At 39.8% G+C, this 72,089-nt stretch overlaps 2 pseudogenes; one reads left to right on the top strand and one right to left on the bottom strand.

Moving 5' to 3' along the window:
• Window positions 1-50,559: 50,559 nt before the first annotated feature.
• On the top strand, window positions 50,560-55,334 carry LOC124993258 (cysteine protease ATG4C-like; annotated as a pseudogene).
• Window positions 55,335-67,681: 12,347 nt separating this feature from the next.
• Window positions 67,682-70,059, bottom strand: LOC124993189 (N-alpha-acetyltransferase 50-like; annotated as a pseudogene).
• Window positions 70,060-72,089: the final 2,030 nt, after the last annotated feature.

The raw sequence follows: 72,089 nt of genomic DNA, 5'->3' as shown, positions 1-72,089 counted from the left end.
TGCGTGCTTCTAGTCTCAGATGAGATTTCTGCATCCAAAGTCAGCCTTTGAAGAAATAAGGGCCACATCTAAAATAAATCTAATACTTGGGAAATCATGAAGTCATAGTGGAGAATTTCTAGGGCTTAAATTTGAACTTAATATGAGTTAACTTTTGAAGACTATGCTTTGAGGTATTGTCTTAATTTTACTAATGTGGCTTAAGTTAGAGAAGATTTTTTTTTCATTTTTACTTCCAATATAACTTTGCACATGAATTAAGAGTGTGTAGCAGGCAGAATAATGGCTTCCCCAAGAGATTCTCTTCCCAATCCTTTGAACCTGTGAACATGCTTCATTGTCTAGCAAGGGGTTTCGCAGCTGGTATTATGTTAAAGACTCTGAGATGGGGGGACCATCCTGGATGGCACAGGGTAATCCACAAAATTAAGGTAATCCCGTGGGTCTTTAAAATGGAAGAGGAGGCAGAGAAAGAACTCATGGTGATTAACCAGGAACTGTAGCAGCTGTTGCCAGTTTTGAAAAAGGAGGAAGCAGTCACCAGCCAAGAGTGGGTGGCTTCTAGAGTCAGAAAAGGCAGGAAAGCAGAATATGCCCGAGATCCTCCACTGGGTGAGGCAACCCTGATCCCCAGTTATTTTAGACCAGTGGGACCCTCTGTGGACTCCAAACCTACAACTCTGACATAACTGGGTTTGTGTTCTTCACAGCCATGGGGTTTGTGGAAATCTGTTACTGCAGCAATGGAGTATCATCACTAGTGCCTCTCTCACTCACCTCAGCAGTAAGGAGATCTGAGGAACGTGAATTCTCTGTAAATTCCGAAGGTCTTAGGTCAGCAGGTCAGGAGATACTAATATGTATTTTAAGTGATAGAGCAGGTCCAAGTCCTGTTGTCTTTTCTGTCCCATATTATGGGACTTTCATTTCTATTTCCTCACAGAATTCTCCATGCATTTTATTTGAATTAGAGAAAATTAGAAGACAATGGTAGTCATATAGACTGTGGGTTTTCCCCTTTTCTTTCTTACAGAATGAGTTCTGTTTCTACCACACATAAGGAAAGAATACAGTTTTTTAAAAAAATTTGATACTGGAGAATCTGCCTAAGAATATTTTGCCATCACCTTTTTAAAAATTAATTCAAAGAGCTCTTTTTCTTCAATCGAAAAAGGTGAAATACAATAGCTATAAAAAGTTTTTCCACCAGTTCTGACTTTAAGATGAAATATGTTGTTGTTGACATCTAAACTTGGTAGTTAGTAAGCTGAGTTGTTCTGTGATCATTGATTATTTTATCAAGGCTACCAGCCCTTGAAGCACAGAGATAAAGGAAGGAATAGCCTCAGGATCAGAGGTCCTTATCATTGGCTGCATTATCTTGAAATGATATTGAATGGATCTGAGGACTCTCCAACCACTCAGTTAATTCTGTCAGCAAATTTCTTGGTATTTCAAAGCCAAAACAGTATTGCAAATACCTAAAACACCTGAGTGTGAAAACACAGATTGACTTTATACTCCCCACTCTGAGTGGCCATGTCTCCACTCAGAGGTCTCTTGAAGGGTCTTCTGCTGTGGCTACTGGTAATAGTGATGGTTTTGTTGGCAATGATTAGAGTCTTTGCTCAAGCTGTCATTGCTCATGTTCACTTTTAACTATTTCTAGGAAATAATTTTAGAGTAATAGCTTTATTTTAATTCTGGAAGGCAGAAGGACACAAGAATTTTTGAACAAATATTTTAAGATTTTTATTTCAAAATGTATGGACTGATGTGATTTTCAATTAAGGTATTAAATAAATTTCTTTATTTTTGTGACTCAATGATACAAACAATGTGTGTTAAACTCTGTTCTGCAGCCCACCTGAATCAGAATTATCACTGTGTTAAACTGTGTCTGCATCAGAATCACCTGAGATACAGAAGATGCAGATCCTAGATTAGAGACCCCCACCCACTAAAGTGTTTGGTATTGCAGCCCAGGAAGTTGCTCCCACAATCCCCACAAATGATTGTGTAACAGACTCCCTTAGAAATGGAAAGCTTCAAATACTTTTAACTTTTGACCTTCTTTATACTAAGGATGGGCTGCCCCGGTTCTGATGGCCACTGCACAGGCACCTGCACTGAGACATTTCTGGTTAACAGAGCCTAGCTAAATATACACTTGGGTATTTCCTGCCTCTTTCTCCTACTCTGCGCTCTGTTCTTAAAAAAGCTTTCAATGTCACTGAGTTATCAAAAATAGAGATTTGTCAAAGAAAATGTTCTCCTCTATCTTGCTCAAACCCAGAATGAAAAGAAACATATATTTCCCTTGTCATCCTGACTCCTGGGTTTTAAGGCTACAAAACAAGCAACAAAATATACCCTTCCCTGTGAAAACTGTAAGGCACATCTAGATTAAGAATCACTCCATCATATCTTACATTGGAAATGTTTACAAAACGACACAGGAAAAACTGTGATTTTTTAAATTTAGACTTTAGAATTAACCTATAAGTTTCTTTGTGACAGCTTTATTTTCTATTCTTTTTTAAAAAAATTAAATCTTTTTTAAATTTTTACTTTTAATTTTGTTCTAATTAGTTATACATGACAGTAGAATGCATTTTGACACATTGTACACAATTGGAACAAAATTTCTCATTCCTCTGACTGTACATGGTGTAGAGTCACACTGGTAGCGTAGTCATACTTGTATATAGGGTATTAATGTCTAGCTCATGCCACCGTCCTTCCTACCTCCACACCAACACCCCTCCCTCCCCTCCACTCTGCACAGTCCAAAGCCCCTTCATTTTTCCCTATCCCACTCCCTGCCCATTATGGATCAGCATCCACTAATCAGAGAAAACATTCAGCCTTTGTTAATTTTGGGTTTGGCTTATTTTATTTTCTATTGTTAACACTTGTTCTGGGGATTGGTGTAGAAGTGGGAAACAAGGTAGAGAAAAAGAAACTATTTCTCTATACAAATTTTGCTTTACTAGCCACTGAAATACTATTACTCAAGTCTCATCCTTCCTGTCCATGAGTGATGTTGACCTTAAACAAATGACTACGGCAACATGAATAAATCTCTATCATACATGTATACACACCTACCCACAACCTAAAAACACAAAGGAGGCTTCAGTACAATTAGGACCATGCCCACACCACTAAAAACCAAGTAGAGGGCTGCCATATGTAAGACATTGCATAGGCTTGATGTGGACATCAGTCTCATATTCCCCCTGAGTGAATTTAGGTTAACAAAAATGGGACAATATACTTAATGGGGGGGACAGTAAAATTTGGAGAATATGTTAATAAAAGAAGATTGTGCTAGGCTAAGAATGAAGAGGGCCTCTTATCAAGTCCCCCATCTCCTTCCCCACGTGAACTCAAAGAGCTCAGGCAATTAGTGCAGTGCAAAGTCCAGACTGGCTTGGCCCAGAGGAGCTACCTGGTCAGGTATGAACCTGTAAAAGGAACTTGCTGAGTTCCACTGAAACTGTCCAGCAGTGCACTGCTGCTCAGTATGGTGCTTCTAGAACTGCCAAGGAGATCCATGTTGGGACTACATGACCTATGTGTAGGAGGCAATTATTTCCCCAAAGTTGATCTGAGGAGAGCTGCTGAGGTGAGAACCGTACTGTGGTAGGTGTGCCACTGAAGCTGTTCAGAATCAGAGTCATGAGATTGACCATGCAGTCTTAGGTGATCTTTGCTTAGTGCTGAGCCTGGTGGTATTTGGCTACTGGTATTCCATCACTACCAGGAAGTCATTCTACCTTTCTGCCTACCCTGGTAGGACACATCTCTGATCACCACTTCAGACCTGCACCAGCTCTTGAGGAATAGGGACAGATGCTCCTCAGCAGATAGGCAATTATTCAGATGGGGGGTAGGCCTAGGCTTCCCTATGCTTTAGGGACCTGTTCTGGCTTTGCTTCTTGTATGGTTCCAGGAAGGCAAGGATATCAAGGTTGGAGTGCATAGCAGGGCCCTTAAGGATTTTACGTGCAAGCAAACATAAAACAACCCTGTTCAGATGGAAGTGTCAGACACTGTTGATGGTGCCCCGAGGTTGGAATGAGGGCAAAGTATTCAGTAAAGTAGGATCATGGTGGGAGATGGTTAAGAAGATGAGCCAAGGGGATCCACTGGGTCTGGAAGAGATTACAGGTTCCAGATTAGAGGGTGAGCCACCCTGTGTAGCCAAATCCCTGCTGCCACAGCCAATGTCCCACTGCCCCACTGCATGCTTCCTGATCATATCCTACAACTTCTTTTTCATGAGCCAGTTCATGCTACAAGTTATGTGGTTTGAAGGGAATAAAGGACTTTGTCATCTCCCAGGAAAAGAAGGATGAAGCATGAAGCAAGCATACACATGTAGAAACAGCCTGTGGTATTTGGAGAGTATGTATTGGGGAAAATTCCCCTGTTAAGTGTGTGTACCAGTTTTCTTAAGAAGAGTTCAAATTGGTAGGGACCTCAGAGATCATCTATGTCTAGTTCCACCTTTTACAGATGAAGGGGAACAGCTCACGGAGACCAAGGGGCCAGCAAAAAGCATACAACCAATTAGTGACAAGCCTGGCATTAGAGACCAGATGTCAGGAAGAAGAGAGGGTGGCCTGCACACTGGAGGGATCCAGTGGGAACTGGAAACTGCTGGCTTCACTTGGCAGGGATAGCATGAGGCTGTGCAGAGGCAATCATAAGTGTTGTGCTAAAGAGGCTCAGAAAAGAAAGCAACCCTCAGAGAAGAACCAAAGGAAATTAGAAAACAAGTGCTAGTTAAAACACAGCCTCTCCTTGATCACACTGTTAGGCTCAAGGCTCTCAGCATTCAACTTAGGAATATTCCTAGGAGAATCCTCAACTCTTCTGATGTTTACTTTCTAAATGTAAAGTTTTAAATCTGATTTTTTTAATTTATTTTATTTGTTCTAATTATACATAACAGTAGAATGCATTCAGTTACTCATCAAGTTTTGCTTCAAAGTATTTCTAGTGAATTATTAGCACTAAGAATTTAAGTAAATGTAGAGGCTATCTGGTACATATATTTTTAAAACTTTTCCCTTAAAGTTCAGTGTTTTGTTACTAACTTTTCTTTTTATCAATGAGATGAAGTCGATCTACCTTTATTTTTTTAAAGAAAATGATGTGTGAAAATCGAATTGCTGTTCTTAACATTACATTGTTCGCTGAAGTCAGGTTTTGAGGCTATGCCTTATTTGGTTTTTCAGAAAATTCAGGAAAGTCCAGAATCACAAATGGCCTCAAAATCTTTTTGTAGACACTAATTCACAGCCAGAATTTCAAAGTATCTTCCCTCAAGGACCAACTGAGGTGATCCAAGATGGCGGCCTAGAGGGAGACTGCACCCCCAGTCGCTCCAGAACCCAGGAGTTAAGAAGGGGAGGCATTGAGAGACTCGGGCTGAAATAGAGCCACGGGTGAGTCTGCCCACTGGGTAAAGCTCGGCCCGGGTGGCAGGCCCAGATACAGGTGGCTTATCAGAGCCAGGCAGGGCAGCTAGAGTCATCCACAGGCAGCCCTGCGCACTCCAGTGGTGGGCCCCACCCACACAGCCAGCTTCTCCAGGTTCTCGGAACGGAACTGGCCTACTAGTGAGAGCCTTTCTGACCAGAACAAGCTCCGAGTCCCGGAACCAGTGCAGCGCAGCTTACTTCGGCACGCAAGCAGATTCAGGGACCAGGATAGGGCAGCCAGAGACTTCCCCAAGTAGCCTGGACCCCTGTGGTGGGAGGTGCCTTTCAAGGCTAGCTTCTCGGAGCAGACCGCCCAGTGAGGGTCTTCCTACATAGAACCAACCACAAGCCCCCGAACCAACGGAGAGCTTCGATCCGCAAGCAGCCTCTGGGATCAGGGCAGGGCAGCCAGAGACCTCTTCAGGCGGCTCTGCCCACTCCGACCACAGGCTCTCTTCACAGGGCGATCCAAGATGGCGGCCTAGAGGGAGAATGCACCCTCAGTCGCTCCAGAACCCAGGAGTTAATAAGGGGAGGCATTGAGAGACTCGGACTGAAATAGAGCCACGGGTGAGTCTGCCCACTGGGTAAAGCTCGGCCCGGGTGGCAGGCCCAGACAGAGGTGGCTTATCGGAGCCGGGCAGGGCAGCTAGAGTCTTCCCAAGGTAGCCTTCCACACTCTGGCAGTGGGCTCCTCCCACACGGCCAGCTGCACGGTGCAGGCCCACAGTGAGAGCATTTCCGCGCAGAACCAGCTCCAAACCGTGGAACCAGTAGGGGGCTAGGGGCAGTTTTCTTCGGATGCGCTGCTTTATCAGATTCCTCCAAGACATCAGGCTACTGAAGGCTGGGAGGTGATACACTGGAAATCTACTGGGACACTATAAGCCAATAGCGGAAAACTGCAATATCTCAGGGTACCACTGACAGCTGACCAATATGAGAAAACAACAGAAGAAAATGTCCCAAACAAACCTAGATACTACATCAATAAAACCCAATGACAGCACAGCAGAAGAAATGTCAGAAAGGGAGTTCAGAATGTACGTAATTAAAACGATCAGGGAAGCTAATGAGGAGATGAAAGAGCAAATGCAGGCATTGAAGGAGGAGATGAAAGAGCAAATGCAGGCATTAAATGATCGCACCAATCAACAGTTAAAAGACCAAATACGGGACGCAAGAGATCATTTCAATAAAGAGTTAGAGATACTGAAAAAAAAAACAAACTGAAATCCTTGAAATGAAGGAAACAATAAACCAAGTTAAAAACTCCATAGAAAGCATAACAAATAGGATAGAACACCTGGAAGACAGAACCTCAGACATTGAAGACAAATTATTTAATCTTGAAAGCAAAGTTGGCCAAACAGAAAAGATGGTAAGAAATCATGAACAGAATCTACAAGAATTATGGGATATCATGAAAAGGCCAAATTTAAGAATTATTGGGATTAAGGAAGGCTTAGAGATACAAACCAAAGGAATGAACAATCTATTCAATGAAATAATAACAGAAAATTTCCCAAATCTGAAGAATGAAATGGAAAACCAAGTACAAGAGGCTTATAGAACTCCAAACATACAAAATTACAACAGACCCACACCAAGGCACATTATTATGAAAATACCTAACATACAAAATAAAGACAGAACTTTAGAGGCCGCGAGAGAAAAGAATCAAATTACATTCAGAGGGAAACCAATAAGAATGTCAGCAGAGTTTTCAATCCAGACCCTAAAAGCTAGAAGGGCCTGGAACAACATATACCAAGCCCTGAAAGAAAACGGATGCCAACCAAGAATCTTGTACCCAGCAAAACTTACCTTCAAATTTGACGATGAAATAAGATCCTTCCATGATAAACAAAAGCTAAAGGAATTTACAAAAAGAAAGCCAGCATTACAGAACATTCTCAGCAAAATATTCCATGAGGAAGAGATGAAAAACAACGATGCAAATCAGCAACAGGAGGCGCTAGCCTAAAGGAATAGCCAAATAAAGGAGAAACCAAATCATGTCAAAAACAAATATGAGTCAATTGACTGGGAATACAAATCATATCACAATAATAACCCTGAATGTTAATGGCCTGAATTCATCAATCAAAAGACACAGACTGGCAGATTGGATTAAAAAGAAAAAATCCAACAATATGCTGCCTGCAAGAGACTCATCTCATAGAAAGAGACACCCATAGACTAAAGGTGAAAGGATGGGGAAAAACATACCATGCACACGGACACAGCAAAAAAGCTGGAGTATCCATCCTCATCTCAGATAATGTAGACTTCAAACCAAAACTAGTCAGAAGGGATAAAAATGACATTACATGCTGCTTAAGGGAAGCATAAATCAGCAAGACTTAACAATCATAAATATCTATGCCCCGAACATTGGCTCATCCACATACGTCAAACAAATCCTTCTCAATTCCAGAAATCAAATAGACCACAACACAATAATACTAGGCGATTTTAACCCACCTCTCTCACCACTGGATAGATCGTCCAAACAAAAATTGAATAAAGAAACTATAGATCTCAACAACACAATCAGCAATTTAGACTTACCGGACATATATAGAATATACCATCCAACAAAGAATGAATACACTTTCTTCTCAGCAGCACATGGATCCTTCTCTAAAATAGACCATATTTTATGCCACAAAGCTACTGTTAGCAAATAGAAGAAGATAGAGATACTACCTTGTACTCTATCAGATCATAATGGATTGAAATTAGAAATAAATGACAGAATAAAAAACAGAAACTTCTCCAATACCTGGAGATTAAATAATACACTATTATATGATGAATGGATAACAGAAGACATCAGGAGGGAAATAAAAAAATTCTTAGAAGTAAACGAGAACAAAGACACATCATATCAAAATCTCTGGGACACTATGAAAGCAGTACTTAGAGGAAGATTTATTTCATGGGGTGCATTCAAAAAAAGAAGTAGAAATTAACAAATAAATGACTTAACACTACAGCTCAAAGCGCTAGAGAAAGAAGAGCAGACCAATATCAAAAGTAGTAGAAGACAGGAAATAGTTAAAATCAGAGCCGAAATGAACGAAATCGAAACAAAAGAAACAATTGGAAAAATTAACAAAATAAATAGTTGGTTCTTTGAAAAAATAAATAAAATTGATAAACCCTTAGCCACACTAATAAAGAGAAAGAGGGAGAAAACTCAAATTACTAAAATTCGGAATGAACAAGGAAACATCACAACAGACACGAGTGAAATAGAAAACATAATTAGAAGCTATTTTGAAAATCTATACTCCAACAAAACAGAAAACCTCGAAGACATCAACAAATTTCTAGAGACATATGAATTACCTAAACTGAACGAGGAGGACATACACAACTTAAATAAACCAATTTCAAGCAATGAAATAGAAGAGGTCATCAAAAGCCTACCTACAAAGAAAAGTCCAGGACCAGATGGGTTCTCAGCCGAGTTCTACAAAACCTTTAAAGAAGAGCTCATTCCAATACTCCTCAAACTATCCCATGAAATAGAAGAGGAGGGAACCCTCCCAAACTCGTTCTATGAAGATAATATCACCCTGATACCTAAACCAGACAGAGACACATCAAGGAAAGAAAATTTCAGACCAATATCCTTAATGAACATCGACGCAAAAATTCTGAACAAAATTTTAGCAAATCGCATACAAATAGATATTAAAAAGATAGTGCACCATGATCAAGTGGGTTTTATCCCAGGTATGCAAGGTTGGTTCAACATTTGGAAATCAATAAATGTCATTCACCATATCAACAGACTTAAAGTTAAGAATCACATGATTATTTCAATAGATGCAGAAAAAGCATTCGATAAAATACAGCATCCCTTTATGCTCAAAACACTAGAAAAAATTGGGGTAGTGGGAACATTCCTTAACATTATAAAGGCAATCTATGCTACGCCCATGGCTAATATCATTCTAAATGGTGAAAAACTGAAAGCGTTCCCCCTAAAAACTGGAACAAGGCAGGGATGCCCTCTCTCACCACTCCTATTCAATATCGTCCTTGAGACTCTAGCCAGAGCAATCAGACAAACCAAAGAAATTAAAGGGATACGAATAGGAAAAGAAGAACTCAAACTATCGCTGTTCGCTGATGACATGATTATATATTTAGAGGAACCTAGAAATTCCACCAGAAAACTTTTAGAACTCGTAAGTGAATTCTGTAAAGTAGCAAGTTGTACTGATCTTGTAAGATCAATGCTCATAAATCCAATGCATTTTTATACATAATTGATGAATCTCAGAAAGAGAAATTATGAAAACTACCCCATTCACAATAGCTTCAAAAAAAATAAAATACTTGGGAATCAATCTCACAAAAGAGGTGAAAGACCTCTACAATGAGAACTACAGAACACTAAAGAAAGAAATTAAAGAAAACCTTAGAAGATGGAAAGATCTCCCATGTTCCTGGATAGGCAGAATTAATATTGTCAAAATGGCTATACTACCTAAAGTGCTATACAGATTCAATGCAATTCCAATTAAAATCCCTATGATGTACCTTGCAGAAATAGAGCAAGCAATTATGAAATTCATCTGGAAGAATAAAAAACCTAGAATAGCTAAAGCAATCCTCAGTAGCAAGAGCGAAGCAGGGGGTATCACAATACCAGATCTTCAACTCTACTACAAAGCAATAGTAACAAAAACGGCATGGTATTGGTACCAAAATAGACAGGTAGATCAATGGTACAGAATAGAGGACATGGACACAAACCCAAATAAATACAATTTTCTCATACTAGACAAAGGTTCCAAAAATATGCAATGGAGAAAAGATAGCCTCTTCAACAAATGGTGCTGGGAAACTGGAAAACTATATGCAATAGAATGAAATTAAACCCCTATCTCTCACCCTACACAAAACTCAACTCAAAATGGATCAAGGACCTCGGAATCAGACCAGAGACCCTGCATCTTATAGAAGAAAAAGTAGGTCCAAATCTTCAACTTGTTGGCTTAGGATCAGACTTCCTTAACAGGACTCCCATAGCACAAGAAATAAAAGCAAGAATCAACAACTGGGATAGATTCAAACTAAAAAGCTTTCTCTCAGCAAAGGAAACTATCAGCAATGTGAAGAGAGAGCCTACAGAGTGGGAGAATATCTTTGCCAACCATACCTCAGATAGAGTGCTAATTTCCAGAATCTATAAAGAACTCAAAAAACTCTACACGAAGAATACAAATAATCCAATCAACAAATGGGCTAAGGAAATGAACAGTCACTTCACAGAAGAAGATGTACAAGTAATCAACAGATATATGAAATGGGTGGTGGGAGGGGTTAGCATTAGGTTTAGGGTTAGGTTTAGGGTTAGGGATAAGGACAGCGGTAAGAATGAAGGAAAGAAGGACTGTATAGAGGGAAAAGAGGGGTGGGAGGGGTGGGGGGGAAGGGGAAAAAAATAAACATCATTGCCCTATGTAAAAAAAAAAAAAAAAAAAGGGCATAATAAGTATGACAGAACTGCATGAACCACAGAGAACTGACCTCAGATCTTCTTATGTTCTGAGGGATAAGCCCTTCTACTTGTTTCAGTCAATTTACTTTGTTTTCAGATTTGTGTGTATGTGTTTTCTTTTGTTATTACCATCTATGTAGCCAAATTTAGTCCTAACTGATGCAGAATTTGACAAACGTTTTGGCTGCCAGCCTACCCATTTATATTATAAGTCACCAAGTAGCTTCTATTTTAATTGTAATTATTACATGTAATATTGATGAAGTGGGTATCCTCATGAGCTATAATCCCTACCTAAGCAATACTTTGGTTGGAAGTGAGAAGGAAATATGAGCAGACTTATTCCAAGAATCGAAATTGGTTGATATTGCTACACATACTGCAGAACAGCTGCCGTCTCCTAAATCTAATTCCATCTTTTCAGCTAAGGCTCATCTCTCCTCAGGTAACATGCTGCTTACTTCATGTAAATAAATTCCTATTTTCCATCAAGATATGGTAAAGGAAAGAATGTTTTCATCTACCAAGGTGAACTCTGAAGCTTTGAAAATCTATAACCATGATTACTTTTTTAGACCAAAGGACAGCAGACCATACTGGAAAAGAACTGAAAATAAAAACATTAACAAAGCTGTCAACATTTATTTCTGACCATTAGCCTATCCGGCAAAGAATTAGAAATTAACATTATGATCACTTTTAATAAAAGTGTCAAGTGTAGATATTATTTTTACAAACTTACTATTTGTAATCATTCCTATTTACAATATCAGTGTAGTTATTTCAGCCTTACGAACAATATTCATGTTGTCAAATAAAAATAAAAACAGAAAAAAAAAAAAAAAAAAAAAGGATCAACTGAACTGCATTTCTCCTGACTCCTTGCTTGACTGACATCAAGGAGTGAAATTTGGGGTAAAGAGGAGAGATGATGACAAGGGGAGAGCAAGGGGAGGCAACTGAGGCGGCACTAAAGCAAAGAGATGGAATCATAGAAGGAGGATATCCAGGAGCTGAGACATGTCTAGTGAACCAGACGTTTCCTCTGGAAGGTCAAAGGAGGTCAGGATCACTTACAGATCTGATGACAGATGGTGATGTGTTTGAAGCAGGCTCTGTGACTGTGAAAGGTGCAACTGTTTCTTTAGCTCCAAGTTAGTCCTTGCCTTCTTCCACACACCATGCATCCTGATCACTGAAACCAAAAAAGAGCCCCACAAAGCAGGAATTACCAGCTGTGCCCTGGCTGCTGGATATGTTTTCTAAAGATTTTCTTCTGAACCCTCAATCATCGTCTCCTGTTGACCCCTTCCTCCCTCCCTCAGCACCCACAATTACCCCTCGCACAGGAGGTTTGAGCCCAGAACATTGGACTCTCTTTCCAACATTCCTGTGTCTCTCTGGTAACTGTTCATCAGCAGCACAAGTGGGGCATGTGCAAGACCACCATTTCCTCTGCTGTTCCACAGCTCAGGGGCACCTATGCTGCATGATGATGAAGTTGTCCGTGCTCTCCTTCTCCTCTTGGGTGGACTTCAGGTGCTCCACTGCACTCTGAAGGAGCTTGTCTCGCTGTGACACCTGGGTTTGCAGATCAACGAGTTCCCTTTCCATTGACTCACTCTGGGGAAGAGGGACAGACTCTCAGACAGCACTTTGGAGATCGAATGTACCCTGTGCTGTGTGGTTCCTACCAATTGGAAGCAGAACTCTACAATCTTCTCAACACTTCCTGGACTGAGTCCCGCCCCACACACATTACTGCCTTTCAATTCTCCAGTTCAGAAGAGTTGATACAGAGACCACAGGTAGGACTGTTGAGAACCTCACAGCCACCACTCAGACTAGCACAGGCCTACATTCCTGTGGTCAAAGAGACCCTAACCCAGCCCTGCAGGAAACTCCCAACTCTGAACAAGACCTCTAACTCAGCCTTTGTACAAGTTTTATCTCACCCTATCCATACAGGACTTGGAATTTAAGAGATACTATGCCTGAGACACAGGGCTGCCCTGAAGACCGTACATACCAGCAATATCAATGTGGAACTCGAAACTGGGGAGGGGTTCAATAGCCCACCCCAGGGTTGGCAATTAAAGTCAGTCTGATATCTGAACAATTCCTCAGGGTGTTTGCATTTCCCCAAGACTAGCAGACATGAAAATTTCTAAGGTGTGTTGGGATGCTAGGATATGACCAAAAGAAGCTGCAGGCTCATAGTGACGTCCTCTGATCTTTTGACCAAGCAGCCCTGAGGACTGGAGAAGCTTCCAAGGCCCCTGAATTTCAGCTCAGTCAAACTTCAGAATTATTGGAATTGGACACTTATGGATTACCAGGGTGTCTATGTCAGTGCTTCTCCATTTCTTTTACTTCTCTTTGAATTGTTATCTTGGAGGTTGGGGTGTGAGGAGGAAGTAAGGTAATCAGAGCTTCAATGATAGCAGCCACCATGGATCACGTCTCTCCCTCAGGATGCTCCACTAAGGTCCAGCACATTCTAACAACCCATGGGGGTCCTGACCTTCAGAAAGCACTGGAACTTAGAATACAGTATCTTTCAGAGCAGAAGAGCAGGGTTTGTACCAGAAGATGACACTGGTCCCTTTGCACTTTGCCAGGCAGCCCAGGGCCAAGGAAGCTTGGTAAAGCTGCTCACCAGAACATGGTCAGGAGGAGGGCTGCTTTCTCTAGGATGTGGGGCAGGGCACTGGATCTGCTTCTTAGCTCATGGAAACATTTCTTGACTGGTTCCTATGGAAAGGGGGAAGGTAGCAATGGACTGCACTGAAGCTTAGATATCTCAGGGCTCAGGACACTGAGATGCCCAGAACTCAAACTTTTTTCCAAGCGAGGCACAAAGCATGGGCTTCTGGAACCTCTAAAATCCTGGCTCATCACTTTGAGGTCCCAGGACTGAAGTGCTGATCCCTTTACCTGGGATGCCTCCTCGACCTGGACACCCAACATAAGGTTGTCAAAGCTCATTCCCATGTCATGTCCCCTATAAGCCTATTACCTTCCTCACCTGCAAAAAAAGACTTTTCTGCAACAGTGTCCTCAAGGCACAAGACATGACTTTTCACATTGGGTCTGTGGTCCCTCAGTTGGATTATCAACAGGGATCTGTGTCTTGCTCCAGAGTGGGTATTCCTTGGTGTCAAAGCAGTGTCTATACATCCATGGGTTTCTGGTGACTGAGACGACACAGCCAATGGCCCTTGTTATCCCTCAACAGAGAAGCACTCTGAGAAGCATTGCAGTCTGCTTCCCTCCCATTTTTCCCTGGGAAAAAAGAAATCCTTTGGTGGCTAGATACTCTTTCCATTCACAAGACATTTATGGATACAGATCCCTCAGTATCTGTCTATCTGATTTATTTCAATCTGTCCACATGAACCAGCATGATGGTAATATATAATAAACTATCAGAGGGTGCTGATTTCAACACCACCATATGGACAGTTATGCTTAACAAATTGTCTACTGAGGATGGTGACAATACTGCACATACATCTCTGTGACTCCGAGGGAGGATATCTAGTTGACCTTATCTACAATAGAGTAGAATTTAGAATAATCAGGAGATAGGGAAGCAAGGGTCTGGCTAGGATAATTGGAAGATGGTTTCTCTGTCATTGGGAGATGCAGAACACAAAAAATAAATACTAGAGAAGGAAGTAGAATCAAGGACAAAGGGCACAAAAAAAGGTGAACCCAAGGTCTGTAGATGTGACCACCTCTGAGATCTGTGTTTCAAGACCCAGGAAGTCGCATATGGGCCTCAGAAGAGACAGGATCTTTTGGACCAGAGCTCTTTCCCCTGCCCAGTCTGCTCTCTAAGAGCACTATAGTCATTGATGTGGCCTATGATGTGGCAGTCATACTTGTTGATGAAGGAGTCATCAGTAGTATAACCCTTCCACTTGGGAGAATTCTTCATTCCTGGAGGAACATCCAAATCTAGCTCTGAAAAAGAAAACCACAATAATCCTCAGTCCCTGCCAATACAAAGAGACAGTGAAAGAGCCCCAGATCAAGAAAGGCAGCCTTCAAAAATACAGGGTGGGCCAAGTCCATAGAGACATTTGGGTTTATTTTTATTTTTTTTCTGACATCATTGCATAATGATAAACTTGCCAAAAGACAAATTTTGTCTTTATTGATAAGTGGGCTATTTAGGTCAAGTTTTATTACAAAAATAAAAATTTTCTGGGTAGAAAAGGCACAGATAAGTAAATCAACTGGACAGAGAGCACATATAAAAATGGAGGGACTACAGGGCAATGATGCAAACATAGCAATAGCACAACTATGGTAAGAAGAATGAGAAGAAAGTCAGCCACAGAAGATTCAATGAATAGGACTGAAGGCTTTGTGGCTCACAGAACATTTTCTAAATTCACATAACACACTTACAGAGGACCAACAGTGATTTGAAGTAATAATTTTCCTTCACGCTTTCCAAGTCCTTTAATTGTCATATTTACCATTGTCCTGGTGAAAATGACAATATCTGAGCCAGGAGAGAAGAAAGAATAGCTATGGAGGACCAGAGTTGGAGAATTCATGCTAACATTCCAAACTGAAGGGGAAAAATTTGAATCTAGGGAGTGAAGAGAACCAGTTTTCTTTGAAGGACAGGTATTCCAAACAAATATAACTTCCAGTTTAAAAACTTCTTAGGACTAATTTTATAAAGCACTTTTGAGTATAATTTCCTATGTGCTGTCTAGTACAATGTCTGGTAGTGAAACTTAAATAGGCACAAAATCATATATGTGTATACATATATACACATATGTATGTATATATATACAGGCATAAATACACACATATACACAGATATATAGATATATGTTAAAATATTGATCAAGGACTGGGGTGCAGTTCAATGGAAGATTGCTTAGCACACAGAAGGACCTAGGATCAATTCCCCTGTAATAAGAAAATAATTTAAAAGTTGAACAAAATGTAAAGTATCACCAAAAATAGAGTATCTGGTAAGAGAAGAGTGTGTCAGAATCAGGTTCCAGTTCAGGCCTCGGAGGGCAGGGAGCTAGAGGAAGTGTAGGGACTGAGCCATGGGGCTGCACTTAGCTGGTGCATGGGAAAACAGTGGCAAGGGACAAGTGACTCAACACCACACCAACCGTGGCAGCTCCAAAAGGGGATGGCAACAGCCTAATGTATGCTTTCCAGTTTCTGCCATCTGGGTGCTGTGCTTAGCAGTCCACAGCGATTCTTACTTAAAGGCCACAATAAAAAGTTCATGAAATTGTACACTTTTACTTGATAATTGAGATCATTATCTGATAAATGAGCCTTCAGCAAAACCAAAGAAAATAAAGGTTAACATGACCCAAGAAGATCTGGCACAAGAATATCAAGGCTCAGGCTTAGAGAAACCTGAGCAGAAGTGAGTGAAGATATGGGCGGGTGATTGGATAGGTGAATTAAATGCCGCACCAAAAGGAAAAACAGAAGACATAGAAGTGGAACAATGTGTTAAGAGGTTGGGGAAGGGGGACTCTGTTAACATTCAAATTAAAACTAGGGAAGCAAGAAAGAGACTGGATATTGCAGAGAGCCAGAGAGATCTAGTAAACATGCTTATCTGAAGAGGCAAGCAAGAGATTGGGGCAGAAGTGGATGTCTACCACGTGGAATAAATGTGCCTGCCACCCAGACTTTCCCATAACCCTGGTTTCCTTAGGGACAGGAACATTTTGCCACAACTGAGATCCCCCTAGGTGAAGGAAAGGGAAGCCACTCTAGAGAGCGTGGGAAGGTCTGTGATGCTGAGACAGAGCCTGGTCAGGGGGAAGACCAACTAAAAATCAAAGCATCTGGTTAGGTCTCTAAGCCCTGTAAACTCCAGCTTGTCTATTAATATTAATTCTTTAAGACCATTTATTTATTTATAACAAACAAAAGCTTTAGTTTAAGATTTTTGTGAAGTGTTAATATTTAATTGTTTTATATCCAATGAAAATGTAAACCTAGTTGTTTGAAAAGTATGATTGTTTTCATAATCCTCATTTTAAAATTAAAAGAAACCAATGATTTTACACTAAGTTTGCTTAATGTTATTAACTCTGTTGGCTATCCCTATATGTATTCATGAAAAAAAATCAGTAAAGTATGTTTATGTAGGTTATTTATCAGCTAGATTAAGCCTTTCATTATTCCCAATGTTAACAAGGTGATTATGTAGGAAGTTGCATGATTTAGTATAAATTTCCTATATTTGGTATCTGACAGCTTTATAATCTCTCATATTTGTAAATTGAAGGACTCATATACTACACAATATTCACACTGAAGTAGAATGCATCAAATGCAAAGAGTATTGTTTTTAGAAGAATTGAAAATTAAATTTGTCACCAGCACTTTGTTCAATGTGTAACATCTATATTATCTATTTCATATTATTTCATAACATTTACTTTAATAATAAATTAATTTAATTAATAACAATATTTAATAAATAATATTTAACAAAGCACTGTTTAATTAAAACATGCCTCAAACTAACAAATCTATTTTAGTACTCCATTCCAGTCTTACCCATGTCCTTGTTTTATGCTACTCTTTTTCATTGGTAAACTGACTCGACTGATCAGACTCAGCTTTCAAAACAACTAACTATCATTATGAAAAATCTAATTTTTATGGTAATGGGAAAAGAAGTAAATATGGACTGTATCCATGCCTGGTTGTTTTTTCTTTTTCTGGTCTAGACAATGTGTCTTTGTATATTATTTAATGACCTTAGCAATCATGTTATATCTAGAAAGAAATAGTCTGGGCTTAAGCCACTTCATGATAAATACAGATGACATTTTTGACATAGCTCACTTGAATAAATGGGTAATGAGATAATTTTAAAAAATTATTAGTTCAGGAAGATCTTACATGGTAGAAAAATTATAGAATATTATACACTATAGGTAATTAAAGGATATATAACCAATTTTCCTGGCATGAGATTCAGGCCATGATAAACGGTTAGCATGACTGCATACCAAGGGAGGAAAATTGAATGAAAATTTACTTCAAAAATAATAACTGACTGCAACATAAAATATTTTTAAAGCTCCTAATACAATTCTCATTGTGAAAATAGTATTGAACTATTCTATTTGGGGAGATTAATTAAGCATTGTGAAATATACAGAGCACCTATACTTAGAGTTTCATTAAGTATTACTGATTTGATGTTTACCTTGTGAACTTCCAAGTACAAACTCCAGGAAAATGAGGGATTTGACAGTAAAATCTTAAAACAACTCAAGGAAAACAATGTTGGAGAAATGATGAGACATAATTTAATAGGTTCTAATTTTGGTTATTATGTTGATAAAATACATGGGAATTTTTTGGCTCAAATTAATTTGGCAAGAACCAGAGCAGAGGTCAAAACAAGTTGCTTTAGCAGTTCTCAATCAACACTTGAGACTCTGAGTCAAAAGGAGATAAATAAAAAGTCAAAATACTTTTTCAGTTTGCTAAAAATTGTAATTGTAGGTCAAGGGTCTTGGACACTTTTCCTCTAACATAGACAACTGACTAAATATTTTTAACAAACAGTTTTCAACGAATGCTTTGGGCAGGGCGTTATACTTAGTAGTCAAAGGAAGAGAATTAATGATGGCAAATTTATACTTCACATATGAAACCTGTCATTTATATTATTAATTAAAAATAGACAGTATCAAGATTTTAAATTATGAACTTAGAATAGTTGCTAAGTTTGCAAACATTAAGAGTAGTGAAAAGAGAGCCTACAGAGTGGGGAGAAAATCTTTTCCACACACACTTCAGATACAGCACTATTCTCCAGAATTTCTAAGGAAATCAAAAACTTCACACAAAAATACAAATGACCCAATCAATAAATGAGTTAAGAAACTGAGCAGATACTTCACAGAAGAAGACATACAAGCTATCAACAGATATATGAAATAATGTTCAACATCTCTAGTAATTAGAAGAATGCAAATCAAAACTACCCTAAGATTTCATCTCACTCCAATTAGAATGACTATTATCAAGAATACAAGCAACCACAGGTGTTGGTGAGGATATGGGGGAAAAGGTACGCTCATGTATTGTTGGTGGGATTGCAAATTGGTGCAGCCACGCTGGCAAACAGTATGAAGATTCTTTAGAAAACTTGGAATGGAGCCACCATTTGACACAGCTATCTAACTCCTTGGTCTAGACCCAAAGGACTTAAAATTGGCATACTACAATAACAAAGTCACATCAATGTTTATAGTGACTTAATTCACAATAGGGAGATTGTGGAACAAAACTAGAGACCCTTCAATAGATGAATGGGTAAAGAAACTGTGGTGTATACACACAGTGGAATGTTACTCAGCCATAAAGAATAATAAAATTATGGCATTTGCAGGTAAATGGATGCAGTTGGAGAATGTCATACTAAGTGAAATAAGCAAATCCCATAAAGCAAAAGGCTAAATATTTTCTCTGATAAGTGAAAGCTGATATATAATGGGAGCAGGGGTAAGAGAAGAATAGAGGAAATTTGCATTGTGTAGAGGAAAATGAGGGAAGGGGGCATAGGGAAGGAAAGATGGTGGAATGAGATAGACACCATTACCCACTGAACATGTATGATTGCATGAATGGTATGACTCTATATTGTGTACAACAAGAGAAATGAAAAGTTGTACTCCATCTGTGTAAAATAAATCAAAATGCATTCTGCAGTTATGTATAACTAAGTAAAACAAACAATTAAAAAAATAGAAATACAGACACTTACCAAAGACTAATAGAGTTATGTCAAAATGACCAGAAACCATTATCAATATGGTGCCAGAATAAATTGGTCATAATTGTGATAACTGTAAGGGATTGAAATAAACTGCATTTAATCCTTAATTCATAAAATTACTAAAATTTTTGAGACCTCAATTTCAGGTTAAGAATAATACAGAAGCATTTTACTAGTTTGTACACTAGGAAAAAGTAAGAATCAATAACTTATCTTTTTTCCCCTATAAAATCCTAACTCAGGGTAACCAAATAGATAGTAAAAGAAGTTTCTCTTTTTAGAATAAATACTTCCAGCAATATACAAAGGGAAAATGATAGGAATTGATTGCCACTATCAGTTGTTGTAGGCATCACAAAGGAGAGGAAACAGACCTGTGTCTCCTGAGGAACGTTCTCACAGTCACTGTGAAGGATCTTTAAAAAATTCTACCTAAACGTGGATAAGTCTGTAGGGATTACTAATGATTTCCAGAGGATACAAGGAACACAGAAGTATCTCAAATGATGCCATATGGATCCATCTTCAAATTGCAAACCTTATGAAACCACATAGGACAAATGCATAGGGCAGGATAAAATACATCTTCAAGATAAAATGCAAGGGGAAGCTGGGACTATGTTGGGAGAACCTGTAAATTGGGAGACTTAGGGACATATCAATGATTCTCAATCCCTATCTTTCATGAATTATACTTTAAAGAAATTAACAAAAAATATGAGAGGGAATTATGAAAAGAGAAGACACAGACATAATTAATATGTAATGTGTGGGATTTGTTTCCAAATAATCAAGGGACTAGGGAAGAAATGGGTAAGGTAGAGAAAAAAATAGGGCTATTTCCTTATAATTGCTATTTTAATTGCTAGGACAGAGTCACATGTTGGCCTATTTAATTATGCAGTTCTCTTCCACTTTATATATGCCTAAAAATCTCCAGAAGTAAGTAAAAGATATTCAAAATTAACTTCATGATAGCTTTAACACAAATGCCGGGAGGAGGATGAATGAACTGAAGAGGGTTTTGTGGACCTAAGGTCATCTACAAAGAAGTGTGAAATATAATTTACATCAGGCTAAAAATAAAGGCTACCTGCTATAATCTTTAGAATAATGTAAAAATAGAAAAGGATTTATAACTTACAAACAGAGTTGAAACTGCAATGTCACAAAGAAGTTAACCTTAAAAGGGCAAGAGAAAAGTGCAAAAATAGATCAAATAGAAAAATAGCAAACATGTAAAATAAATTCAAATATGCTCATAATTAAATGTGAATAGATTATCTTGATTAAAGACAAAGACTTTCACAATGTATTTTGAAAAGATCATATATTGGATAAAGCACACGAATCATCAAAATTAAAATGAAAAAAATATATACATAGCACACAACCACTAATCAACAAAAATAGTTACTAGTTATTGTGAAGCACCATCCATGACCTACAAATAAAACCCAGGTTTGGTTGACCTATAAGACATGGAAATCTGACTTTCAGGAACTGACAATTATAAAATATTATTCCAGATTGCCTGGAGTATGTGGTATCCCTGCAGATTGGTTGACCATTGGGGCTTGCAGGCATTGGATGTGAAAATGCCCCACTAGAGCCAAATGGCTTGCTTAACTCCATCTCATCCTGTTTCTCACAAAAGAAGCTCTTACCACTCTCTCTTTTATCTGAACCTCTATAAATAAACCAAGTCTGGGCTCCTCCATTTTGTAAGAGCCAGTCCCTTATGGACAGGCACAATGGGTCATGTCCCTCTTTCAAAAGATAATTGTCTCCTGTCGTTTTTTCTGATAAATACATTTCTTAGCTATTATTTCACAGTCAGCCCATCCCTCTGACAGGAACCCTTCTATTCACCCATGTAGGATGTGCAGTGACAAGTTATAAAGATATATCATATTAATTAAAGGATGAATACATAGCAAAACTACAATAATTTCAAGTTTGTACTTACTAAATATGATTGTTCAAATATGTAATACAAAAATTTAAATGACTAAAAGGATAAGCATATTAATCCATAATCATCATTCACCTATCTAAATAACTGTTGAAAAAGAATAATAAGGTGCAAAAGTTTGAAGCATTCAACTAGAAAATTTTGCCTGCTTAATATGTAAAGAAAACTGCACAGAAAACAGCAGACACAGTTTGTCAATTGCCTATAGAAACACTTAAAAAAAATTGACCAGTATGAGCTTATTGAAAGGTCTCAGTACATCTTAATTCACTTAATCATTATACCTTTTTATTAAGCTTAAATTGATTTTTAAAAATTATAAATTCAGTAACAAACTTCCAAATAACCAATAGGTCAAAGTAGTATTAAAACAAATTAGAATATGTTTATCTGTTGAGACCCATGCAGCACAGCACAAAACAGTTCTCCAAACACAGGTGGTGATGATGTCAGATTAGGAAAATCAGAAATTATAATTAAGAAAATAAGAAACTATATCAAATAAAGACAAACACTCAATTATAAGTGAAAGCAGGACTCATTTGGTTACCCAATTCTGATGGAGTCTGGTTCTAACAATGAGTGAGGCTCTGCGTGTTCATTTCATAGGTTTTAAAAATCAAAGGTATTCAGTGTGCAAAGGCTTCTTGATGTAAACAGGATGAGAAATTGTGAACAAAACAGCTTAGTTGGGGGCTTATCAGTTTATGCCCACCTCTTCTACCTAAGGACAGCTGGGATTTGAATTCAAGACTTTCGAATTAGTAAAATCCATGAAAAGCATGGAATTCTCATGATCAACAGGAGTCATCTGCAAATGAGCATCCCCTTGGTACCCTTGCACTGAAGGATTCTCGGGAGAGACATCTCACCATCCAGGGTTACAGAGTTAAAAACGATTCATTTGTAGCTCCTGACATGTAGCAACAAAATGATCCCACAAATGTATTAGAACATGAGGGATGCAGCTGAAACTGAAGTCAATGAGAACTACAGATTTAAATTGTTTTTAGAAAATGTAAAATGCCGGAATTCACTTTTTAAATGCTTCATTCACAAAGTTAGAAAAAGAATAACACACAAAGTAGAGAAATGGTGTAGGGGCTTGGGGTGGGAAGATGATGGAGGCTGATGATCAAAGGATACAGACTCTGTTTTGTGTTCTTCTAAAAAAACCCTAAAGCATGGCACGGCATAAACAGTTAATAATAGAATACTGTACACCGAAAATTTCTAAGAGAGTAAATTTCAAATATGTCTACCACCACAATAAAAAACTTAAGTATTTGAGTGGATGGACATGTGAACTAGCTTGATTAAATTCTTCCATACCATTTTATAAATTTTATAAATCATATAATTCAGAAATCATATAATCTATAAATCATATAAATTATATGTATATAAATATTTTATATATATAAAATTTATATAAATTTTATAAATCATATGATTAAAAACTGTCAATGTATAATAAAGTTACACAGCAATTTGAGAAATAAGAATAAGCACACAAGAGAGAAAATACAGGGCCATAATTTGATTACTTAAATAGATGGCAAAACTCACTAAAAAAAGGTTAAGGAAGAAATTATCAACATTTAGAGTAAAAACTAGAAAGCATCACTTAAAGGCATGGATGAAAATGCAATATATGAGAAAATACTACAAATAGTTTCATGCCAATACAATTGAAAGTGTGCATTAAGTAAGCACATTTCTTGGAAAGCTTATTTCTCCAAAACTGACACAAGAAAAAAAAATTTAAAACCTCAATATTACTATGTCTATTAAAGAAACTAAATATATTTTAATGATATTTTTATAAAATACTCCAGATTCAAATATCATCATTGATGAATTATCCAAATATTATGAAAGAAATAACAACAATCATATGCAAATTCTTCCTCAGAATAGGAAAAATAAAAAGGAATATTTTACAGTTTATCAGGCTTGCATTTTCTCAGATCCATGTCCAGCAATGAATGGCATAATAAGAAAAAAATTATAGGACAAAGTCTTACCAAGAACACAGAGATTTTCTTTAAAGAAACTACTTGGTCAGTTTTATTCCAGGAATGTAAAACTTAACATTCAAAAATCAATCATTGTAGGCCATCACCTTAATAGAAATAAGAGAAAAGTAAAAATTCTTTCAAAATATATAGGGAAAGTATTTAATAAAACTCAGTGTACCTGCAGGATAAAAATGGTTTAGCTAACCTTCTCTAATCAGAGCCAGGTGTCTTTCTGAATCTGCTTCAGAAAGATGCACCTTCAGTTCTCATTTGACCCAGAACATTTCCATGTGTAAATACACATAGTGCATTGTGTCTGGATGGAATGTAAATCACACATATAAATGTGTCCTAATCCACACAGCTGGGGTTAACTGGAGCAGTAAAAGATGAAGAGACTGACAGACTCAAGAAGTCAGCACTCCTCTGAGTGAAGTTACCGAAACTTTCTCAGTGAGGAGATGATTGAGATTAAAAGTAAATGAGGCAGCACTTGCACAACATTGTGGCTACATCAAAGGTCACACAACTAGCTTGCTCACATAAAAACTTGCCTAATTTTATATTTGGAGATTATTTTAGCTCACTGCATTTTGAAAAAAGAGGAAATGAAGCTTTTTATAACATTTTTAGATCATGAAGTACAATATTATTTGTTGCCTAATTTTTGTATAAATAATTGTGGGGCATGTACCTGCCAAAGGACTTTGTGCTCTTCTTGCTCAAATAAGCTCTTAGTCCCCCCAGTTGATCTGCCACTTGACTCACACACCTTCCCACCTGCCTGCACTATGCACAACCCCCTTACCTGAGCTTCTCAGTATCAGCCTCTCTGCCAGCTCCCCATTCTTGAACTAAACTTCTCCAGCACAGAATCAATGATGTCGTTGTCCTTTTCACATTCTGAGAAGAGAGACATATGCTTTCCTTAGTGGACACCTGGACATGTTTCTGTGGACACTGTCTTCAGAAGAGTAGGGAGGTCCACACCAAAGATAAAAGAAACTTTAGTTCCAGGCTCTATACAGGAACTTCCACTTCTTGAAATCTACCCAAATACATGGTGTCTGATTATCCTCCATTTATAGATGACAAAAGAGAAGTTCAAAACCGAAGGAAATATCATGCGAGGGTAATTCAATGAATTTGGCAGTCAGAATTACTTGTCTCTAAATCTTAGGCCACTTTAATTACCATAACTACAGCTGCTTAAGTGAAATACTCAGTTGGGAATGAAGCACTGAATCCTTGTACACTCAGGAAGTCCCCAGGGACTACAGGGCTAAAGGTTCCCTTGTGTTCAGAATTTCAAGAAAAAGCAAACCACTCCAAGATAAAAAATTGTATATGGATATTGTTGGATAAAGTCTAAGGCTTATGACTACAAGTGCGTGAAAGACCTATGTCCAACACTAATGAAGTTTGCGTTAAATGAGAGGTACTAGAACAAGGAACTATTGGTGTTTACTCTATGCCAGGTATTGATATAAGATCTTTAAGATGATTAACACATACACATTATACATAGCACATTACAACCTAAAGACGTAGGTATGATTATATACCACATGGACAGACTAGGATATTGAGGGGCAGAAAACACAAAACCCTGGATTGGTGTCCTTATGCTACCCATAGTTAACCCAATAGGTTCTTTGGGGTATTTTTCTTTATTCAACTTCAAATTTCTTCCTGATATTTACAACATGATTCTGAGAAAATACATTAATTGTGGAGAGTGGTGACTTGGGCCACGGTCTTTGACTGCCTTAGAGCTATGGCTGCACTTTGCCCTGGGAACTTTCTATGCAAAGGTGCAGGACAAGATTGCACAGGAGACATTGTAAGACCCTACTGAGGAAGTTCTGTGCAAAGGCAGGGAACTATATCAGTCTTGACTTTGAGCTCAGACACCAGCTACCAGGGATAAGGAATTCTGACTCTAACAAGATAACAACAATATCTTTCAAGTGCTGTGACCTTCAAATCTTCCTGCTGTGTAGAAACTTTTCCATAAATAACCTTTTGATAATAAAATCAATATAGAAACGTGTTGTGCTAGCTCTGGGCCACTGTTCCTCCATTAAAGATCAGTATCCCATCTAGTTTCAGCTTTCTCTTTGTCAATGTTTTTGTGTCTTTCTTAATTCCCCATCACCCCTCAATGGTTTTTAGGATTCAGCCATGCATTTCGAGGCTATTAATAAAATATAGTCTGCCTTATTCCAAACCTCATTTCTTGAATTCTTTAGAAGGCTTCTATACTTACTTTTTTTGGTATTTCTTCCACATTAAAAATCATACCACTAATTTCTGAAAAAAAAAAAAGTTTAAGGAGGCTAATTTGAGCTCAGAGGTGGCAAGTTTCTCTCTAACCATAGTGAGTAATACAGGTCCCTGTTTTCATGATTCCTTTAGTGCCAACAGCCCACTGTAATGAACAGGCCAATGAGTTTCTGTTGCCAGGCCACAGTGGGAGAGGAGGGCCTGCCCTGCAGCACAGCTTGTGTTTCCCTGGGGAAGATGGTCTCCTCCACCTACCCACAGTCTCACTTTGGTCTCATTTACCATAATTCAGAACATACACATCTTCTGGACCTGCCTGCCATCCTCCATCCCTAAAGATTTTGCAGCTTAGGGACAGACATAGAGGGTGCTAGAGATTCTCTAATGTCCCAACTTCAACTGCACTACAGGGAGAAGACACTCCAGCATTCTTAAAGAGAGCCTTTATCATGAGAAGCAGAAATTTCCTCTCACTAGCAGAGTTTCTGGTCTTCATGGTGTCACTTCTAGATACCACGGTTCCTATTAGAAGCAGACTACTCTTCAGCTCCTTTAAAGAAGATATTCTGCACTGTCACATTTGTTCCCAACATAACCAGAAATTACTGTCCAATTAGTACTCAACAGAAGATTGAACTGAATGGAGGATCATTAGTACCAGACCTTTAGACCAACACAGTTGTTATATATATGTCTGTATACTCTGATATGGTAGAGAGAGCATCCTAATAAAAAAGATGTGAGCTACTCCTGAGGATGAAAAGGTATTTCCATGCCTCCAGTAGAAATGAGTAGCTGGGAATTAACCCTATTTCCACCCTATACTTCGCTGTAAACTAGAAGTTGCTGTAGTCTTTGTGCCTCATTATTTCATTGTCAGTAAATTGAAGGCAAAATACCAATACCTATACTTCTAGAAATGTGCTAATGATGAGATCTATTTCGAGGAAAGAAAGAGGAGATTTAATCCTGGAGAACACCTTTTTCTCAGAGAGGAAACAATCATACCTTACCTTGGTGACTGAAAACCTATCTGCAATATATGGTATTTATGCAGCTGCTTGATCAGGAAGTAAGCTGCAAAATTAGATGTAAGAAAATCACTCTTTGAGTTCTTGGAAATGCCATTAGCTATCTTCTAGCTGAGAGTGAAATTCCTGCTTGATTCCTAGGAGGTTCATTTCTGCCCCTAGATCAGATGAAGAGCTGACAGATACTGCCATAAGGACATTTGTGGCAGAGGAGATGCAGTCAGGGACTAAAGAGAAGAAGACCAAACATTTAATAGGTTAAAAACAAATGAAATCAAATAGGATTTATCAGGACTAAGGGATGACAGTAGCTTAATGATTAACTTACTGGTGAGGAAAGGTTAATCAACACTCCAAACTCTTGAGCGTCCTTAACCCCCAAAACAAGTCTCCAGATGCCAGAGCTCAGACCTGAAGCCCCTGCATGTAGCTCAGATTTTGAAGAGGTAGGGCTGAGTGTGCCAGGTGGCAGTTTAACAGATTTAGAAGGTGGGTGATGTCATGGAATGTGCAGAGCCCTGCCCTCCAACTGCCTCTTTCAGCTGGATCCACAGGACACCTGGTCTCTTCAGGATGTCACCACAGATATGGTCCTCTCACCTGCAAGTCTCAGCAGTTGTATACCCTCATGCCAATACCACCAACTTCTCTTTTATTCCCCACAAACCAACCATATTTTACCTTTCCCCTACATGTGAATATTGAGAATCCTCAAAGTACAAATGGTTTCCCAATAAGTTACATATTTTTCAGGGCTACCCAGAGTGTCCTCATCATTTCCTTAAGATGACATGGATCTTAAGGCTCTACCTCAAGTGAAAAATGCAAAACTGCCAATGTAAAACTGGCATAATGTTCTTCTCTGAATATCCACCCATTATTTCTAAATACATCAAAAATATAGAACAAAGAACACCATATAACAGAAAAAAACTGAGTGAATGAAACTGTTTTTCTGCCCATATCAATATTACTTTTGTTAAAATCCATTTTTTTGGTCTCTTTTCTCTCATGTGGACATCTGTTGGCATTTCATTAATGTTCCATCAAATTTTTTATCATAATTCTTAACCTCCTCCTCTATGTCTGGTTGCTTGGCTTTTGTTTCTTAAAGTCACTGAACACTACACTACATATTTGTTAATTATGGATGTCATTTTATCCCTAAGAGAGCTCTTAGTAGGTCAATGTGATTAAAACTTCATGTATGTAACTTCGAGTACACATAAACACTGCTCATTTGGAGAACATTTGTAAACATGGTGCTATTTTGATTTAATCAGTTTGCTCGCATACTGAAAAATAAAGGGTCCATCAGAAGATTTTATGGACATTAATCCAAAGCACTGTGCGACTTTTCTCAACCTATATCATCTTTGAATCACTCTGTGTAAGGATATTGCTACTGAGATTTATTGAAGACTTTAAAGAAACTCCTATTTCAAGAAGAAAATTTATTATTGGACCAGGAAAATACAGAATAAATTTGTTAGAGAATGGTTGCAGATAAATGGGTACAAATTTAGTGTCCACTAAGTTCAAGTTTCTCCCTCCTCCCGTGTCTCCTACCTAGGAGGCCTTTCCTTTCTTGGCCTTAGAGCGAAGCCATTCTTCCAACTTGTTTAAGTGCATGAAGGGCCTTGGGTTTCTGTGAGATCATTGGAAGTCACTGCTACTTGGTATGGGGAAGCCAATTAGGTCACTTGGAAATGTACTTGTCCCAGAAGTCATTAGGAGATCCTAAGTGCAGTAAATATTGTCTCATTATAGGATAATTAATCCCAGTCATACATTGAATTTCTGTGACTTCCCTTTCTGAGCAGAATGGGACATTTCTAGAATGATACTGCACAAACAGGTATTCAACCTTTTCCAGACCATTCTTGTGTGGCTTCTCTTGATTTTACTATTATCTAAACATGATCTGTGAATGGGAAATATGGAGGGGACCCATGCTAATTATTTGTGAACTCTCAATTGTGAGGCACTCATTGGAAGAGGTTTTCCAGATTCCTCTTGTCCTACCTCAGGTGATAGAGTCCTGACTCTCCTATTCATTGCAGTCTTCCTTCACCAGATTGCATCTGTTGTTGTCTACTATTGATGTTCTCACCTACCAAGAACTCAGGTTGAATTTGGAGTGGACATTTTAAGCTCCTTTCAGTAAGGACTGGTATACCCTTCCTCTGCGTCTCCCAGAGTAAGCAGCACAATGCTTTACCCACAGGGCTCAGCAAATGAGCATAACTGAATTGAGCTTAACTTCCTTATAATGCAATTTTTCTAAGTGGAAATTTTACATTTTATACACATGATAGTGTAAACAGAAGATTGAAGCAGGGGTGTTAGTTTACGAAAATAAGACTCATCAAATATCATCCATTTCAATGTCAGAATTCCAGTATTTTAGCCTCACTTTCCTCCTTTTGTACCTCAAAACTGAAAATTACTTCAATTATTTTCTACCATTTGAACCAAAGTTTAAGAAAACAACAAGTTATACTTTGAGGAATATGATCAATATTAGTTTGTTTGGATGTGGATAGAGAATACTGAGGTCTAGATAAAATATCATGATAATTTTCACGAGGATGAAATCCTATGTCTTCCTTAACTTGCCTCATTCTTTGTCCAGTCTGCCAGAACATACTCAGTAGCTAACGATGTCAATACTTTTATGTTCTGACCTTCACACTGTGGATTGCTCTGAGATAACCTGGAGCCCAGGTGTTGGCAATAGTCTGAGAAGACAGGTCTCCTACTTGGAGACCTGTTGGAAACAAACAGTAGGAGGATCAACCTGACTGCCAACATTTTGTGATAGAGCACTGGCTACCTTCTCCAATAGTCCACAATCAGTTCTTCTGACTTGCTATTCACCAGATTGACAGTTCTGTGAAAACTGAGATAATGTTTTATTTATCTTTGTATGCATAGTTCCCAATAAGTCCCAAGAACTAAGAGTTTCTCAGCACAGCCCATTCAATGAATGCATAAAAGTGGTTGCAAGCCCCCAAACATCTCAACTATACTCCTGCCCAAGTGTTCTGTCAGGCATGCTCTGTTTTCTCCCAGAATGCAACTACTTTCCCTCCTTAGGGAAGCCTGTCCTATATCATCTGTGCCTTATTACTTTCCTCTAAACATGCCAGTATACTAGTGTGACTGCTGTCATGGATTCCTCCTATGGGTCACCCTGTCATTAGGAACAGAAGTCTATGCCCACCCACCCATACTCTGTGCTGCCACAAGACCCCATTTAGGGGTACTACCACATTTTGCTAAAACAGATTACATGCTGCCTCTCACGCCTTTTGTTTCTTCAGAAAAACTTCACTGCTAATCTACCTCCACGTTTTTAATGCAAGGTAAGAAAATTAAAGCACTTACCAAACATGTGAGTGAAACTGTGTTTAAACCTTCTGTTAGGTCAGAATTTGGACGACTATAGGAGGCAGAGCAGAGCAACTGAAACAAAGGGCAGTGCCAAACAATGACCAATCAAAGAGGACAGGAAAACTCCACTGACCATTAATACCCACCTGTCACTCAGCAGGATCCTGCCCATTCTGGCCTATAAAGACCCTAGGCAGTCAGGGCCACGTGCGATTTTCTCGGAGTCCCTACCTGACCTGTACCCTGGGGGTCTGGGAATTTTGCCCAAGAACCAAATTCCAATAAAGCTTGCTTTGGCCGCTTTCTGTCCGATTTTATTTGGCCACTAACCGTGACCCCGAGCTTATACCTTCCTCACCGAAAGTGCAGAAGCATAGTATGAGAGCCACTAGTTCTGAAGCAAGAGTCCCCTTAACCTGAATTTACCTAAATCAGAGCAGAACTATTTAAAGTAAAAATGGATGCTTCCAACTTCTCCATACATTCTGCATTTCCTCAAAGTTTATATGTACTTGGTATGTATCAACTATGAGGGCAGCTTCAAATTCAAGACTTGGGAGGCTCCCCACCTCTTGTAACTTTTACCTCTGGGAAACTATTATTCAGCCTTTCGTCAGTATGACAAATACATAAGGAAAACATCTCAGAGAAGATAAGACTTATTTTGGTTTATGACTTCAGAGGTTTCAGTTCATGACTGACTGTCTCAACTGCTTTGAGCCTGAGGTGAGGGAGAATATAACAGTGGAAGGGTGTGGTAGAGGAAAGATTCTCTGCTCATGGCAACCAGGAAGTGAGAAAGGAAAGAGAAAGAAAGAGAGAAAGGGCAATGGATGAGGAAATACTGTTACAGGGACCGCCTCCAGTGACCTGTTCTGCCAACCATGCCCCACTGCTTATAGTCTCACTAACCTCTGAGAGTCCACTCAGCAATCAGTGGATTTATCCACTCATGAGATCAGAGCTTTCTTTCTCCAAAACTTCTAAATGTCCCACTTCTAAACATCACTGCATTCTTTGGGAGATATTCCAAATCCAAACCATAAAAGAATCCAAATACATTTTCATGACAAAGATTAGAAATATCCCAGAGGATTGATACTGAAACATTAGGACTTGCTATAAAGCTAAAGTAAACAAAACAGTGTGAAGTTGGTGGAAAAGGAAGGGAAAATGTGAAATGTCAATGGAAAAGAATACAGAGAACAGAAACGAGCCTACAGATAAGTCAAAGATTGAAATTCAATTTAATGGAGAAAGGAGAGTTACTACAATAAATGGTGCTGGAAAAACTCAACACCCACATGCAAAAAAGGAAACTAGTGAGAGAGGTCTCACACCATTCACAGTATGAATCACAGATGTAAATGTGAGGTGTAAAACTGTCAGAGTCTTTGCTATGGTGTGGATGTGATTGGGATGTGTCCCCTAAAGTTTCATGTGATGGACATTAGCTCAACACTCTAGCAGTACTGAGGTGATAGGGTCTTTAAGAGATTAGATCGGGGGTACCACCATCAGGGGAATTAATGTTGTTTTCTAAGGATGAGTCCATTTCTTTGAGATCAGTTGTTGTAAAAGAGGAGTCTCCAATGTCTCCTGCTTCTTTTCTCACCTTCTGGCATCTCTAGAACAAACTTCCACTATGTGCTGCTATCTGCCATTGTGTGACAAAAAGCAGCCTCAACTAGAAGTACTTGCCCATCTTTCTTCCAGAACTCTGAGTCAAAATAAAACTCCTTCCTTTATAGAGTACCCATACTCAAGTATTTTTTTACAGGACTAAAACACCTCCAAGAGATAACATGAGAAAATTTAAGCAACGTTTGTTTTGGTACTTACTCTTAAGTTCATTACCAAAAGCACAATCCATGAAGGGAAAATATTGGCAGGTTGAACTTCACTGACATAAAACCCATTCTGTGAAAAGTGCTGTTGAGAAAATGAACAGTTTACAGACTTGGAGAAAATCTTTACAAAATTTGGATTTGATGAATGTCTTGTGTCCAAAATATACAAAAAAAAAATTATTAAAATTCAACAGTAAAAATGCAAGCAACCCAAATAAAATAGGCAAAAGATCTGGACACATCACCAGAAAAGAAGTATAGGTGATGTCAAATAGTCTCATAAAAGGATGTCCAAAACTATTTTTCATTGTGACATGAACATTAAGCAAAAACGAGATACCCCTGAACAACTATTATAATAGCTAAAATCAAAAAAATCTGACAGTACCAAGAGCTGTCAAAGATGTTGAGCATAGAGACTCTAAGTCACTGCTGTTAGAAATGATAAAAGATATCATTTTGAAAGACAGTTCAACAGTTTCTTCCACAGCTAAATGCAATCTTACCACATAAGCAAGTGATTTAAATCCTAGGAATTTACTGAAATGTGCTGAATACTTATAGTCACACACACACACACACACACACACAAACTGTACATATGTGTTTATAGCAGCTTTATATTTAATTATCAAACACTGGAAGTAACCAAGATTTCCTTCACTAAGTGAGGGAGAACAAACTGGTTTACCCCTACAATGAAAGAGTATTAAGAAATAGAATGATGTACATTATGGAGCCATGAAAGACATGGAGGAACTTTAAAAATCTAATGTGCTAAAGAAGCCAGTCTGAAAAAGCTTCTACTATCCAACATTCTATTCCAACTCTAGGACATTCTGGAAAAATTGAAACCATAGAGATAGTAAAGTAATCAGCAGTTGCCAATGGGGTGAGAGGAGAGATGATGAATTGGCTAAGCGTAGGGATATTTTCAATAGTAAAACTATTCTGAATGAAACTGTAATGGGGTTAAAGGCATTCTAGTTTGGTCATAACTCATAGAATGGTACAACACAAAATATGAAATCTAATCTGAACCAAGTACTTTAATTAATAAATAATGTATCAATATTGATTCATCAGTTGTAGCAAATATACCACATTAAAGTAAGATATTAATAATAAGGAAATCTATGCAGGAAGAGGGGTAAATGGAACTGTGTATTCCATTCCATGTCTGCTCAATTTATCTGTAAACCTAGAAGTATACTTAAATATCAGGATGAGACTGTCCCAAATCAAAGTGTTGGTGGCATACTGTGATGACAATACTCCTTCTAGGGGTGTGCCATCCTGGATTCAAAGTCATTTCTCAGTTCCATGCTTGGTCCCTGGATGACCCCTGGAATCCAGTTAGCTAACCAGTGAGGTAACCTCTGTGCTCTGGAGAGAAAGAGACAAGTGGCATTTGGTAGGACAGAAAGAAACCACTTCTCAGGGCAGAGTACCTACAACCACTGGGCCTTAACAGTGCCCCAGCAATGCCCACAGCTTTGAGAATAGGAAGCCAGGAATAGGGCTACAGGATGACAGGTCAAAACAACTTCAGAGAAGGTAAATTCTGAGAGAGATTCAGAAGCTGGGAAATGATTTTAAGTGAAGATCAGGTGTCCTGGTGTGCCCCTGAACCACCAGTCTTCCAAAACAGTCATGTGTTGATTACAGCACAGGGACAAAACACAGTAAAACCATAGGCTGTTACCATGGGTGAGAAGATGCTCCACAACTCCTTATTCTTAGTCAGATACCACTGGTACTGCAACTTCTGAGTCTTGCATTTGGTCAAATTTAGTTTTGGACATAAATGGACTGATTTGCTTTACACACAAATGCTGATCCATGAACTTCTTCTCTTTTTTTTCTTCTTCTTCTTCTTCTTCTTCTTCTTCCTTCTTTCTTCTTCTTCTCCCCTCTCAGAAATTGCCTCCCTGCAGGGGCAGCCATAGCCCCTTGTTCTGAAATAATCCATCTGTCATTTTTCAGAACATGTTACTTTTCATGTTCACTGCCAGTCTCCCAGGACTTAACAGGCCAGAAAATAGGAAGGACATGGACAGGTTGTGCCCACAGAGTTGTGCCCATACCACGCTGCCTCCATACCTCCACAGGTGGAGTCCATGAGTCAGGGAACTGGGCTTCCCTCCACATGCAGTCCCTTACCCAATGCACGGCCAGGTACCAAAGCACCCCATAAATACTCCATGAAATAAGGGGTTCTGCCACAATGTCCCGGGGGAGAGACCAAGAATTGCATGTGGCCTAACAACTTTTAGTCATTAAGGTTCCCAGAATTGGGAGGTGTGAAGGCTTTCAAAGGTAGCTCTTTTGAACACTTGTATGCTGGCAGTTGAAAGAAGTGTCCCTGGAAACATCTAGTGGATACCATCTGAAACTATGCTGAACAGTGGTATAGTGTGGCAACAGGGTGAGAACAAAGAGAAAAGGAACGGGGAAAAGAGAGGATGATACAGGAAATCAGAGGGAGAGAGAACAAATAAGTTCAGAAATAGTGTTATCTAATTAAGTCAAATAATAAACACTTTATCACAGCACTGGAGGCCTTGGGTGGCCTGTCACAGTCATGCCATCATGTTTTGGAATATTGACCTCCAATCTGAGTCTGAATCATAACAGAGAACTCTATGCCCCTAACAGAGCCCTGCATTGGTCTGTGATTTTTTTAGTCTTTGAATCAGGCACATTTCCACTTTGGGTGGGACAGCTCACCTCTTGGCTCTCTCCAGTATGATCATTCATTGTTCAGAGGTACAAGGACCCCATGCAAGGAACATTGGAGTAAACGGTACCCACAAACTTTGAGGCCAAGAGCACAGGAGGCATTGGGGGTACAGGGAGTGCTGGTCCTGGAGCTGGAGGAAGGGCATTTGGTTTAAAGGTTAACTGGGGTCCAGCTATAAAGGTTAAAGGAAGAGCAATAAACAGGCAAGAACACAGGATGGTGAACAGCAAGAAGTGGCTTCCATGGGAAAGTCAGTTCAGTTATTATTGATTCCAGGGTCATATCAAATTACATTAGGTTACATAGTGCAGTTAGCATTGCACATGTGCAGATCATGTAACTTGCTTGCTTCTCAGAGTCCTATGGTACCAAATGTTATTATAATAAGATAATGTCTCCAGACCACAAGGACAGAGGAGTTGCAGAGCATTTCTAAGCCATTCAAACAGCAAGCCTATTGTCCTGAGGAGTTTGCTCCACTCCAAGGACTTCACTTCTCTGTACACTAACTTGCCTAAAATCCCTACAGTTCCCAGCTCACTCTCCATGTTTGCCTCTTCTAAATTCATGGTCCCAGGAGGCAGCAGAGGTGGTGGCACTTACAATGGCAGACACCGGCCAGGAAAGGGCACCATTGTAGATTGATGGAACTAGGGTTCTAACTGACAAGGAAAAGTGCCAAGGAAATTCTGGGTGAAGATCCGGCTGAGAAAGAACTTGGACACCTACAGCCAGTCTGAAATTCCCTGTTCCTATGGTTCCGAGGTGTAATGGTGAACACTCTGGACTCTGAATCCAATGATCCAACTCAAGTTTCAGTGGGACCTTTCTGTTTAGTGGGAAATAAAGCTGTCTTTTACTCTGCAACCAGGCCTGTTTCTCAAAGTAGACTTGTTCCTCCAACATAGCTGGATTGAACTTGGTTTTGCCTTTCACTGTTCCTCCACTCCATCCTGGTTTAGAGAATACAAAGGCTTGATCTAGGGAAGGAAGCTGCACAACATAGGCACAACTCCAGGTCCCCCTGACCCTGCTACTATTTGCATTACTCAGCTGTGTCCCCTGTGATATCCTGTGACTCCTCAGGAGTCCAGGTCCAGGAAGTCCTGTTCTCAACGAGAGACAGTTCATAAGGAAATTGTAGACTCATGCAATCAGGATGAGCAAGTTTGAGGTGACCTTTCCTCAGGGAGCCTGCCTGGTCCCTTGCAGCTCTGCCCTTAGCTGGCCTAGGAATTCTTGCTCCCATCCAACAGCCAGGGAAGTCCCCTACTTTTTGTTCTCAAGTGACCCTCAGGCCTTGGGGGTGACAGGTCTCTAGTATTGAAAACACTATTGCTGCTAAATCCTATGCCCAGAGTGTTCTTTTACACATGGCCCCCAAACATACCTCATAACTTAAATGTTCCCTGAGCTTGTCTGGACAGAAAATGAACCAGATGAGCAAATATATTTCTCCTTTTCCTTCATCCCTCATCCATTAGTGTGGTGCAGCTTTTCATCTCCTGATTGCAGGTCCAGTACTCACTGGGTGCATTTCATTTCATTGTCAGTGCCAGTCAACTACCAGCAGATTCCCAACCTTCCCATTTTTGTGGATAGTGACCCCACGCTTCTGTCATCACAAATTCCAACCTGGGTCTCTAGGTAAATGGCTTAGTCCCTGCAAAAGCCCCTGGATTCTGACCAAGGATTCCAAGACCCAGGCAGCCTCCTCCTGGGGTGAAAGGAAGCAGAGCTGAGCAGCTGCAAGGGTGAGTCAGGAACTGCTGGCACTCCTTTTTCCTGTAGGGACCCTGTTGCAAGAAGAAAGCACCTTAGTATATGATCAGATGGAAACAAGTTTGTTCTCCTCAGTAAAAACAAACAAACAAACATACAAACAAGAAATACAAAACAAAAAATTAATAATTGTGAAAGAATTTATAAATACCTAAAATGATCACTGCAAAACCTCTCATTTTGAAACTTCCAGTGCTTACAAGGATGTAAAATACAAGAGGTTTTCAGAACTCTCTTTGGAAGATGTGAAATGGGCAGAAGGACCCAAGAAAGGCAGCTTAAGGAGGAAGAAAAGGCACCCAAAAAAGCAGATGGGAGCCAGGTGTGATGGCTCATGTCTGTAATCCCAGTGACTTGGGAGAGTGAGGCAGGAAGATCACAGGTTGAAATTCAGCCACAGTAACCCAATGAGACACTGTCTCAAATGAAAAAAATTAAAAAAGGGTTTGTAGTTCAGAAGTAAAGTGCCTCTGGTTCATTTCCAGTAATAACAACAATAAAACCAAAAACAAAATAAAACAAAAACAAAACAAACAAACACAACAACAACAAAAAACAAAGGGCAGAGAGGAAGAGATGGAAGTAGGGAGGAGCCAGGCATTCACAAGAAGGTAGCCTGCCATTTCCTGCCACCTAGGCTCCTGTGTCTGGAATATTACTGTACCTGGTTTTAATCAAACTCTCCCTCCCTCCTCCCTTGTTGTGTGGGGGATAGATCCAAGGTTCTCGATCATAGTAGGGTCTGCTTCTAGAGAGAAGGTCCAAACCTAATCCTCAGGCATTTGTCTTTGTGAGGTTTCTTGTCATTGTTTGGGGAATGGGATAATTTTCTTACTCACTGAGACCCAAGTCAGATGTTGCTGGATTCCTTGGAGTAGCCTTCCCCCTTCTCTTCCCTTTCAGGGAGATTGTTTGCAGGGCAGGGCCTGGAGAGAACCTGGCCACTAAGACCCTGAAGATCCTCAGGAACTAGTCCAGATGGAGATGGTAGGGGTGAGTTCACTGTGGACTTGCAGGGCGGGCAGGCACATTGAGGGTAGTCAGGTTAACCAGTGGGCTTCCGCACCATAATGCAGACATTCTCTTCTATTCCTAGTATTGTGCTAGTTTTGATTACCAATCTATGTTCTCACTAAATTATCTTTGCAACTTTGTCAAAAGCCAATTGGCTAAACTGATGTTACCATATTACTGGACTCTAATCATTTTGTTAAAACAATTTATGTGTTTCTCCCTTTGCCAAGAGCACAATAACTAGCTAACTATGGTTTTATAGTTAGTCATAAAATTGGGTAGTTCATATGCATTTTTGAATGCATTTTGTGAATCAGTTGCTATGATTATGTGCTTTTAGACTATTAATATAATGAATTACAATGATTGATTACATTAATATGAATCAGCAAGGCAACCCTGGGATTCACCCAGGAATTTGTCAGGGTTCTCTAGAGAAAGACAACCAGTGGGATATATAGACAAATGAGGTGAGGCTTTATGGTGTTTGTTCCCATAATTATGGAAGGCGTCTGCTGTGCCATTTGATAGCTGGAGAATCAGATGTAATTCATCTAGTTTGAGTTCAAAGGCTTAAGAAGTAGGGGAGATTTCACTGTCAAGTGGAAGAAAACCTGAGTGAAGGTGAAGGAGAGAAGCTTTCACTATGAAGCTAAAACCCTGAGGGAAGGTGGGAGCTGGTATCAGTCCAGGGACAGGAAGAACAAGAATCTGGAGTTGTGATTTCTAAGGGAATCAGAAGGTTGCTGCCCCAGCTCCAAAAGACAGATTTATCCCTTCTTCTAGCTTTATATTTGATGAGGTCATCAGTGAATAATAGGATGATGGTTATTAACATGGGAGAAAGTGGATCCTCTTTATCAGTCTACTGAGACAAATGATAACTTTTTTTCAAGATACAACTGGAAATCATGGCTTTCAAGTTATCTGATGTCTCTTAACATAGTTAACTTCCCATTATGAAACTATCACACCCATTTTAATAAATTTCTCATTTAATATGTTTATGTTTTAGATTTTTAACATATTTTATTCCAAATTTTGCAGCTATGTCCATGATGGGTATTGGTCTGTAGGGTGTTTTAGGAGGGACGGATGTCTTTGTCTAGTTTTATATAAGGGTCATGCTGGCTTCACAAAATGAACATTTCCTCTTCTTCCCTTATATGAATGGAATAGTATCTGTAATTTAAATTCGATATAATCAAAGAACTTAGAAAAACTTATACACAGAATTTGTATTTAAGCTCTCTTGGCCTGTAGATATCTTTGTATTACAAATACAATTTTAATAATGGTTATAGTACTATCCTGCTATTTATTTCATTTTGGTTGACTTATTACCTTGTCATTTCAAGGAATAGCTCCACACTTCAATTTATGTGTGTGAAATAGATTCTAATGTTGTAATATTTCCTTATTGTGACTTTGAGGTCTTAAAGGTAGTGAAGTCCCATGCAATTCCTGACGTTGGCAATATGTGCTTTTCTTCTCTTTTCATAATCATTTAGAAATATTAGCTACATTGACTTACTCAGAGAATTTGCTTTTTAAATTGTCATAGAAATTAGAGAAGTATTGGGGAAGAGAGAGTCCGAGCGGATGAGTTGGAGAGTCAGAAGAAGGTGATTCTTCTGAAACACCAAGGAGGAAATGCATGAGAGCTGATTATGTCTGCTACCTCAAAGAAAGAAATGCTCGACTCATGTAGGAAGCTCCTCCTTTGTGGGTCTTTAGCCAAATATCTGGTGATGGACCTTGTGCCACTGTGGTTCTGCACTGGCAGAAATCATGAAGAGCTCCATGCAGAAAGGAGGAGAGTTAGGAAAACCTGGAATCCACCAGTACTTCTCCACCTCTCCATCCCCAAACTTAACCACAGCAGTCCTAAGAGAATAAAGTGTACCTCCTCTCATACAAATTTGTCTTCCAATTAATTTCTCTTTTGAAAACCTGTAATTCAGAATAATACAGAATTGGAGACTGGGGAACTTAGTTTTGACTTGGCCATGTGGACAGAGTACAAACTACACAATCTATAAAATAGATTTTCAGATAAGAACTATTCTTTTCTTTTTTCTTCTTTTATTTTTATTTATCTTTTAATTTTTTACAGACTGCATTTTGATCCTTTGTACACAAATGGGGTACATCTTTTCATTTCTATCTTGCACATGATGTACATTCATACCATTCGTGTAATCATACATGTATATAGGGTAATGATGTCTGTCTCGTTCCACCATTTTTCATACCCCACTCCCTCTCATTTCCTTCTACATAATCTAAAGTTTCCCCACTCTTCTCTCACTCCCCACTCCCCTACCCCCATTATATATCGAATTTCCACTTATCAGGGAAAACATTCAGCCTTTGGTTTTTTGGGATTGGCTTATTTCACTTAGCATGTTATTCTCTGATTACATCCATTTATTTGCAAATGCCATAACATTATTCTTCTTTATGACTGAATAATATTCCATTGTGTATATATACCACATTTTCTTTATCCATTCATCTGTTGAAGGGCATCTAGGTTGGTTCCACAATCTAGATATTGTGAACTGAGTTGCTATAAACATTGATGTGGCTGTTACTGTAGTATGCTGATTTTAAGTCCTTTGGGTATAAACCAAGGAGTGGGATAACTGAGTCAAAAGGTGGGTCAACTCCAAGTTTTCTGAGGATTCTCCACACTGCTTTCCAGAGTGGCTGCACCAATTTGCAACTCCACCAGCAGGGCAAAAGTGTGCCTTTTTCCCCACATCCACGCCAACATCTATTATCGTTTGTGTTCTTGATACTAGCCATTCTAATTGGGGTAAGATGAAATCTTAGAGTTGTTTTAATTTGCATTTCTCTAATTACTAGAGATGTTGAACACTGTTTCATATATTTATTAATTACCTTCTTAATATATTAATTAATTTACTTCTTCTGTAAAGTGTCTGTCCAGTTTTTTGACCGATTTATTGAGGTTCTTTGTATTTTTGGTGTAAAGTTTTGTAAGATCTTTATAAATTTTGGAGGTAAGTGCTCTCTCTGAAATGCGTGTGGAAAATATTTTCTCCCACTCAGTCGGCTCTCTCTTCACATTCTTGATTGTATCCTTTGCTGAGAAAAAGCTTTTTAGTTTGAGTCCATCCCATTTCTTTATTCTTGCTTTGATTTCTTGTGCTTTGGGAGTCTTATTGAAGAATCTGATCCTAAGCCAGTATGATGAAGATTTGGGCCTACTTTGCCTTCTATTAGGTGCAGGGTCTCTGGTCTAATTCCTATGTCCTTGATTCATTTTGAGTTGAGTTTTGTTCAGGGTAAGAGATAGAGGTTTAATTTCATTTTACTGCATATGGATTTCCAGTTTTGCCAGCACCATTTGTTGACCAGGCTATCTTTTCTGTATGTTTTTTGTATTTTTGGCTCCTTTGTCTAGTATGAGGTGACTGCATTTATGTGGTTTTGTCTCTGTGTCTTCTATTCTGTACCATTGGTCTGCCTGTCTATTTTGGTGCCAACACCATGCTATTTTTGTTACCATTGCTCTGTAATATAGTTTAATGTCTGGTATTGTGATACCTCCTGTTTCACTTTTTCTACTCAGGATTGTTTTGGCTATTTGAGGTCTCTTGTTCTTCCAGATGAAGTTCATGTTTGCTTTCTCTATTTCTGTGAGGAATGTCATTGGGATTTTAATTGAAATTATTGAATCTGTATAGTGTCTTTGGTTAAATGGTGATTTTGACAATATTAATTCTTCCTATCCAAGAACATGGGAGATCTTTCCATCTTCGAAGGTTTTCTTCAATTTCTTTCTTTAATGTTCTGTAGTTTTCATTGTAGAGGTCTTTCACCACTTTTGTTAGATTAATTCCCAAGTATTTTATTTTATTTTTTTGAGGCTATTGTGAATGCAGTGGTTTTCCTAATTTTTCTTTCAGAGAATTCAACACTTATGAATAGAAATGCATTAGATTTATGTGTATTGATTTTATATCCTGCTACTTTGCTGAATTCATTTATCAGTTCTAGAAGTTTTCTAGTGGAGTTTTGGGATCTTCTAAATGTAGGATCATGTCATCAGCAAATAGTGACAGCTTTAGTTCTTCTTTTCCTTTTTGTATTCCTTTAATTTCTTTGGTCTAATTGCTCTGGCAAGTGTTTCAAGGACAATGTTGAATAGAAGTGGTGAAAGAGGGCATCCTGGTCTTGTTCCAGTTTTTAGAGAAATGCTTTCAGTTTTTCTCTGTTAAGAATGATGATCGCGGTGGGCCAAGATGGCGGACTAGAGGGCGGCTGCATTTCACGTTGCTCCAGGACGCAAGATTCAGAAGAGGAGATAGTGAGAGACTTGGGACCAACTCAAAGCCGCCGGGTGAGTCTCTCCCGTTGGAGAGTGGTCCCAGATGGGGCAGTGGCCCTGGAACGCAGGGAATTTGTGAAGTGGAGTTGCTCGGCAAGACGCCCCTCCCCCCACTGGAGCGGTAAACACGGACAACTGGGATCATCGTAGAGGAGGCGGCTCAGCACAGCGCTTGGACTCGGAGCAACCACTGGGGCTCCGGGCGGCTGCCTGAGGAGGAGCTGCGTGACGAGCGGTTTAGACCCAGAACGACCGCTTCTGAACACAGGGAGGTTGCCCGGAGGAGGAGGAGGAGCGCAGCGGGTCGCTTGACCTAAGAGTGACTGCATCAGAGCCACAGGCAGTTGCCAGAGGAGGAGCTGCGTGGTGAACTGTTTGATCTCAGAATGACTGCTCCAGAACACTGGTGGCCTGCCTGGAGGAGGAGCGCGGTGGGTCGCTTGGTCTAGGAGTGACTGCATCAGAGCCACAGGTGGTTGCCAGAGGAGGAGGCAAGTGGTGAGTTGATTGGACTAAAAGCGACCGCTCCTGAACACCTGTGGCCTTCCTGGAGGAGGAGCGTGGTGAGTCACTTGGTCTCGGAGCCACCGCTCCTGAACACCCGGGGGGCTACCCCAAGGAGGAGGAGGAGGAACAGGGCGGGTCACTTGGACTTGGAGTGACTGCCTAGGGCTACGGGTGGTTGGTGGGAGGAGGAGACCCGAAGTAAGTTGTTTGGACTCCTAGTGACTGTGTCGGAAAATGGGCGGCTGTCCGGAGGAGGAGGTGTGTGGCGGGTCTCTGGGTCTCGGATCTATTGTACGGGGCTCCAGGTGGTGGCTCAGAGGAGGGGCTGCATAGCCAGGCGATTGGTGCAGAGCAGGGTCCCAGGAGCTTGGTGGCTTCTTGCTGGAAGAGCCGCACAGAGACACGCCTAAGGGCGGAGCGAAGTTTCCAGGGCGGCGGGCAGATTCTCTGGGAGAGGCAGCCTAAGGAGACTCGCCTGCGAAGGGTGAGGCTCCCAGGCCCAGGACGTAGGTCCGGGCCCCTGGGATCGTTGCAGAGGAACAGCCCAGCCCAGGCGGTGGCTGTAGATTGAGGGGAACCTCTACGAGGGCAACTGACCAGCGAGACGTCCCCACCGAGTGAGCCTTCCCAGCCAGGGAAGGTTTTCCCACAGGGACGGTAAAACCAGAGACACAGGCACAAACAGGCCTTGCCTCAGCCCGCAGTCTAGTTCCCCATTGGAGGACCATTGGTCAACAAGTGGAGGCACCTCTGCCCACTAGCAGGGAATATACGCCACCTGAGGGTCACCACCCCTAGAGAGGCAGCTTCTTCATGGAGCTCTGCATTATCAACCTCCTCCAAGACTTCAGGCTACTGAAGGATAAGAGGGGATATACTAGCAATCTTCAGGGACATTATAAGTCAATAGAGGAAATCTGCAATATCTTAATGACCCACTGATCCCTGAACAATATGAGAAAACAAGGGAAGAAAATGCCCCAAACAAATCTAGATGTTACATCAATAAAATCCAACGACAGCATGGCAGAAGAAATGACAGAAAGGGAGTTCAGAATGTACATAATTAAAATGATCAGGGAAGCAAACGATGAGATGAAAGAGCAAATGCAGGCATTGAATGATCGCACCAATCAACAGTTAACAGAGCAAATTCAGGAAGCAAAAGATCATTTCAATAAAGAGTTAGAGATATTGAAAAAAAAACAAACAGAAATCCTTGAAATGAAGGAAACAATAAACCAAATTAAGAACTCCATAGAAAGCATAACCAATAGGATAGAACAGCTGGAAGACAGAACTTCAGATATTGAAGACAAAATATTTAACCTCAAAAACAAAGTTGAACAAACAGAGAAGATGGTGAGAAATCATGAACGGAATCTCCAAGAACTATGGGATATCATGAAAAGGCCAAATTTGAGAATTATTGGGATTGAGGAAGGCAGCGAGAAACAAACCAAAGGAATGAACAATCTATTTGAAGAAATAATATCAGAAAATTTCCCAAATCTGAAGAATGAAATGGAAAATCAAGTCCAAGAGGCTTATAGGACTCCAAATACACAAAATTACAACAGACCCACACCAAGGCACATTATAATGAAAATACCTAACATACAAAATAAAGACAGAATTTTAAAGGCTGTGAGAGAAAAGAACCAAATTACATTCAGGGGGAAGCCAATACGGATATCAGCTGATTTTTCAATCCAGACCCTAAAAGCTAGAAGGGCCTAGAACAACATTTTTCAAGCCCTGAAAGAAAATGGATGCCAACCAAGAATCTTATACCCAGCAAAACTTACCTTCAAATTTGACGATGAAATAAAATCATTCCATGATAAACAAAAGCTAAAAGAATTTACAAAAAGAAAGCCAGCATTACAGAACATTCTCACCAAAATATTTCATGAGGAAGAGATAAAAAACAAAGAAGCAAATCAGCAAAGGGAGGAATTATCCTAAAGGAACTGTCAAATAAAGGAGGAACCAAGATGTGTCAAAAATTTTAAATATGAACCAAATGACCAGGAATACAAATCATATCTCAATAATAACCCTGAATGTTAATGGCCTGAATTCATCAATCAAAAGACATAGACTGGCAGATTGGATTAAAAAGAAAGATCCAACAATATGTTGCCTGCAAGAGACTCACCTCATAGAAAGAGATACCCATAGACGAAAGGTGAAAGGATGGGGAAAAACATACCATGCACATGGACTCAGCAAAAAAACTGGAGTATCCATCCTCATTTCAGATAATGTGGACTTCAAGCCAATGTTAGTCAGAAGGGATAAAGAAGGACATTTCATACTGCTTAAGGGAAGCATAAATCAGCAAGATATAACAATCATAAACATCTATGCCCCAAACAGTGGCTCATCCATGTATGTTAAACAAATCCTTCTCAATTTTAGAAACCAAATAGACCATAACACAATAATACTAGGTGATTTTAACACGCCTCTTTCACCACTGGACAGATCTTCCAAACAAAAATTGAACAGAGAAACCATAGATCTCAATAACACAATCAATAATTTAGACTTAACAGACATTTATAGAATATACCATCTAACCAAGAGCGAACACACTTTCTTCTCAGCAGCACATGGATCCTTCTCTAAAATAGACCATATATTATGCCACAAAGATAATGTCAGCAAATACAGGAAGATAGAGACACTACCTTGTATTCTATCAGATCATAATGGATTGAAGTTACAAGTTAATGAAAGAGTAAAAAACAGAAACTACTCCAACACCTGGAGATTAAACAATATGCTACTATATGATGAATGGATAACAGAAGATATTAGGAAGGAAATTAAAAAATTCTTAGAGGTAAAGGAGAACAAAGAAACATCATATCAAAATCTCTGGGACACTATGAAAGCAGTACTTAGAGGAAGATTTATTTCATGGAACGCATTTAAGAAAAGAAGTAAAACTCAAAAAATAAATGACCTAACACTACAGCTCAAAGCCCTAGAAAAAGAAGAACAGACCAACACCAAAAGTAGTAGAAAACAGGAAATAGTTAAACTGAGAGCTGAAATCAACAAAATTGAAACGAAAGAAACAATACAAAAAATTGACAAAATTCAATGCAATTCCAATTAAAATCCCAAGGATGTACCTTACAGAAATAGAGCAAGAAATTATGAAATTCATCTTGAAGAATAAAAAACCCAGAATAGCTAAAGCAATCCTTGGCAGAAAGAGTGAAGCAGGGGGTATCACAATACCAGATCTTCAACTCTACTACAAAGCAATAGTAACAAAAACGGCATGGTATTGGTACCAAAATAGAAAGGTGGATCAATGGTACAGAATAGAGGACACGGACACAAACACAAATAAATACAATTTTCTCATACTAGACAAAGGGGCCAAAAATATGCAATGGAGAAAAGATAGCCTCTTCAAAAAATGGTGCTGGGAGAATTGGAAATCCATATGCAACAGAATGAAATTAAACCCATATCTCTCACCATGCACGAAACTAAACTCAAAATGGATCAAGGACCTCGGAATCAGACCAGAGACCTTGCATCTTATAGAAGAAAAAGTAGGTCCAGAGCTTCAACATGTCAGCTTAGGACCAGACTTCCTCAACAGGACTCCCATAGCACAAGAAATAAAAGCAAGAATCAATAACTGGGATAGATTCAAACTAAAAAGCTTTCTCTCAGCAAAGGAAACTATCAGCAATGCGAAGAAAGGGCCTACAGAGTGGGAAAAAATCTTTGCCAATCATACTTCAGATAGAGCGCTAATCTCCAGCCCCAGCTCTTTGTCTTAAACCCATGACCTAGGACACTCTACCAAACCCCCCCCTGGGAAGGTTGCACGGCCTACCTGGAGGTCGTTAAACTGATAACTAGGTTAAGAAAGAATAGGGCGGTTGGGAAAGCATAGATCATCGGGTCCCAGGGAGTGCCTGAACAATCAGGAACTGATAAGCGGGAACCAGGAACCATAAAAATACCAAGAATACCAAGTAATAATTGTGGATTTTTTGGGATATAATAACCTTACCCTTCAAGTAACCTATGTGCTGTGTACGTGCTGGATTCAAAATAACCAATAGGAAACCTGTTGCTTACCGCGCGCGAAACCTGCCCCTTTACCCTATAAAAACCTGTACCCCAAAAAGCCCGGTGTGCCACATAACCGAAGCTCCAGCTGAGGTTTTGCTGCGCACCCGCAGGCGCCTGTGTAACCAATAAACTGCCTCTTGCTTTTGCAAAAAAAAAAAAAAAAAACTCTACACCAAGAATGTAAATAATCCAATTGACAAATGGGCTAAAGAAATGAATAGACACTTCACAGAAGAAGATATACAAGCAATCAACAAACATATGGAAAAATGTTCAACATCTCTAGTAATAAGAGAAATGCAAATCAAAACCACCCTAAGATTCCATCTCACCCCAATTAGAATGGCGATTATCAAGAATACAAGCAACAACAGGTGCTGGCGAGGATGTGGGGAGAAAGGTACACTCTTACATTGCTGGTGGGGCTGCAAATTAGTGCAGCCACTCTGGAAAGCAGTGTGGAGATTCCTTAGAAAACTTGGAACGGAACCACCATTTGACCCAGCTATCCCACTCCTTGGCCTATACCCAAAGGACTTAAAATCAGCATATTACAGAGATACAGCCACATCAATGTTCATAGCTGCTCAATTCACAATAGCCAGATTGTGGAACCAACCTAGATGTCCTTCAATTGATGAATGGATAAAGAAAATGTGGTATATATATACAATGGAATATTACTCAGCCATAAAGAATGATAAAATTATGGCATTTGCAGGCAAATGGATGAAACTGGAGAATATCATGCTAAGTGAGATAAGCCAATCTCAAAAAACCAAAGGAAAAATGATATCGCTAATAAGTGGATGATGACACATAATGGGGGGTGGGAAGGGTTAGTGTTGGGGTTGGAGTTGGGTTTAGGGAGGGGGGCAGAAATGGAGGAGGGAAGGACTGTATAGATGGAGGGGAGGGGTGGGAGGGGTGGGGGGGAAGGGAAAAAATGGCAGAATGAATCAAACAACATTACCCTATGTAAATTTATGATTACACAAATAGTATGCCTTTACGCCATGTACAGACAGAGAAACAACATGTATCCCATTTGTTTACAATAAAAAAAAAAGATTTTTTGTGAAGATTAAAAGCATTAATAAAATAAAGTACTTATGGGGGAAAAAAAAAAAAAAGAATGATGATCGCCATGGGCTTAGCATAGATAGCCTTTACAATGTTGAGGTATGTTCCTACCATTCCTATTTTTTCTAGTGTTTTAAGCGTGAAGGGGTACTGTATTTTATCAAACGTTTTCTCAGCATCTATCAAAATAATCATGTGATTCTTAACTTTAAGCCAGTTGATGTGATGAATTACATTTATTGATTTCCGGATGTTGAACCAACCTTGCATCCCTGGAATAAACCCCACTTGATCACGGTGCACTCTCTTTTTAATATATTTTTGTATGCAATTTGCCAGTATTTTTTTTAGGAGTTTTGCATCTGACCTCGTTGTCTGGGGCAGGCTCAGCAACAGCGTCCAGATAAGAAATATTACCAGAGCTAAAGAGGGACATTTCACAATGATAAAAGAGTTGATGCTTCCAGAAGCAAAAAATTCATATATACGCCTGCATAATACAAGAGCTTCAAAATAGTGGAAGAGAAAAGTGAAGAAAACCAAAGGGAATCTACTATCAATTAGAGTTATAAACATATATCCCAGTGTTATTGATAGAACATGTAAACCAAAAATTGGTACAACTATAAAGGAATTGAAAAACCTAAAGATTTATAAATCATTACACTTAGCAAATAGAGAGGACATATTTATTTCAGGAATACACAGAACATTCAGTAAGGTAGATTGTAAGGTAGATCATTGTCATGGGTTTGGATTTTAACATCCCCCAAAAGCTCTTGGGCTGAAGGCTTGGTCCTCAGGTGATGACACAATTTGAAAATGGTGGAGACTTTAGGAGCTGGGGCTTGACTGGAGGAAGTCATGTCATTGGAGGCATGCACTTGAAGGGCATATTGGAATCCCCACCTCTTCCTTTCTCTCACTTCCCAGATACCATGATGTGAACACCTTGCTCTTCCTCAGGAATCACAGCAGAATTTTTGGTCTCACAAAAGGCCCAAGGCTATGGGGGCCGGAGACGATGGACAACAACTTTTCAAATCATGAGCCTAAATAAATCTTTCCTTCCCTTAAATTGTGTATCTCAGGAATTTTGTCGGTTTCAGGATGACTAACACAATTATAAAACAAGTCTCAAAAAGTTAGTGCATCTCAACAAGTACCACGCACACAGGATGCCACTAACACTTTGTTTCAGGGCTGTCCCATCCTGACATTTTTTAAGAATACTTCTAGATATACAGATAAATTGAGCAGTTTCTCAGTTCCCACATGCCTCATTTCTCTGAATATATTTTCATATTTTTAGTATCTTGTCTTAATATACTACATGTTATAATTGATGAACCAATATTGATACATCTTTATTCACTAACGTTTATAGATTAAGTTAGATTTCATGTTTTGTGCTGCACAGCCCTGTTCATTTAGACAAATGTGGGATGCCATTAACCCCATTGCAGCATCATACAGAAAGTTCCACCACTGAACACATCCCTGTGCTTCACCAGTTCCTCCTCCCAATTGCCTCTCCTTAGCAACTGCTCATCTTTTTTACTCTTTCTATAGTTTTGGCTTTTCTCCAATGTCCTCTAGTAATGGTATATCCCAAAGTGTGTAGATTTTCAGACTGGCTTCTTTCTCATTTTATATCTTTTAAGTTCTTCCATGTCTTTTCGTGTCTCCATAGTTCACATCGTTTTATTAAATACTCGTTCATCCTAGGTATTCACCACAGTTTGTTCATCCATCACTTAGGGAAGGACATTTTGGTTACTTCCAGTTTTTGTCAGTGAAGAATAAATGTGTGGAAAGCATTCATGTGTAGTTTCATTTTGTTTTGTGTGTGTTAACATAAGTTTGTGTCTCATTTTGGTAAGTATCTAGAACTGCAATTACTTGATTATATGGTAAAACTACATTCGGTCTTGAAAAAAACTACTGAACTGACTTCCAAAGTGACTAATCATTTTCATTTCTACCAGCAATGACGGAATGCTCCTATGATCCCCTTTTTGACAATATTTGTTGTTGTCATTTTTAAATTTAACTCTTCTAATAATTGTGTCAGTTATCTCATTTTTCTTTAATTTCCAATGCCACAGTGAAAACTAATTTTGAACATTCTTTAAATGCTTACTTGACATCCTCTATATTTCTTATTTGGTAAGGTGTCCAGATATTTCACACATTTTTAATTGGATTTCTTGCCTTAAATTTGTTGAGTTTTAAAAAGTTTTGTATATTTAGGATGCCAGTCCTTTACCAAATCTGTATCTTGTCAACATTTTCTTCACACCTGTGAAGGGTTTGTTCATTTTCTTAACATCACTTTTAATAGAGCAGAAGATTTTATTTCAATGAATTTCAACTTACCAATAATTTTATTTTCTGGGTTGTACTTTTGCTTTTGTATCTAAGGGTCAGCATCAAATCAAAGATTGCTTAGATTTTCTCATGATATCTCGAGGGAGTGTTTTAGTCCCTTTTGTGCTCCTTTAACAAATTGCTTGGGTCTGGGTACTTTATGAAGAAAAGAGTTTTAATTTCCTCAGAGTCCTGGATGAGAGATGGGCAAGCACATCTGGCTAGAGGCTGTGCTGTGTTACAACATGGCAAATGGCAGCACAGAGTGGAAGCATGTGCTAGAGATACCACACGTGAGAGAAGAAGCAGGAGACAGAGGAGACGTCTCCTTTACAACAACCTAATCTATAGGAACTGACTCAATCCTGTCATCCTTGTGGAATTACAAAAATTCATGCTGAGGGAGATTCTCTTGATCTAATCCTTTTAAAGCCCCCATCACCTAAGTACTGCTACAGTGGGGAGCAAGGAGCTACCACATGAATCTTTGGGGACACATTCAAGCCACATTCACACCACAGCAAGGAGTATTGCAGTTTCACACTCACATTTACATCTGTGATCCATTTTATGAAAGGTGTAAGAGTTCTGTCAAGATTTTCTTCTTTCATGTGGATGTCTAGTGGTTCCAGCACCATTTATTGAAGAGACTATTCTTTCTCTGTTAAATTGCTTTGAAACTTTGACAAAGATCAGTTGACTTATATTAATGAGTCCTGTTTTCTGGGCCCTGGGTTCTTTTCCGTTGTTCATTTTCTTGTTTTTTTCTTTATTCACCGATTTCACACTGTTTGGGTTAGTTTAGCTGCATGCTAAGTCCTAAAGTTGGTAATATCAATCTTCTTAGTATTTTTCTGGTCTTCAGTGTGAGAACCTGGTTGGGTTTTGTTATAGTTTCAATCTGGAAGATCCAACAAAGACTCATACCCAATGTAGCAATATTCAGAGGTGGCTTTTAAGATAGGATTGGGTTGTGAGTGCTCTGATGTCATCAGTGGATGAACTCATTGATGACTGAATGACCTACTGGGAGGTTGTGGAAAATGCAATGCAGAGTCAGATCACTAGGGGTCAGCCTCGAATAGTGTTTCTGCAACTTTCTCTGTCTCTACTTCCCAGCTGCCAGGAATTGAGCAGTTTTCCTCCACCACACCTTTCCACCATGCTGTTCCACCTCATCTTAGGCCCAAAGCAATGGAGCCAGCTGACCACAGACTGAAACCTCTGAGACCATGATCCAGAAGAAATCTTTCCTCCCCTAAGTTGTTTTCCTTAATTCTTTGTCACAGTGACAAAAATTTGAATGAGTGTTTCTTATAGGTAAAGTTACAAGACTCAGGATCCTCCCAAAATCTCAGTCCTTAGGATTATTAACTTCGAGGGGACTAGTCCCAGGCTCTAGCAATATGTGGATTACCAATAAAATGTTCTACCAGTTGCTGGCTCCTGCAGCTTCTATTCCTGCTGTGCTGTGATTCAGTGTGTTAGAAGGTTTTTTCTGGTTTGGATGTGACAGGCCATCCTGAGACTTCATTTCAATAAAAAAGAACTGAATAATTTCAGTTAGTTCAGGGTTAACCAACGTAAATGCATATTTTGTCAGGTTTAATAGTTGCATAATCATCACCAGCATCTAATTTGTCTCCTCCTCACAATCTCCTGAGTCTCTTTGTCATCATTCCCTCTCTGTGGTCACCAATACTGGACATGGAAAGAAAAAAAATATTTGAATATCTGATATCACTGCACTAATATTTTCTTTTTCTGTGACTTTATAGAATGAATCACTGTGTTACTCTCCAGACAAATAGAGGAGGGATTGCACTGTAGTTACTTAATTTGGCAGCAGTTAGCACTACTGGCAGTTTATTATTGTCCTTGATCTTGTTTATCTATACTGGTTAATGGTACTTGGTATAAAACATTTTCTGGTGATCTTAAATGAAGAAGATGCTAAAAACTTCTGCCATAAGAAGTGGAGGGAGATGATGAATTTGCAGATAAGGTGATGTGGAACTAAATATTTTATCTCTATTCTTTCAGAAATTTGAGTGGTCACTTAAATGTCTGTCAAGTCACTGCAAAGACCTCATGTCTCTTTTAGTTTTCTAGAGTTCCAGAGCTTATTTCACTTAGCATATATTGTTTATTTCCATCCATTTACTTGCAAATGCTGAGAAAAACACCCATTTGAGGTGGTCCCTGTTAAGGGGTGAAATTCTGTGCCTGTCACAGAATTTATTAGTTCAATAGCCTTGAGTTCAAACACCTGGCTGCCCAGAGGTAGATGAGATATTGGTGAAAGCTGATATGTCCCAATTAGGCTCTTTTGTTTACAATCTTGTTTTTGCTTATCTTGAAGAAGCTCTCTCACAATAAATCCTTTTGATATTTAAACCTATATAATAAATGTGTGGATCCTGCTCATGACCAGTCTCTCTTCCATCAGGAGTTTGGTTGGTTCCTGGAATCTTGCTTTCTCTATATTTGTATTTGCTTGTCTTATTTCCAATCCTCTCACCATCCTGTTTGGGAAACTGATGAAACATTACACAGGGAGCAAAAGGAGGCATCACAATACTAGACTTTAAATTATACTACAGACCTATAGTAACCAGAACAGCATGGTATTGGCACAAAAATAGAATTGAAAACCAAAAGACACCAAGACATACCAAACTGAACACAGTTATCTCATACTAGACAAAGGCACCATAAATGTACATTGGAGAAAAGATAGCCTCTTCAACAATTGGTGCTCAAAAAACTGGAAATCTATATGTAACAGATTGAAATTGAACTTCTATATCTCACCCTGCACAACACTCAACTCAAAGTGAATCAAAGACCTTGGCATTAGACCAGAGACCCTGTGCATCCTAGAAGAAAAAGAAGTAAATAAGGAATCAATAAATGAGATGGCATCAAACCCAAAAGCTTCTTCACAGCATAGAAAACAATGAAGAACATACATAGAGAGTCTATAGAATGGGAGAAAATCTTTATCACCTGCACCTCAGAACACTAATCTCCAGGATATACAAAGAACTCCAAAAACTTAATACCAGGCTGCATCACTAAGGTCAGAATGTCTGTGTGTGGCTGCTTTTGTGGCAGCTGTTGCTAGGGCTGGAGGGTCTCCCACGTTGATTATGATGATGACTTTGCACAGCCTGTGAACATGCTGCACAGGTCCAGGTTGTTTGCTGCAAGTCAGGTGTGAGGTCAATTCTACAGAAGAATGCAATCAAGTAACAGCTTTTTCTTAGAATTTGAATATGGAGACCATGGGAACAAATGAAGTTGGCAAGCTAAAAACTAAATTTATATCAGCTTGGAACAACAAGAAATATAGTTGGGTTTTGAAAACAGACATATTTTAGTAGAAATTCACTAGTATAATTGTGTGGAAAAAGTTATCATTTTAAATGTGAAGCTTGAACCTGGCCTGATACACTGTGTCACTGGCTCTTTGTGGTGCCAAATCCACGGGTATTTGTCACCGCCTGCAGCAACAATTTGCGCGAGTCTTTATCAGTGGTGGACTGGAAATGAACTGCTTCTATCTTTCTTTTAGTGGGCTGCTTTCTCGCTTATTCACTTGTTCCCTGGGCTATTGAGGAAGAAAGACTTTTCTTAGAGAGAGAGAGAGAGAGAGAGAGAGAGAGACTTTGCATAAGAGAGAAAGAGAGTTTGCTTAAGAGACAGAGACTACACTTTCAGAGATCTTATCTTCTTAGTTCTGCTGCTTCTTCTTAAAGGTGCATCCTGCATCCTGTGAACTAAGGGTGCGTCTACCTGAGGTGCTTCTTAGTGATGTCCCTCGTGCGATCTGCCTGTCTGTGATCTAGAGGTGTGCTCTCAATTCTCTGCTCTGTGATCTGCCTTCCGCTGTTGCCTGCTGCTTCTCTCTGCGAGCCGCTTCTATCTGCTTGCTGCCTTTTCTTCTTCCTTTCTGCTAGTGGCTTCTCTTTGCTTCTTTCTGCTAGCTGCTGCTCTTGCTGCTGCTCCTTACTGTCACACCCCACCCACAGCCCGCTTATATTCCCTCCAGGAGGTGGAGGGCGGGGCCACGCCAGTTGTGATCAGGCGAGGAGCCAGCTGCCCTATCACGGCAAGGGTCCAAACGAGCAGGCCCCAGTAGGCACGCTCGGGAACACCTGTGCACGCGTTTTGCGTGTGGACTTAACTGAATACGGCCAGTGATAAATCACCTGAGTGTGCTTATGTCAATTAACCTCCCCACCGCCAATGTGATCAGGCGCCGTTCTGGCTGGCACAGCCCCCAACAGCACTGACCATTGAAAATTCAGGTTCTGAATCATGGACTTCCCACTCTGTAAAAAAAATGACATCATCATTTGAAGTATTGCTTTCAGGGGAAAGAGAATTCAAAACTCCAACAATTTCTCTGAAAGAACCAATTAGGAAGTATTCTAAGGATCATGAGATGCAAAATAAAATCTGTTACAGGAAAATCATCTCTTGCTTTGGTGATTCCTCATTGGCTCTCTTTGGCTTCCATCAGTTAATAGAGTATGAAAAGAAGTCTGGGAAAAAAGTTGGAGATTCATATGGACCAGCTGTTTTTGCCCACATTTTAAGAAAAACAGTCGAAGAAGGAAGACACCCTGACTTACAAGGAATAACTATTTATGTTGCACAAGATTGTACAGCTTATGATTCTGGTGTAATTGATAAACAGAGTGCTTCCATGACCTCTGGTAATGCAGATGACAAAGCTGTTATTATTTTAGTTCCTGTTAGACTTGGTGGAGAAAGAACCAACACTGACTACCTAGAGTTCGTGATGGGCATTTTAAGCCTTGAATATTGTGTGGGTATTGTTGGTGGTACACAGAAACAGCCATATTCCTTTGCTGGATTTCAAGATGACACTTAGATTTACATGGATCCTCATTATTGCCAATCTTTTATAGATGTCAGCATAAAGAATTTTCCTCTTGAAAGGCTATGACATTATGTCTGCTACAACCAATGAAGAAGACCTTTTCACAGAGGATGAGAAGAAAAGATTAAAAAGATTCAGCACAGAAGAGTTTGTCCTCCTATAAAGATGAGCACATTTGTGCCCTTTGAGAAGAACTCTGAAAGGGGAAAATGAAGAGGAACAAGTGAATTTGAAAGTTTCATTTTCACAGATATCTTAATTTTATATGATCTTTTAAAAAGAAATACTTGAAAATATAAAAATATAAAGATATTTTTCTGAAAGAAAAATGTTTAATGAATATTGCTTTCTAATAAATATTAAGCATTTCTGGTTGCATTCCTATTTCCCAAAGATTTCTAATGAAATACCACTTTCACTGTAAGCCTTTTAGTCTTCAGTCTTACTTCTGAGCCCATTGTTCTCCTGGAGGTTCTGTGACACAGACCCTCTCAAAGACTGGATACACTAGATAGCTTCAAAAGCCTCAGTTTGTATTAATAACCAGAAGGCAAGAGAATGAATCTTTAGTGCTGCCTAAGCCTCCTGCTATTAATGCAACTAGAAGCTACTTTTGGATATATATTAATAATTAGATAGTATTTGCTAGCTATGACATACATATAATTATACATAAGCAGAATTTTGAGTTAAGGTAAACAATAAGATTTTATAATGGTTACATGTTTATGCTTGCTTTTGAGTCTTTTATGAAGAGTAAATACAAACTTTTGGTTTTTCCCATGAATTTAAGGGTTATGTTATTAATGGTAACTACATTCATTCAAATCAGATAAAGGAAATTACAAAATAACAGTAGTATTTGCTTCCTATCTCAAGAATGAAATTTTATGAGAATTCAACTTAATATGCAGTTTTTAAATCTAAAGTTAAGTACCAAAAAGACATCATAAATCTTCTTCTGATTTTGTTATTTGTGCACTGCAGTGTATTAGTATTTAGAAGCCAAGACCATTTTCAAGGTAAATCTGCCTTAAATGCATTATATGTTACTTAAAGACAAATTTGTGATATAAACTAAGACTTATTGAGCCAGGATCTTAAACTAAATGATAAATATATGAGAACATAAAAACAAACAAAAAACAACACCAAAAAACACTGAATAACCTAATCAATAAATGGGCAAAGGAACTGAACAGACACTTCACAGAAGAAATGTGGTCAACAAATAAAGGAAAAACTGTTCAACATCATTATCAATTAGCGAAGTGCAAATAAAACTACACTGAGATTCCATCTCACTCCAGTCAGAAAGGCAATTTTCAAGAATATAAGTAACATTAAACGTTGGCAAGGATGTAGGGGAAAAGATTCACTCATATATTGCTGGTGGAACTGAAAACTGGTGCAACCACTCAGGAAAGTGGTATGGTGATATCTTAGAAAACTTGAAATGGAATCACCATTTGACCCAGTTATCCAACTCCTCTACTTATACCCTAAGGACTTAAAATCAGCATACTACAGTGACACAGCCATATCAGTGTTTATAACAGCTTAATTCACAATAGCCAAGCTATGGAACCAACCTAGGTACTCTTCAATAGATAAATGGATAAAGAAAATGTGGTATATAAACACAATGCAATATTACTCAGTTATAAAGAAAAATGAAATTGTGGCATTTGACGGTAAATGGATGGAACTTAAGAATATCATGCTAAGTGAAATAAGTCAGTCCCCCAAAACCAAAGGTTGAAAGTTCTCTCTAATATGTGAATGCTAACCCATAACAATGGAGGATAGGGAGAGGAAGTATAGAAGTTCATTGAATTAGACACAGGGGAATGAAGGGAAAGAGGGAGGATGGGGATAGGAGGGCCAGTAGCATGAATCAAACAAAACTTTCCTATGCTCACACATGAATACACAACCAGTGTAACTCCACATCATGTTCAACCACAAGAATGGCCCCTGGAGGGCTTCTAAGAATTCAAATGAAGTGACCCCAGAAACCAGCCCCACCCAAAGCCCCAGGCATTTGTGGTATAGACAGAAGCAGCACCAGATGTGCCTGGAGGATTGTTAGGTCTCTTTGAAAACACTTGGCCTCTCAGAGTGGGAAATACCTTCATGCTGTGATCAGATGTCACTGCTTGGGTTAGAAAAACTCATATGAAAAGGTTTGATACTCCCTCTCTTTTGCAAATTTGAATTAGGGGGGAAAAACAATATCCCTTTAAACACCCTCATCTCTCTAGGGAAGTTCTGCTTCCACATCCTTTCTTGGGCCTTGTGTACTTTTCTCCTGAAGATCTAATATGTTTCCTGATTTTTTTTTTTCCAAATAGAAGTCTCCCACCAGGTGATATAGGTGACAAGTAGGTGACACACCTGCATTGTCCCATCTAGGACTGCACTTAGAGTTGAGCAAACAATCAAATGAACAAACAAAATTTTCAACTATGAGCAAAGAAGATATTAAATACTTCAGTTCTATATTCCTGTGAATCATCATCTGAGATAGTGATGAAGATTAAGAGGTGGACTGCTGTCAGTATTTAGGTCCAATGGGTTAATAAGAAGATGGGTGGTTTGGAACCTCAAAACTTCTGCCTAATCACAGCTGTGCTCCTAGGACATAGCACTGGTGAATGAAAAGCTGGGCTCTTCGTTAAGTTTTTACAGTGATTTCAGTCCATGAGGAGGGTGGCACCACCAATGTTTCCTAGATTACAGAGTATATTCTACATTCTAACCTTTACGTTGAAAAATAAAGTTTGTATGGAGAATGTTTTTCAAAGTGCACATGAAGAAATGTGTGGGGCCAGCTTGTCCCGTGGAGCAGGAGATAAGGTAGAAGGTTATCTGAAGTCCATGCCTCTCGACACTGTGGAAAACAGGGAATACAGATGCTGAATACAGATGGGAGAAGATCTCTGTCTCCTCCCCAGATGGGATTTGCTAATTCTATTGGTCTTGTGGAATTTCCTTCCCAGATTTATTTTTCATCTCTAACTGGCTACCTTTCATTTAATGCTTAGGAATTTTAATCCAGCATATTATATGTAACTCATTATTTTGCTATTATGTAGATTTTTTCAAAGAATTCTAAGTGTTAGTTTGTGCACTCATAGCTTTTAGGCCTGTGCTGGGGCAGAACATCATGGCAGGGGGCATAGTGGTGAACAAAGCTGCTTACCTCATGGCAGCCAAGAAGGAGGGTGGAGAGAGAGAGGGAGGAAGAGGCTGAAGAAACATAGTGGTCTACTTCCTCCAACAAGGTGCCACCCCTAAAGTTTTCATGACATTCCAATAGCCCAGGTAGCAATGAATCTATAAATGGATTCATCCACTCATGAGGTCAGAGTGCTTTTGATTCAGTCACCCCACAGTGGTCCTTCCTCCGCATACTACTGTACTGGAGACTGAGCCTATAATACATGAGCTCTTATGGGACATGTGAGGTCTAAACTATAACACATGGAAAGATGAAGAGACGGAGACAAATGTGTAGATTCCTGAAATATTTTGATTTGTTCTATTTGCCAACTGATATATTATATACTTATAGATTAACATCTATAATTTTATTTAAAAAGAGTTACTAACAGCCATAGGGGGAAGATAAATGTAAAAGCAAAGCAAAGACATCAAGAACCAAAATGGAGCTTCAGAGACCCCTTATTACCCATGCGCCCAATGTTTACACACTGATCTCCAGGGAGCCGTTAAAGGAGTAGTGTTGTTCTTATCCTTGGAGTTATCTAGAGACTAGCATTTGTAAAGGACTTTTTCCTAAGATTTGGGAGCTGGGTAAAAGGAGACACATTGAGATTTCTTTTCCCATATTCTAATAAAAGACAGCAAAACAATGTTTTGTAAAAACATGATTTCCTTCTGGAAACAAACTCAAGAAGGAATTTATCATGTGAATTTGTTTGAACTGGAAAATATCACCAAGTAATTTTTTTTTTTATTATTGTAAACAAATGGGATACATGTTGTTTCTCTGTTTGTACATGGTGTAAAGGCATACCATTTGTAATCATAAATTTACATAGGGTAATGTTTGATTCATTCTGTTATTTTTTTCCCTTCCCCCCACCCCTCCCACCCCTCTTTTCCCTCTATACAGTCCTTCCTTACTCCATTCTTGCCCCCCTCCCTAAACCTAACTCTAACCCTAATACTAACCCCTCCCACCCCCCATTATGTGTCATCATCCACTTATTAGCGATATCATTCGTCTTTTGGTTTTTTGAGATTGGCTTATCTCACTTAGCATGATATTCTCCAGTTTCATCCATTTGCCTGCAAATGCCATAATTTTATCATTCTTTATGGCAGAGTAATATTCCATTGTATATATATATACCACATTTTCTTTATCCATTCATCAATTGAAGGACATCTAGGTTGGTTCCACAATCTGGCTATTGTGAACTGAGCAGCTATGAACGTTGATGTGGCTGTATCTCTGTAATATGCTGATTTTAAGTCCTTTGGGTATAGGCCAAGGAGTGGGATAGCTGGGTCAAATGGTGGTTCCGTTCCAAGTTTTCTAAGGAGTCTCCATACTGCTTTCCAGAGTGTTTTACAAAGGGTATGAAGCTCATGTTTGAATGTGAGATTTTTATGACAAACGTGCAAAACTAAGGGGTCTAGATGATGAGATGTAACATTTTATTTCAGAAAAACTAACTTACACAGAAACAAAATCCGAAGCACTAAGATAGATGGCTACCATGCCATTTATTGATGTCTGAAACCTAAGTTTTATCTATCTCTGAAAATTCCTAGAACTTAGTCGATAACCAAATCATTTCTGATTAATAAATGTTACAGGCTAAATATTTGTGGTCTCTCAAAGTTCACATACTAAACACTAACCTCTAGCATGGTAGTATTTGGAAATGAAATAAACAAAGAATTAATTAAGACCAAACCAGGTCATGTATATGGGACCCTAATACAATAGGATTAATATCCTTAGAAGCTGAGGCACTAGAAACAGCATCTCTCTTTCCTCTCTCTGCATGTACACACCAATGTGAGGCCATGGTAAGAAGGTGATCATGTGTGTTATGGTTTGGATCCAAGGCATTTCTCAGAGCATTTGTGTTTCTGCAAGAAATGTTCAGAAATGAGTGGAGTCTGAGAGCTCTGACCTAATCAGTCCATCCTGCTTTAATGCACTAACTGGGTGGTAACTGTAGGCAGGTGGGCAGGCTGGAGGCGGTGGGTCACTGGGAGAGTGCCCTGGAAGGGTTCCTCTTCCTGTGGTCCCTCTCCCTTGTGCTCCCTTTTCTACTTCCCGACCCTGCCATGAGGAGAGAAGCTTTCCTCCACCACACCTGCCCCCATGATGTTCGGCATCAATTTTGGGCTCAGAGCTATGGATTCAGCTCACTGTGGACTGAGACCTCTGATATCATGGATCCCAAATAAATCTTTCCTCCTCTGAAGTTGTTCTTGTCAGTTCTTTTTGTCCCAGAAGAAAAAAAAAAAAAAAAAAAAAAAAAAAAGAGCCTGACAAACAAGCTGGTAATTTGGCTAATCAATCCGTGGTATTTTGCTTAGGCTGCCTGAAAAATCTAATACATCCAATGAACAGATTATTATTCCATATTTTTTTTCTTGTCTATCTCCCTCACTGGACTCATGTGGACAGAGATTCCAGTCTTTTTGCTAACTGATTTCCCAATGTCAAGAACATGGCTTACAGGTGGACTATACCCTACAAATGTCTTTAAGTGCATGAATGTTCTGGAACACATTATAATTTTCTTCTAAGTGTACTCCCTAATCTAGTTACTCCTTTGACACCTTTCTTCATTGTACTTCCCCAGCATTCTATTTCTTTTGGAGGCTGCTCATTGGATGTCTTCACTGGGTTTCTACATGGTGAATTTTTCAACTATACTTTTATTAGATTATTATAATAATTATTATTCTATTAGATAGGACCTCTTAATTACTACTAATTACTACTGCAGAGATGACTGAGATCCCATTCTTAGACAGTCATTATACAGTCCTTCAAAAGTCAAGGAGAGTGGACCTGTTCTTGCACGTGACTCTGCAACTAGTACCAGCCCCACAAGCAGATTTTCTCAGTCTCTCTACACCAGACTGAAGTGAGGATAAGAGCCCCTCTGTCACAGCAAGTCTGGAAGTGTGAAATGGGGTCTCAAACCTAAAGCCTGAAGCCATGTACAGCAGGTTGGGGAGGGACAGAATGCACAAATGTCCCAACCTGTGAGTCCCATCCCCCCTTTCTGTCGATTCTTTGTTTTCTCTTAAGAAGTCTTAGGTCCTCAGTGTCCAAGTTGAACCTTTGTAAGTTGAGCACTGATGGGATTCCACTAGTTGGCACTTCTGCAGCAAAACACCTTGCCCTGAATGTGTTCCAGGACCTTCAAAAGTGAATAGTGACCACCAGGAAATAATGATGTCTGAAAATTCAGTCCATTATCTGGGGTGAAGTGATGTCACTCCTCTTCCAAGCTACTCCTACATTCCCTGCTTAGTCCTTGGTGCAGAGCTTCATGGTTGAAGTGAAGCCAACAGCATAGCTCTGGCTGTGACCAGGAAACATGATCTTGGATGTCAGTAAAGTCTTGCGGTTTGACTCTCTCTTTGCCTTTTCCTCATCACCATCTTTAACACTCTGCTTTCAGTATTTTGCTTGCCAGAGCACAAGTTCAAAAAGGACAAGAGTTACTGTTCACTTTTCACCTTTCTGTTTATTTATTTTCACAAGAAACGTATGTACCTTTGGCAGGAAGAAAGCCAAGGATGGGAATTTCTCATGAGGCTTAGTGTGAAGAGATGACCAGGAGACCCTCTCCCACCTCCAGGCTGACCCCCAAGGGTCCTGTGGAGAGGAGGGAGGTGGCTAAGGCTGCTGTTGGCACCCCACACCAACAGCGAGCACTTTGGCAGCCTGGGGTGGTTTGCAGATCTCTGCAGAGAGACTCCTGAGCCTGTGTGCTGACAAGGCAAGTCACTGCTCCTCTGGAGACACATGAAAGTGATGTGCAGGAGACCCTTCTGCACCTGTCCAGGTGCAGCAAGGCTACACAGAGTTGTAGCACAGCACCAGGACACAGTGACAACTCAAGGGAGGAAGCAATTTTGAATTCTGGCCATTTGGGGACCAGACCCAGTGAGTGGAAGCTTCAGCATCCAACCCTATTCCCTATCATCTGGGCTTCTGCTTCCTTGCCATGGCTCTGAAGCTGAGCTTCCTGCAGAAGTTACTGCAGCACTGGAGTTTGTTTCAAACTGTCCTAAGCACACATGAAGAAACGATAGTAGTAGCAACACACATTGTGGATGTCTATTCTTTGTATATTTACCTTTGCCATTTCAGGCACATTCCACAGTGACAGGATCATCTTGTCCCAGCTGTTCAGATAGAGGAGCAGAGGGCCACCTGGTGATGGAGAGTGGACACAGGTCCAGTCCTTCCCCCTTCTTTCCATCTTGCCCTGGAGCAAGGAGGACCTTGAGGCAGAGGGTGGGGACTCCCTCATGCTCCTGGAGAAGAGTCTGCACAGGACAATGGGAGCACACAGCTCTGGAGAGGGGGCTGGAGAGAGACTTCTGCATTCCTGCACTGGCTCTTCCAAGCCACGCTCTTGGACCTGCCATGTGGGCCTCCCAGTCCTTTCCACATGCACAGCTGACTTACCTGAAAATAAGTATCTAAATGCAGGGCGAGGCAGCTCATGTACTTAAGTGGAGCTCTCTACCCTGCCTGCAAGTAAGACTGTGTTCCTCGAGTGCCAGCCTGGCCATCATGCCATTCTGACCTGTGGATAGAGTTCAAAGAGAATCTTTGATAGCTTCCTGATGTCTCTGTGGTTATGCTACTCAGTCTCAAAAAGTGTAGTATGTAGATTTTACCTTTCACTTCACGTTGAGTGTACCACGTGTGAGAGTGACTCTGTCCTTCTCTGGGATGAAGAATGTTTGCATGGAAGTGAAATGCATGGGATGGGGTGCACATGAACCAGAACCAGGCCTGTGAAGACAGAGTCATGGACACAGATTTTAACTAAGGGGAAGTTTGAAGCTACACAAGGAAGATTAAAGGTGGATATTGAAATCAGGTCACTTCTTTAGTAGATTTATATCATGCTTAATAAAACAAACCCAGTTTTCTGTAAATATGAGGACAGCTACGCATAACAGAAGTCCAGCCCTGCTCCCTGAGCTCTGAGTGTGCAAGAAGCCCACTGTCAGAAAATCACTAAGCCCTGAGCTGAAGAGTGCACCCCTAGGGCCTGGGAAATATCTTTCAATGTTACTGATTTACTTCTAGATAATATGTCTGTCCTGAGAGAGATTCAGAAGCATTGACAGACTCAGAGGAATGCTTCTGCTCACCAGCACTGGAACCTAGCAGGGACAACTGCTTGGAACTATCCCCACTACAGCCAGACCTGTGCCCCACCTCAGATGCTTCAGCAGTCATTGGTGAGAAAAGTTGCTTTGACAAACCAGTCTCCACCACTCTGAGGCATTCGGCATGAGAAGGGAGGCAGACACTGATGGATCCATGATAACATAAGGCAGTTCCCTCCCAGGCCGTAAATCTCAATTAGACACTGAGAGAAGGGACCCATTTGCTAGATTTTGTCATAATGTGAGCTTGGTCTCTCCCTCTGATTCTTTCCTTGCTTATCTACTGTTAGCTGCATGATTAAGTCCTTTCACCTGCCCCTGGGGATTGTGAGGAACCAGTATGTTGCCTTAACAATGAGTTCAGTTTCCACAATTTCTACCTGTGAATATTCTCATCACTTGAACTCTTGACTGAAGATCATCCTGATTCAACCATACAGTGCTCTTGAGCTGCCTCTTGCAAACACTCTTGTACATACAGGAAGAGAAAGATAATGTCTGATGACATTGAATGCATTTGCTCTGAAGTACCTGCTATTGACCTCAATTCCATCCCAAAGAACAAAGTGCAGCCAATTATAGAAAGGGAACGGAAAAAGGTCCAGAGCCATACCAGAGGGCCCAATGTGCTAAAACACTGTGTTCACTTCACAAATCTCTGCTTTGCACAGGAAAGTGTTTGGAAGCAGCAAGCATATTGACATACAGCAGGCATTTGGCAAACCTGGGGCAGCTTTGCATAATTAGTAATGTTGAATGCCTTTTGTATTGTTTTCTTAGCAAACAAATGCATGCATGCATGTAATTTTTAATTATAGTACCTTGCTGCTGAAATCAAGACATATGTTCCCACAGCAGGTAACTAGTTCTTATTTTCATTAAAGAGAACATTCACTATCATTCACTGATGGCCTGATGGACTCTATCAATCCTTCACTAAGGAAAACAATAAAAGTCTACAGTTGGTGATTTGTAAACCTTCACTAAAGTGTTTCTAAACTTTGTCTTTGTTTTCTCTGTTAGTATTTTATTCAACAGGTTGTGTTCACAAGTATAAATCATCTTGCTAGATAAATATGTTCTCTTAGAGGATAACTGGTTCTTCCCACACAAAGACCCAGGAGGGGCTTTGGTGTAGAGGGGGCCTAATGGATGAGAAGATCCGTTCTCATTCTCAGAGGTCCTGGGAATAACCTGGATGGGCTGGTGCTGGGCATTCTAGAGGCTGGAAGGATAAGAAGCTCATGAGCTCCATGGAATGAAGGATTCTGCGAGCACAACCCAGACAGGAAAGCGACCTGAGAAGCAGGCTAGCCTGGGATGGCAGATACCAAATCCAGAGGAGTAAAATAGAATTGAAAGGTCTGTGAAATGAGGAAGAATTTAGTTTTAAATTGTTCAAGTTTTTGCCAATAGAGTGATCAGTTAGAGGGTGTTGCCAAAACTGCATCGAAACCACATTGCTTGATCACCTGCTGTGTCACTGTGGATGCCAAACCTCTGCTTCCATTTGACTTTCACCATTTGCTTTTTCATGAATTTTTTTTTCTGATCAGCTGAACCAGTTAAAAGAAAAAAAAAAAGTATACAGCTGTAGCTTTATGTGATATTTTGTTCACACATCACATGGAGATCCCTTATAATGTGAAGATTGAAAATGATTGAAAAATAGTATGAAAACTAGCACATTTGAATAGAGCTCTTCAAAAAACCCATTTTCCCAACACCCTATAGTAGAAAAGTAAAGAAGTCATCTGTCATCATGTTTTTAACTCCACCAGATCTGCAGAAGCTCTGCTCATTCAGAAGCCAGGGACAGCAGCCTCAGAGCTCAGCCTCAGAGCCATCACCTCCTGGCACATGACCTTCATGAACTTTGCCCCTTGCACATCTCTCTCTGCATGCAAGGCAGGGAGGAGCAGTCAGGAGAAGCCTGGAAGGTCCTGGTCACACAGTCTGCCTGTCTCAGGGGATCTTTTTTTTAAATTATTTATGTATTTTTAAAATTTTTTATAGACTGCATTTTGATTCACTGTACACAAAGGGGGTACATCATTTCGTTTCTATGGTCGTACACGATGTAGATTCATACCATTCGTGTAATCATACATGTACATAGGGTAGTGAATGTCTGTCTCATTCCACCATTTCTCAGTGGATCTTTTAAAGGAATTTCTGACTTCAGCTGAGTTGTGTCCCCAAAGAGAATCCTGACTCATGGCATCTGGGACTGCAGCCTCATTTGGAAGTCAGGTCTGTGGTGGATGATGAAGTTCCGATGGGTCATCAGGGGGGACCCTAATCCAATATGACCTTGTCCTTACAAAGGGGGGAATTTGGACATATTCACACCACACACACACACACACACACACACACACACACACACACGACACAAGCAGGTTGACTCTGTGACCATCAAGAGGAGGGGAGGGCTGAGCACTCACACCTGGGGAATCCCTGCTGCAGACTTGCTCCTTGGAGCACTGCTCCCTTTCTGGCTCACCTCGTTCCTCCCTCTTACCTGGACAGGTGCCCAAAGCCCTGCACCCTCCTTTGCCCTCTGCTGTGGTGGGTGACAGGGGAAAGGTGCCTGAAAATACAAGTTCAAAATGCATGTTGACCGTGGGAGAGGTTCATGTCTCTCCATTTAATTCTAGCAAGATGGTCACTAACTCTCAAACGCAGTTTCAAGTTTATCAGCGTCCGTCCTTTCCATCTTAGTCAGTGTCAACATGTGCTCCTTCAAAAGCCTCAAGGCACAGGTTCTCTGTGCCACAAGGGTTCTTGGCCAACTTAACAAGTTTAGCTGCACAGGCAATGTGGTCTGTGCTGTATAAAGGACAGGACACACATTCCTATTGTCCCCAGAATTTGTCAAAGAGGCAAGTGACAGGTCAGCAGAGCTCTCGCCTTATCAGCTCTGAGGCACGCCTGATTCAAAGTCACGTTCCTTAATGTGCATGTGCAACCTTGTGTGTGAAGGAGAGTGGGTGTCACGTGCCACGGTGCTGCCCTGAGCCTGGATGCTGTGCTCAACATCGTGTAGACGGGACACCAAGGAATGGGCTCACTTTTCTCTGCCCTGTGGTTTTGATTTACAGGAATGTCGGGGAAGAGTGACTTGCTGATGCCTGGATCATCTGGAATTTCCTCCTGCAGGTAGGGTTGGGAGGCAGAACTAAGGAGCCTGGGCCCAAGCAACGTTAAAATTGACAAGTTTAATTCTTAACTGTACCAAGTAAACTTAGCCATTTAAGTAATTTTAAAGTTTTCCCTCCAAAACCTGAGGGAGCTTTTCTTTTCCACCACCACACACCAGTTTCCCAACAGTTCTCCTTTTGAAAGATTTTCAGTTGATGAGTAAACTTTGAAGATATTTCAGAACCCCTTTCCCTATATGATTACTAATCTGGACAAATTATATATTGCATAGATTTCTCTACAGATTCCTTAGAACCTAAATGCAAATTCCATACAGTGTAATTGTAACCTACCTGCCACATTGTAAAAACTATCTGTCCTGAAAAATATGGATGTATGCTGTGATCTTGCAGTTAACAGAATTACCATTTTACCTCAAAGATTATTTTTATAATATATCAAAATAATCAATTCAACATGGGGTATTAATTTAGTCTTTACTGTCTCATAGGCATACGAACTAGTGCCCAGCTTCTGCTTCTTCCAAATCTTCCTCTTCTATAAGTGGATGGAATTATTTAACACAAGTTTGATGTAGGACAATTAACCCTTTACAAACACTTAGAATTTAGGTTAAATCTTTAGTGTGGAAAAAACTACAATTATAGGAAACCAATAAACTTGATTCAAACTTTAATATTGTTCCCTCTTTAAATAATAAGTTCTTAATTGTTGTGAGGCCGCTATTCAGTTTTTGATAACCACATTTAGGGATACATTCATAGGACTGCTTAGAAAGTCTGGGTGAAATGGTTATAGAAATAGAAGCAGTGTCATCTCAGAAAACTCAGTTACATATCAAAATCTATTTTGATATCTGGAAGTTTACAAAAAGGCCGAATTCTTCACACTAATTATACTTCCTGTAATTCAAGCACTCTTCTCTTGGCAAGAGCAAGTTGAAGCTTATCCACAAAGGTAAAGGTGCTTAATGCTAAACTTTTCCTCTAAGTCTTGGTTTGGATCATTTAAGGGATGATAATGAATAAACCAGTGTGGTCTTTCTACATTTTTTACTAATTTAGGATTAGCACACTATGAATGACTGATTATTCATCAGGCATCTTCCTTTCTTATATTTTTTTGGCACTCAATTAAGACTATAGAAGTCTATTTTACTTTGTATTATCACACTTTCAGATAAAAACTTAAGGTTACAAAGTGTGTACAAACATTCTATAAAATAATTTTGTCATTTAACCTATTTGGAGATAAGACTTTTATACCAGAATTTTATGTATGAGGATAAATATTGTGAATTAAAGTTCCTTAAAGTCAAATGACAGACAACTCAATCCCCGTGCATTGTTTGTAAAGTCTAATGAGAACATTTCTTGAACCATCACTACTGAAAATCTAAAAAATTCTAAATATTGAAGATGGGACAATGGGAGTAAACCACAAGATCTTCAGATGTCTCTCATCTTATTAAGTTATCAACCTGTTAACGCCACTCTCTATGTGCCAGAAAATGATCTGACAAAAACCAGACCTGTCAGTAGAGGAGGTCACAGTGATATCTACATTATTAACACTATGCTTCCATCTTTCCTAGAAGCTATTTGTCCAACGATTCCTCTTATCCCAAATCCTTAAATTAAATATTGTAGGCACAGAGTATAAGCAAATCTGGCATGTTCTCCAACAGATAAGCAATAGCATAGCTATGTTATTCTCAAAAATACTGTCTAGATATTTTTTCCTATACAATCAAATGCTCAGTGGTCCACAGTCTGCATTAATTAACATTAAATGCATGTATTGTGCCACAATTACATCAAAGCTTCTTTTTAGGATATTTTTAATATGTCTATGAGAAAACACCTGCTTTAGGTTGATTTAGGGATAATGACCTATAAGGACATGGACTCCTCTTTTAAGGTTAGACTCTTATTAGGCTTACTGAAGGAAAAGGGCTGGAAAAAAAAAACATATCACAACAAAGCTCTTTAGTTTGTTTTATGCAGTTTAACTCAAATACTTTCAGACCAAAATGTAACACAAGCTACCCAAATTGCCTCATCCATCAGTGGGGGAGGGGTATGGGATCACTTTACAAACCTAAATAAACTTGATATTTCTTATGAAGATAACAATGGTTCAACTCCTGAGAGAGTGCGCAAAAGGACTAAAGGTGGAGTGAAGGCAATGTCTAGGGATTATCATTCCACAAATAGTTTTTAAAAACCTAAAGTACCACAAACACACTAAACTTGTCCATGAATTACAGAAAAAGATATTGCTGCTGCTTCTTTTTATCTTTAGAAATAAACAACATTTGTAGGTTCTGCCCTTCAGTGTGAAAGCAGGAAATATGGGGGGAAAATTGAAATCATCTGCTACCCAGAATTTGGGGAGCATACATTTTAACTGTGAGATTAAATAAATGTACCTTCTCCTTTCAATCCAACCACCTCACCGAAAGAAAGAAAGAAAGAAAGAAAGAAAGAAAGAAAGAAAGAAAGAAAGAAAAAGAAAAACAATTCAAACATGATTATTTTTAAAATTCCTTGAAAGTTTTAAAACTTCTAGCGGAAAGAAAAGAAATGAGGAAAAACAAGAAGAGGGATGGAAAAAAGCTTAGGAAAGTGGGTGGGGGGGACAAGGGCAGGGAATCAATGGGCTTATTTTTTATTTGGCGACAATCAAGTGCAAGAAAGTTCATTTGTAATTTGTTCAGTTGTCTGTTTTCTGCATCTGCATTCTGACCAGAAGGGACTTTGAGGTTTTTCTGAGCATCTGCAGGCTCTATCCTCTTATAGTAGTTCTTCTTTGTCTCAATAATCTCAAAGCCAAACTGCTGGAGAAGTCAATTGCTGACTCACTGTGATCTGAACGTGCAGATAGACGTTGTCAAAAGTGCAATCTTTTTCGCAGATGTTTAGGACGTGATTTAACATTTTAGTTCCTATTCCTAGCCCTCTGTAAGGTGCAAGACGTTCCAGTGTCGTGATGCAGTCTCTTCTGATTCTGTGAACGATCCACCCTGCGCATACTGCACCTAGAGCAATATCTTTGAAACAGGCAAGTTTTGCTAGCTCGCCAACCTCCAGCACATCCTTGTAGAACTGTCATTGTAGCTGACTGGCAAGATGACCTGGTTCAATCTCTTCAGCTGTTTAATGTTGTGTGGTGTTACATCTCCCAGCTCCTTCTGGCTACCTTTCATCTTCCCCGCCTGCTGAGAGGGTCCTTACCACCGCTATCAAAGCCTTAGTCCTCGCCGCCCAGAGCGCTCTGCGCCCTCAGCCGGGGCCACTGAACCCCTTAAGCCGGCCTCCTTGCCTAAGGCACAGAGCTGAAGGGGCGACAGGGCCGCGAAAGTCGAGAGCACCCCTAAGCCTCCGAAGGGGGCGGGGGTGCCTCCAGCCGCCGCGCTGCTGCTGCCGCTTCTCCACAAGTGCACCCAGGGCACTGGGCTCCAACCAGCTGCTGCCTCCTGCCAAAACCAGCACTGCGCCATCCAGACCTGCAGCTGCGCAGGGATCCTGGGCCCAAGCACTTTCTTTGCAAAGCAGAAAATGCTTTTAAAAATCACCTTTGTAGATAAAGTTCCTCCTAGCACTTTGCAATACTGGATTTCCAGGTCAGTACAGCAGTATGTCCCACAGGGCCATAGCAGGACAGCTTGCATGAGGAATCAACTTCATGGATTGCATTTGCATTCACTAGTCACAGTAACTAGGTTCAGTTTTCTTAAAACACACTGTGTGGGGTTGATCATCTCTCTTGTGTTTTGACAGCATTCACGAACTCCAACACTAGGTAAAAGCAAATTTGATCTGGTGGGAGAACCTGGGGTTGATGAGAAACTACACTGAAAGTACTTTGTGCCCACATCTCAGGTGAAGCCTCTATAAGGAACTGTAACTGCTGCGGATCGCCCCCAGGTCCTGGCCCTGCCAGCCTCATATCCTGCTTCTCTCTATCCCTTTCTCCTCTAACTGTTTTTAATCCCTGTATCTTCCTGAATTACCTATATGATACCAGAACACCTGGTCAATTCCCAGGCTGCTGGGGAGGAGGGCTCCCTGAATTGTTCAGTTGGCTGCTTTGGCAAGGCATGACTGGGTCTAAGCACTCAGGCTGTGCGTGAGGCAACCCCTCATGCATTTTCTGTGGGAATGACCATTGTGTGCCTTTATTCTTCACAGACACACCCTGCAATGTCTAGGGGACTCTGGCTACTGCTTGCAGAAGCAGACGGTGAGCAGAAATTCAGCCACACCTCTAGCAAATGCAGTATCTACAGGACACTGCTCAGCTGCAGCTGCACTGATGATAAGGGTAGTGCATGTGGATTCCGTGCCATAGCATGATGCATACTGGAACACACAGCACAGGAGCTTCTAGAAAGCCAGGTGGGCGTGCTTCTGCCTTCACAATCTTCAACTCACCATGCTCTGCAGTTGTTCCTTTTCAATGATTAAAATGTGCCCTGTTCAATATGTATATAAACAGCTCTTATTTGACAAATCTCTCAGTGGCACCCAGCTAAGATTTTACACTGGTAAGTTATTTTCCAATTTTATTTTAAAATTTAATGCATATTTAAACATGTGTATTACTGCAAAAATATGAAAATGCATTTTTTTCTTGTCTCATCTCCCACTTCTCTCCACCTATATTAATCCATCTCCCTTAATACCATATTTATGTATCTGTGTTGGTTACCTGTGTTATGTAACAAAGGAGCACACACTTTTGTCATCTCAGCTTCTGCAGGTCAGGGGTCTGGGTGTGGCTCTGCTACGTTCTCACAAGACTGACATCCAACTGTGACTGACCTGTTCTCATCTGAAAGCACAGGTGGGCCAGGATCCACTTCCAGGTTCTTCAGGTTGTTGGCAGAATCCACTTCATTGGGCTTTAGTACTCCCAGCACTTTGCTTTTAGAAGCTATTGAAGCAGAAAGTCCCTGTTGCTTCCCCTTCCTCCCTGCTAGACTGGCATTCAAAGGACTTCACTGGTAAGGTCAGGCCCCTCTAGGATGATCACCTTCTGATGAGCCTGAACTCAGTCAGAGGGAATTGCCTTAGTATATTTGTGCAGCTATAACAAAATACCTAAGACTGGGAAATTTATAAACAAAACAGGTTAAATCATCACAGTTCTTGAGTCTACAAAGTCAAGGTCAAGGTTCCAGCAGATCAGCATCTGGTGAGGGCAGCTCCTCATAGAAGGCCCAGGTGTCCTCAC

The sequence above is a fragment of the Sciurus carolinensis genome, chromosome 1 (assembly GCF_902686445.1).
Source record: "Sciurus carolinensis chromosome 1, mSciCar1.2, whole genome shotgun sequence".
Lineage (NCBI taxonomy): Eukaryota > Metazoa > Chordata > Mammalia > Rodentia > Sciuridae > Sciurus > Sciurus carolinensis.
The sequence above is the reverse complement of the archived record's forward strand: the minus strand, read 5'-3'. Positions and strand labels throughout refer to the sequence as shown.